The sequence below is a fragment of the Leiobunum rupestre genome, chromosome 9 (genome assembly GCF_980474605.1).
Source record: "Leiobunum rupestre chromosome 9, qqLeiRupe1.1.hap1, whole genome shotgun sequence".
NCBI lineage: Eukaryota > Metazoa > Arthropoda > Arachnida > Opiliones > Sclerosomatidae > Leiobunum > Leiobunum rupestre.
This window is the reverse complement of record NC_143392.1, coordinates 17,915,381-17,987,469: the sequence shown is the minus strand read 5'-3', so window position 1 is coordinate 17,987,469 and position 72,089 is coordinate 17,915,381. Positions and strand designations below refer to the sequence as shown.

At 37.8% G+C, this 72,089-nt stretch overlaps 1 protein-coding gene and 2 long non-coding RNA genes across 10 annotated transcripts; all 3 read right to left on the bottom strand.

Annotated features, from left to right (window-relative positions):
- Nucleotides 1-18,567: 18,567 nt before the first annotated feature.
- LOC149926753 (uncharacterized) lies at nt 18,568-32,369 on the bottom strand. 4 transcript variants are annotated; one of them, XM_090157562.1, is made up of 3 exons: nt 32,136-32,369; nt 31,879-32,059; nt 18,568-20,891 (listed from the first exon to the last, which is right to left on the bottom strand). In XM_090157562.1, the coding sequence occupies exon 3, from the start codon at nt 20,759-20,761 to the stop codon at nt 18,692-18,694; it is 2,070 nt and encodes a 689-aa protein (XP_090013688.1). In that variant the 5' UTR covers nt 20,762-20,891; nt 31,879-32,059; nt 32,136-32,369; the 3' UTR covers nt 18,568-18,691. The 4 variants fall into 4 exon arrangements, with proteins under 4 accessions (XP_090013688.1, XP_090013689.1, XP_090013690.1 ...); XM_090157563.1 differs by lacking the exon at nt 31,879-32,059; XM_090157564.1 differs by lacking the exon at nt 31,879-32,059 and having other exon boundaries at nt 18,568-20,888.
- Nucleotides 32,370-52,179: 19,810 nt separating this feature from the next.
- LOC149926752 (uncharacterized) lies at nt 52,180-53,017 on the bottom strand. The gene is made up of 3 exons (XR_016473578.1): nt 52,892-53,017; nt 52,583-52,831; nt 52,180-52,480 (listed from the first exon to the last, which is right to left on the bottom strand). It is a non-coding gene; the product is annotated as an uncharacterized LOC149926752 (long non-coding RNA).
- Nucleotides 53,018-54,697: 1,680 nt separating this feature from the next.
- LOC149926751 (uncharacterized) lies at nt 54,698-56,895 on the bottom strand. 5 transcript variants are annotated; one of them, XR_016473575.1, is made up of 7 exons: nt 56,176-56,895; nt 56,030-56,099; nt 55,672-55,955; nt 55,543-55,591; nt 55,255-55,407; nt 55,003-55,172; nt 54,698-54,909 (listed from the first exon to the last, which is right to left on the bottom strand). It is a non-coding gene; the product is annotated as an uncharacterized LOC149926751 (long non-coding RNA). The 5 variants fall into 5 exon arrangements; XR_016473577.1 differs by having other exon boundaries at nt 55,255-55,483; nt 55,548-55,591; XR_016473574.1 differs by having other exon boundaries at nt 55,255-55,440; nt 55,548-55,591.
- Between the last annotated feature and the right edge of the window lie 15,194 nt (nt 56,896-72,089).

Here is a 72,089-nt window from a genome sequence, read left to right as displayed (position 1 = left end):
GCTGAGCGGCTTGACACGGAGTCACAGAGTGGATAAGAGATTGGTTATGTAAGGTTACAAGGTAGTCGTTTTGGTACGGTTTTACCTCTATAGATCACCGTAAAACGAAATAGAGGCTACGCGGTACCGTATTTCGACTTACTCGAATTCGTTTTTTAGTGTTTTTCGAAAGAGTATTTCATATTTCGTTTATACTATAAATATGAAAAATAGAATCAATATAGTTTCAAAGTTATTGGTTGTTTTCATCGAGGGGCTGATCACTCCGCGTAATCGGTGTACAGAGCTGTACCTTTGACTGCACTAATGGGACTACGCGTAATCTTTGAAGTCCTTGCCTTTGGCAGTGGTAATCTAAGCGTAGTCCGGTGTACAGACTTTCTAAGAGTGGTTAGCCCCTCGGTTTTCATTTTGAAAAAGCATGGGGTAAAACTGTTATTCAATTTAAATAAGCTTAATGTTTTTTTGAACTAGTTAGCGTATTGACGTGGGATCTTTCGTGGCCCCCTGATCCAGGAACTCTAAGTCCGCCCCTTTGCGTCTTTGCGTAATACAGCAAACAGGAAGCTGTCAAACATGAATTGAAACCGGGTAAATCGATATTGTTTCCACAAATTACAATTAAAGATTTTGAAAAATTGCGATGTTTAAATCGGGCGTCGAATTCGTGAGGTTACCGGCGAGCCGCGATCGGTGGAATTTCTCACGCAAAGAATTGCTATTGCGCTTCAAAGAGGGAACGCATCATCAGTTCTTAACTCGCTCCCCCTGGTGCTTCGCTTGCCGATTACCTGGCAACCTTGTGCTAATTTCTTTTATTTATTTTGGTTCACCATAAACATTCTATGTAACTTTGTTTAAGTGCTTAAAGTGAATAAATCTATTACTAATAGTACGAAGCGCTCTTCTATCATACGTTTAAAGAAGAGTAAAAAATTCGCCATTTTGGAAAATGACGACCAAAGTTATAAAAAAGCTACATATTCACATACTGAGTAATACCATAAATAACATAATACAGTAAGTATGACACTTCCTATTCTCCTAATGATAAATTTCTTAATGATAGTCTGTCTCGGCAATGACCATATAAATCATTAATAATAATAATAATAATAATATTTATTTCGCAACACAAAGTTTGCAGGCAACCACAGAGGCAAAACCTATACAGGGTGGTTACCAAAACAGTACAATCAATTAAAATAAATAATTTAAAAACAAATACACAATATAAATTATACCAGATATAAATTAAATTATAAATAAATAAATTAAGAATTTTGAAGAAGCCAATCCGAAAAGAAAAACTCCAAGACCAAAGACCGAAAATGTTGAATTGAAAGAGAAGTGGCATTCTACCGGATGTCAGCTGACAAAAGATTCCAAATCCGTGCACTTCTGAAGAAGAAGGAATTTTCTAAAGCCAAGCATCTAGCAAACTTTAGATTATACGTAGGGCAGGTCTTCCAGGTGCATAATGTCATTTTGTCATCTGTATTAAAGGTCGGTGACTTGACAATTTTCTAGAGTGTGACCATATCCGAAACACTTCTACGAACGGAAAGTGGCCAAAGGTGAAGATTTCGTAAGCGTTGGCTATAAGGAATATGACCAGGCAAATAAGACCGAGGCTACTTAAGGTAGTAACTCGGGAAACTACGCTGTGCGCGTTCCAGTGCTGCAATATTCTTATTGAGATAAGGATTCCAAACTGGAGACGCATAGTCCAGCACTGGCAAGCACATCGAACGAATGAATGTGGTAGATGCAGGCGTAAAACCAGTGGTTCAAAGCAATACCTCACCAGTGATCCCGATTCTTTGAAGTTTAAAAATAAGCCGCTTGTGGCAAACGGAGCCAACGCTTTTGACCAGTCAAACGACACCACGTGAATGTCAGTTGGGTTACTCTCATCGAGAAAGGAAGACCACTCGTGGAAAGACTTCAGAAGCTGGTGCGTGCAAGAGCGACCCTTCGAAATCCATACTGCGAGGTAGGTATTAAGGAACTGTCTTCCAAGAACTTATTCAGCTTCTCGTAATCAATCGATTCCAGTAATTTTCCAACGACAGACGTGAGTGATATAGGTCGATAATTTGAAAGATCGTTGCGCTTGCCCGACCCTTTGAAGACCGGCACAACATCAGCAAGCTTCCAACCAGAAGGCAGAGAAGACATCGATAGTGATAACTTAAACATTTTCACCATCGGGTCAATTATAGCAGGATACATAAATTTAAGAAGCCTAGGATGTAATACCATTCGGCCCACAGGCCGATCCATTCTTCAAACGTTTCAAGGCGTTTATTCTGGTGTCGAGATGGATGGTAGAGTTAAGGCAGGGTCTGACGTGCTACAGCTTCGGTAGAAGAATTCACCAAAGGCCTTAGCTATGGCCAAAGGACATGATATTTGCCTATTCTTTACTTTAAACGAAGACGGTGGAGGGAGTTGGGACTTTGAAAGGACGAAACTCCAAAACCTCTTAGGATAAGTAGCAATGGTATCATGCAAATTTGACACAAATATATCATATTGTCACGTTAGTAAATAACGAGTCGAAAGTTGAGATGAAGGGATGAAGATGTTTTTATTATACACAGAAAATATTTACATAGAAAATTAGTTAGAAATCCTTTACGGAAATTCGCGCCTAAAAATACGCGGGCACGCGGGTGGACGAGCACGGCGTTAGTCCGATGACTTCGCCCTACAAAAGCAGTTTTCTACGGAGCGGAGCTTTTACAGCCTTAAGTTCTCCGTAAGCAAACTTGGCAACCCGAGGCGAGCTTTTGCAGCCTTACTTCCCCGGTCACCAAACGCTTGGAGTGCTGGACTTTTACAGTCTTAAGATCACCCCAAAGGCTACCTCTGCAGAGCGAGGCGAAGAGAGAGAGAATCTCTTTGATGCAGCTCCTTTTATACCCCAGGCGAGGACTAGGGGCGCGGCCCCGCGGCCAACGTACGAACCTAGCCCTAGCGGTTGGTTTAGGCTAGCGCATTCCTTGGTGTGTACGGCGAATATACGAGTTTCCCTGGCCCGTCCGGCGGATGCGACAATATGCACCTCTAGTCTTAGTTGTCAAAGTATTGTTAAAATACCGATACTTCTTCCAATCAAAATCTCTTCCCAACCATTTGGCCTTCCTAAAAAGAGAATTCTTCACGTGGCCCGCGTGAACAAGACCAGCCGTAATCCAGGGCGGACGCTTCTTTCCATGAATGGTTATACTCGGAGCATTGTCCCTAACTCATGAACAAAAGAGATCAACCCAAAGTTCCCAAGTCACATCAATATCACTTGAAGAAAAAACAAGGAGCGTAGTACAAAGTGCCTGCAGGATCATTTTTAGACCGATCTTTGTAATTGAGAATAGTTCGATGAATTCTCTGAACAAAATAACGAGGTAAGTTCAGGCTTCCTGCAACCGCAAAGTGATCACAACCTGGTAGGCTGTCTCTAGTGTGAATCTCAGTGAGGAAACGTTCGTCATTTATGAAAACCAAGTCAAGGAAGTTATTTCCGCGTGTGGGATTTGTTATACCGTCTATTGAAGTCCAAGGCCAAACACAGTATCGCAAAAAATTTGCTCCTGGGCTGTACAAAGGGACGGATTCAACCAGTCAACATGTGGGTTAAAATCAACCATTAAGAAGAAAACATCGTGCGGTGGAAGAGTTTCGTGTAAGAAACCAAGAAGGTCACTTACATCCTAAGGACTGACAACTCTCCGCGAGTTAAATCGTAACACATTTTAAACTTTATTTTTGTTTCTGAAGGTAGTTTTGTTCGAATTTGAGACCCAAACCTTGCCCAAACGTGCTTTGGCTCGTATTACAGGCCAGCAGTAAAGATAATCTTTAGACGAATTTCCGGTTAGGAATCCTCCGATTACGCAATCACCCTACGACAGACCATCATTAATATCATTAACCGACGTCTTTCAGTTTCATAATAATGGTTATTTTGTTAGTTATGATATTATATATGAAATGGTATATTTTATTTTTAATAATAAAAATATTTTGGTACGCCCTTAAAGCAAAGAGTGTTTATGTAGTATCAGGGGATTTTAGCGTATTTTACAATTGTTCTCTTTCTGTAAAATGAATAGCATCGCTCTTCGATTAGGAAAGCCCCAAGATTTGTCATAATTTAGAAAAAAGGCTCCGTTGAAAATTCGTAGGGGCAGTTCACTCCCATGATTAAATCTGCACTATTGGTTGATTAAATTTGATGTCTGTAGCTTTGGCTGTATTGAATTTAATCCAATTAAATTTTTAACCTTGATTACTTCTGCACTCTACGAAGGAGTGAACTGCCCCTCGGTTTGACCTCGGGTTTGGCCCCGTTGGGCGCATTTCATTTCGCCGTCTAGCTTACCTGCAAAAAGTTCTGATTCCTCATCTGCTTTTATTTTTTGTTGACGTGCTTCGGTAAAGCTAAATTGTATCCAAAAAATTCCAAATTCGATTTCAAAGAACAAAATGAGCAGAAATGTTTAAAAAAATTAAGACCCGATGCAATGAAGTGAATTAACGACTACAGGCCAGCTCTTATTTTCAAGGAGTCGGATTCTAACCTAACGTACATAATCTCAGAATGTTATAGAATTTTAGGAACGTGTTAAAAGTATGGGAGACGTCACACTGATACTACTCTATTTCCCATTTTCTGTATTTCTGCTTGAAATACTTTAACACAGTAATAATAACACCCCCATTTCAAGTGAAAATGGACTGCAATTTCTTGAAAACAATATATTAACTTACGAAAGTTAGTTCCGCAATTTAGATCCCCAGATTTAATTTTCATAAACCATGGTACGGATACTAACAAGGAGAGTACCCGAGGTGTTTTTTCTGATTTTGTTCAAAGTCGGGCGTAATGTAGACTAATAGGAAAATTTAAATTTCCCAAAATGAAACGGTGCACTATCCATTGGTTTTGCCATGGCAACCGAAAATGTTTTTGACCACTTAAAACAGAAATGAGATTTTTTCCTTATTTTACCCAAAAATATTTACAACTTTAACCAAAAAATGTTAAAATTTACCCAAAAATGTTCCAATTTACCTAAACGTGGTCGAAATTACCTATTTCGTGATTTTTTTTTTTAATTTTCGTAGGTAAAACCGAAAACATTCCATGCTTTTTAAAATTGAGATTTTTTGTTTAAAGTGGTCAAAACATTTTCAGCTTCCATGGCAAATCGAAAGGAAAGTGCAACGTCTCCTTTTGGGAAATTTCATATCTCAGATAGGTCTACATTATATCAATGATAATTTAAACTCGTACCCTAGATTCGAATACTGAGAGCTTTCCCATTGACGGTTTTGTTACGAAGCGTTTACCCTTTTCCGACACGTGACCTCAGAAAAATCGGGCTCCATCGGTTGCGGTAAGGCGCAAACCATGAGCGAATTTTTTTCTGAGTTCCAGCGGGAAGTGGGTAAACGCTATCGTCAACGCACGAGAGAGTGATTTCAAATCTAGGGTACGAGTTTAAATTATCTTTGATTATATACGGCCGACTTTGAACAAAATCGGCAATTAACACATCGGGGACTCTCCTTGTAAGTGCCCAGTTTGTACCCTTATTAGAGACTCTTATATTGGGATAATTACTTAGGTTGGGAATGAACTAGTGGCGACATGGAACCTAATCATCGCCGATTAAGTTCTATTTCGTCGCTAGTTCAATTCGCCACGTAATTATTCTATTTGTACTGCTCTAGCTTGTACCAAAATATTTTTATTGTTAAAAACTTGTTATTAAAATAAGCTGATTACCACTCAACTGAATACAATATATGATTTAATATAATATCATAATTAACATAATAATCATAAGTATCACTGAACGACGTCGGTTAATGATATTAATGATGATCTGTCGCGGGGTGATTGCGTAATCGGTGGATTAGAAACTGCAAATTCGTCGAAAAAATGACACCTACGTATTATATACCAGCCAAAGCACTTCCTTCAAACACCAGGGTAATGTTTAAAATTTGTCCCGATTTAATTTGCAAAAATCTGTTCATCCATAGGATGAATGGTAATTGCCGAGACAGACTATCATTAACTAACGTAGCATTGGGAGAATAGGATGTGTCATACTTATAGTTATTATGTATTAATATAAAATTGCAATTATAATTATAAACTAAAATTATGTTACGTTTTTTAAGGCTAATATACTTCTCAATAATAATATGGTAGATAACTATACTATACGTTCTAAAGTATTACTCGTTATGTTGAAATGTAGCTTTTTTCGCTCGACTTTTTCATAATTTAGGTCGCCATTTACCAAAATGGCGATTTTTTTCTCTTCTTTAAACGTGTGATAGACAAGAATTCGTAGAAGAGCGCTTCATACTATTTAAACAGTGAAATTTTAACAAATTATTTAATTATAGTATGTGGAAACTTTGGATTTCACGAAATTTATCGATTGACCCTGTTTCAATGTATGTTTCCCACCTTCCGGTTTGCCTGTACTATAAAGGTACGATTGTCAGGAGCCACGGCAGTCTGCCCGCGCGATTTTAAAAAGTCGTAGTTTTTAGGGTCTTGATATTGGTGTTTTTTATTTAAAATTATTTATCTACCGCAATTTATATTGTCTTAACATATTCTACTTACAAAACGTTGACATTTTTTGGAAGAATTTTTGTTTTATTCAGTAACCGCGGAAGTACTCCATGACTAGCTCCATGCAAAATGGGGGTGCATTTGGCCCTACCTGCACCCCAATTCTGCGGCTCCTGCTTTTATTTAATTGTGTACTGTAGCTGACATGGATATTGAAAGCTTAATATGTGTTTTTATATTAAAAATTCATTCTTCTGTCCCCTTCTGACAGAGGACGCAAAACACAACGCCATCTACATTATAGAATTTGTATTGTAACAATAAAATTTGCTACCAAACAATTTTCTAATACTGTAATAAAACATCATATTTAATTACGACCAAAAATTAAAATAAAGGGAAAACTTTAGTCAAGATAATTTAATTTAAATAATCTTGCTTTAGCCACAAGCGGGCGTGACACGTAGGAGGTTTATCTCTGCATAGTGTAACTAAATACATTTCGGAGAAATGGGACTTCGATGATATGAGCTTTCGGAGTAAAAGCAAGAATATGTCAATTCGGTGATATGGGAATTCGGAGAAAGGGGAATTCGGTGATATGGGAATTCGGAGAAATGGGAATTCGGTGATATGGGAATTCGGAGAAACGAGAATTCGGAGATGTGAGGTCACTAAATACATTTCGGAGAAATGGGACTTCGGAGATATGAACTTGCGGAGTAAACGCAATACGGAATTATATCAATTCGAAGAAAAGATAATTCGGTGATATGGGAATTCGGAGAAAGGAGAATTCGGCGTTGTGAGGTTGACCCGAAAATCTTTCTCGTGGGAAGTTTGAAATTAATAAAAATAATTAAAAGAAAATGAATTAAAAATCTAATAGGATTAGTTTGGCGGGAAGTTTGAATTAGACAATTTCTTTCGATATGCTAGAATAGGATTTTAATCATTTGTTTTTAGTTTTGGCCCTTTCAAATTTATTTAAGATATGGGAGTTTCAATTCATTTCAATTATTTTTTGCCCTTGCCTGTAAAACATCAATAGAAATCTATAAAGATTTGGATAAGTATCATTTCAATTACTTTTAATCGATATCGCGTCTGGACATAACGAGGGTTTGATCACTCCACGTAATCACCTTTGACTGTACTAATGGGATTACGCGTATTCTTTGAAGTCCCTGCCTTTGGCAGTGCTAATCTCAGCGTAATCCGGCGTAATCGATGTACAGACTTTCTAAGAGTGGTTAACCCCTCGGAACATAACAAGAAATTGTAAGAGTTTTTGCACCCTTGACCAATAAACTTGAAATTGGGAAATTATTTCTTAATAAAAAATAGGGATGCAACGGTTCCACTTTTTTGGACTATCTCGGTTCCGGATCCGGTTCCTAAATTTTGGCTTTATCGGCTCCGGTTGCGGTTCCGGTTCTTAAAATTTTAATTTATCAGTTCCGGTTCCTAAACGGTTCCAGGGTGTTTAGTATTAATTAAAATTAAATACACAAGCAATTCAAATGAAGTTAAAGAGAAATAAAATCCACCACATTTATTTATTTAGAATATAAAATTTGTTTTTGATTAATTATATTTTAAAAGTAGTAGCTTTCTCAGTGACGTAGCTGTGGGTTCGGGGTCTTCCTGCGAAACCGTTTTTGGGGTCCTTTATAATCATTACGGCCGAGTCGCAATTATCGCCATCTAGAGTTAGGGCTAACATGTATCGCCTTCTACAATTAGATTTAACACGTACTTGCATGTTAAATATACAAAACGCTTAAAAATGGTTTTAAGCCCTAAGTGAAACGATTAAGATAAATCACGGAAATCAGCGTCTTTAGCATTAAAAGCAAAGGTTCTGGAGTTCAGACTCCTAAGTCCGACCAGAATCACGATCTAGATGACTTAATGTAAAATAATTTTAAAAAGTATTGCTACTATTTTCTTAATAAAGTAGGGTAAAAATGAAATCTGCTGTTTGAAAATTCCCACGGTTTCATCGTTTCAAGATGGAGGGGGGGGGGGGAATGATGTAATTTTAAGATTTTGGTGAGAGGTCCACATTTCAGGGGCGTAGAAACCATTTAGAAGTTGGAGGGCGCAAAGAGAATCGAAACGGGGGTCTAGGAGCTTAGCCCCCGATGTAGAGTAAATAATCGGTCGTGAATGTCATTAAAGCATTAAAAGTTACAACAGTTATTATACGAAGTGTATTTTAGTGTTTAGAGTCGTTTATGAATTTAAGATACACAAATTCACAATAATACAAGTTGGCAAGCCAAAATATACCTCTCCTCGGAAGAATTGTCCCTAGTGGTATTAATTTCTCGACACGACGCCCAAAGATATCTCCGCAATTCAGAGTTATTTACGAAAAACGTATTCTCGGTTCAAACCCTGCCCGGTATAAAATTTTAATTTTAATATAAATAATTGAGACGAAACAATCGAGTTTAATTTATTCAGAATATTATAAATTAAGGAGTTACAACAGCGAGTTAGACTTACTAAAACAATGCACAATTGAATTTAACCCTTTTTACAGTACATGTTTATCAGTTGAATATAATACTAAGAAAATTTTAATGAAAGAAACATCTAAAGATGGTATTTGTATTTTTCTCGCTTACGAAATACTTGCCGCATCTTTAACGCTCATTTTATTTCAACACTCGTAGACTTCCAGTTGACGTTGTGACACATACCGCATGAAAAAGACCAATGCCGTCCAATTTCCAATATCATATAATGACTCGCACACCCAAGAAATCATTGACTACGTTAGAAATCGTAGATATCCAAATATCCATACCAAATATATTTACAAGAAGCAAAAACCTTACCATCAACAAAGCACAGAGAGTCACTTGACTAACCGCCAGCTCTTAAAGCAATAAACGTTAAATTATCTTCTTTGAATTAACACAACTATATATAGGTCGTTAATAATACCCGTAAATAAATAACAAAAAACTAACAAAGTGGACCACCCACAGGGTCTACCCTTTAACCCTCTTATCTCGGCTGACTGCGCTAAAACAAAATTTAACCTTTAAAATTTCATTCGTAAAAAAAACAGATTAGGCCTTCATAAATTGATTCATAAAAAAAAAGACTTTATTACCTATTATGCTTACGACGAGTGTCTTAATTTCAGTGAATCTAAGCAGATATCGGTGGTTCTGTGGTAGAACGCTCGACTGCCAAGCCGAATGGCCTGGGTTCGAAACCTGGGTGGCGCATTTGTTTTAAATCAATAGAGAAACGCTAAATTAGAATTTTTTCGATGCAATAATTTCAATTTCAATTCTATTTCAATTAAACCAAAATTTCGTACTCTATTAAATACGCTTCCGATAAAGCTGAATGTCTAATTTTCAATGAAGTGTAACAAGTGTCGGTGGTTCTGTGGTAGAACGTCCGCCTGTCAAGCAGGAGGTCTCGTGTTCAAATCCCGCCCGATGCGATTGCAAATTGATACTTAGCCGAATACCGTGTACAACTGGTGGAAACCCTGCCATTGGACGTTGAGAGGTAGCATTACACTCAGCACTCGGTCCGTCCCAGTCATTAAGAAGAAGTTGGAGAGAAAACGCCCATACAAACACAATAATCATAACACAAACTCAACACCCTATAAGCTTTTTATGCTTTTAAATTGAGAATTTGAGCTTTTGAAGATTTCAACTGACCAAAAAGTTGAAGGGGCAATAATATTAGTTGCCCCTCATAGCAAAATTCTAGGGAGGGGCATTGTCATCCTGGATCCTACGCCCCTGCCTCATTTCATTGAAAAATATTAAGACGGGATTTCTATGACTCGTTTCAGTTGAGTATATCGTTCTAAATGGAGTCCATATTATTTCGTTCAATGAGCATTGTCATTTGTGAAATGCAAGCAAATGCATAAGTTGAAATTTTAGATTTTCTAGACAAAAACTACCCAGGCCAGCGATTATATTATGCAAACGAATTAGCCTTACCTTAAAAATTTTAAATTCAGAAACACAACTTAGTTATTAATTTACAAGGTTTAAAGATCTGCTATAAAACACGTGTCTCGATACTTTTCAAACTTCGGCATGGATATTTATGCGACGTTTATTGTGGTTGTATTTAGAAAGTTTTAGGCGCGCCTGTTGAAACATAAAACAATATTTGAAGCAAGTAAAACATTGACTTGAGCTGACAAGAGAAAAAACTAGACGAGGCCTCACGCGGTTGGACTGTACACAGTCCCAAAGGCAATTTGGGGGCCCCTTAGATGGAAGCCCCCCCCCGCATTGCGGAGTCCGCCATGGCGTTAATTACGCCACTGGCTTTTCTGCTGTTTCTCCTCTAAGTCAAAAATTATGCTTGCCCATTGCCCCACTAAATAATTGCTCGGAAGGCACACTAATAGCATTTGTGAAATTGTGTCGAGTTTTCCGACTGAAAAAAATTAAACTAAAACTATCGCGGATTTACGGATTATGCCAGTTTTTAAAGAAAACATTTGGAGGACCCTTTTGACGTTGACACATGATATGACCTGGGCTCGTTCGCTGCTCGAAAGATTGTTCCTTGGCGTCGTAGGTCGACTATCCAGACTACCTCTCCTGCGGACAATGGTCGGAGTTCTTTCACACTGTGACGCTGGTCGTAGTTTCGTTTAGATTTGGCTTTCTGACTATCCTCTCTTTCGACGATGAGTTCTCGTGATGGCGTGACCAGTTCTGGTTGGTTGGGCGCAATCGGTACTGTTGAGCGTAGTTTCCTGCCCATCAGCAGCTCCGCTGGACTGAAACAGTTGGATAGTGGAGTTGTTCGGTATGCTAGTATTGCTCGGTACGGATCGTCTGATTTCTTTAGTGTTTGGTTGACGACCTTGACCGCTGCTTCTACGAAGCCGTTGCTGCGCGGATAGCGGGGACTAGACGTTATAACTTGGAACCCATATTCTTTGGCAAAGGAGGCGAATGCTGATGATTGGACACGCTCAAACTGGGGTCCGTTGTTGCTCCGTATGGTCTCTTGGATTCCATGCACAGCGAATATTGACTTGAGATGTTGAATAACAACATCTAACTTCATGTCGGTAAGTGGTCGTATTTCGAAGTACCGCGAATTGTAGTCCGTTACCAGCAGGTACCATCGTTTCTCCAGATAGAAGAGGTCTATCACACCTGCCAAGGTCTCTGCGGAAATTGTGAAGGTAACAGGGGCTCATGTGGATTGCTTGATTCTTTGATGCAAGGGATACAACGTTTCACCGTATCCTCAATCGCTCGTGATATTCCCGGCCACCAGACAGTTGATTTGGCACGCTCTCTGCACTTCGATAAACCTTGGTGCCCCTCGTGGATCTTCGATAGTGTTTCTCTTTGTAGACCGACTGGTATGACGATCCGTGCTCCGAACATTAGCAGGCCATCTTGTACCGTAGGGTTCGTTCTGATCGGAATAAAACAGTGAACATGATATATTTACCCGCTTGTTTGGTGGCCAGCCATCCATGATGCGCAACATCTGGCACGTCGTGTCGTCAGCTATTCGGCTATTTCAGAAAGTCTGACGTCAGTGACAGGAAAACTTGCCGTGATTAGATTTACATGGGCTGCGATTTCTTGCTCGAGTTCTACACTTCCCACGTCTGGAAGTGGACTGCACGAAAGAGTGTCTGCAACAATGAGTTCTTTGCTCTGAAGGATTGAAACGAGAGGCTTGTTATCCGTTTCGAGTTCCATTGGTATGCCGGTGACGTAATCATAGATACGTTCACACGCCCACGCTAAAGCTAGCACCTCCTTCTCAATTTGCGCGTAGCGTTTTTCAGCATCGGAGAGCGTCTTGGACCCGAAAGCGACTGGTCGTACTTGTCCATCGACTTGTCTTTGCTTCAGTTTGGCGCCAATACCGAAGGACGATGCGTCGGTTTCGTTGGGTCATAGGCTGCAAGTACTGGTTTGTGACTCAGTATTTTCTTCATATGTGCGAACGCGTTCTCCTGGGCCGTTCCCCATTGCCACACGTTCTTGGTGCTACATAATGAGTTCAGTGGTCGTAGGATCTCAGACATGTTGGGGATGAATTAACCAAGATAGTTGATAGTGCCGAGTAGCCGTTTAAAGTCCTTTGGATTTTCTGGATCGCTGATATCTTCTCGCCAGCTGGTTCAATCCCCTCTGCGTCTATGATATGCCCTAAGAAACTAATTCTTGTGACAGAGAATTGGCACTTATCTTTATTTAGGGTGATATTTTCTTCCATTAAACGTTCCAAGACCTTTCGAAGACGGTGATCGTGCTTTTCTTGATTTGATCCCCACACGATGATGTCGTCTTGTAAGTTTGACGTTCCTTCAATTCCCTGAATACATTCACTTATTCTTCGCTGGAAGTTCTCTGATGCTGAACTCAAACCGAATGGGAGACGATTTAAGTAGTATCTCCCGAACGGCGTTATAAACGTTGTCAGGCGAGCTGGTTCGGGACTGAGAGGTATCTGCCAGTAGCCGCTCACAGCATCGAGTTTGGTGAAGACTTTTGCGTTAGCCAGCTGTCCAAGGATATGGTCAACCGCCGGCAGCTGGAACCTCTCCCTCTTAATGTGCTTGTTGAGTTCTGTGTAGTCGACGCGTATTCGGAGTTGGTCAGACGACTTCCGCACCACAACCATTGGGGCGCGATTGGCGTTATGACCCTCTCTTTTAACACGCGCTCGATTTCGTCTTTGGTTCGTTGCATCAGAGGTAGTGCCACTCTGCGTGCGGCGGGTAGAGCGTACGAATCCGCACCTGCTTGAAGACTAATAGTATATGGTTTCTCTACCTTACCAAGACCTGATAATAATGACGGGAAGTCTTTCAGAATCGGACACGCTCCTTTATCTTCCGCTACGGCTTCTATTATCGCAACGATCTTCAATTTCTGGCTCGCTTCCAGGCTAAGTAGTGGAGTTTCCAAATCAGGAATTACGTAAAGTTTTTCTCTTACCACTCAGCCCCGATATTTCAGCTCAGACCAAACCATTCCTAGACAGCGCAGTTCTTTTCGACCAGGACCATACAGACGTCTGTCTGACTCTTGCATTGCTTTGTGCAGGTTCGACGACTGTATTATCTCTTTGGTTATCGCGCTGACTTCGGCGTCTGTGTTGACTTTAAACTTTACCAGCTGGTCTTTGACTAAAACGGTAACCATCCACTTCCTGTTTCTTCCTCCCTGCAGCGCACCCAAGAACGCTTCCGGTTTGGTGGTGAATTTTGGTGATACACGCAATCTCGTCCACAGCCGCACTTCTGCATAGTTTCTTGAAATGGCCCTTTTTCTCGCAATTATAGCAGGTTGAGTTAACTGCCGGACATTTACCTCTTGGATGTGTCTTCGAACTCCCGTAGTTCTTACATCCGTCGTACGTGACTCGTGAAATCGTTGCTGTGTGTTTCTTGACTGGTGCTTATCGTACTTCGTTGCTCGCTTATTCGGGACCTGTTGCGTCCCGGACGCCGGTTTGGGCCTATGTGCTTGGACTCGATCAACTGCGGACTTATTATTGTCAGGGTAAATCACCTTTTGCTTCTCATTTTGTTTCGTCATGGTCACGGCCTTTTCTAAGGTGAGATATTCGGCTCTAGCTGAAGTCGTCCTGATAATCGCTTGTTCCGTATTCCGACCACAGTACGATCGCGTATCATCTCTTCATGAAGGCATGTAGTGCTGTAATAAATTCCTCCATGCACTCCCCCTCCATTTGAGTTCGTGAATTGAACTTGGCGCGCTCGTACGTACGGATTTTTTTAACGACGTAGTGACTCTCGAACTGGTTCCGGACTGTGTCGTAGTTGCCTTCTTCTTCAGCGGTCACTATGAACGATTCATAGATAGCCTCAGCGTGTTCCCCAATAGAGTAGACTAGAGCATTGACTTGTTCCGAGCCGGTCCCCTTACTGAGACCAGAGGCTTGGCGGAATCTCTCGAAGCGTCGAATCCATCCAGTCTATTCTCCCGGAGGTGATAGCGGTTCCGGTGGGTTGATCTGGAACGTAGCGTGTGATGGAGCGGGAGCTACGGCGGTCATGGCGGTATTGGAACTGGAACAACCGGTGACGGGTTCGGAGATGACAGTATTCGGAATTCTCGAGGGAAGACTTTTTACTCTGACACCATGTTGTGGTATATGATTGATACTTAAGAAACAGGAGTCAAAGATAACATTTAATGAGTCGTAATAAAACTATGTTGACAGTTACGTAGAAACCCACAGAGTTATCCGAGATAGGATAAAGATGAGCTTATATGAAAAACTAATAGTAAATTAGAAAGATTAATTACTAAATTTCAACATGCGCTAAATGTTGGTGAATAAAGTTGTAGAACCCTTTAAAAACCGTTTAAAACAATGAAAAACTCGGTTCCGATTCCGGTTATAAATTTTTTACAAATATCGGTTCCGGATACGGTTATTACATTTTTATATTATCGGTTCCGGTTCCGGATACGGTTATCACATTTTTATATTAACGGTTCCGGTTCCTAGAATTTACTCGGTTCTTCTCGGTTCCGGTTGCGGTTATCCGTTGCATCCCTAATAAAAAACATTGTCCGCAAAGTTAAAACTAAGAATTATAACCCTTTTAAACATACCTCTGAACTAGGTGATTTCCACAAGACCATCTCATTCTTCGAAACGAACCACAACCCCCAAAAAAAAAAGATGTTAGATAATTTGACAATAGAATCTGGTACAACATGATTGATTTCAACGATCGGTTGCCCTTGGGGAAATGCATTGGGTGAATGAAAACAAAATTGGACAAATACGAAAAAAATTTAAAATGCGAATTACTTTTAGTAAATGCGAACAAAATTTTTAAAAGCGCATAATATTGGGTTAATGGAAACAAAATTGGGTATATGCGAATAAGTTTGGGTAAATGAACATAAAGTTCAAAAATGTGAATAATATTGGTAAATAGAAATATAATAGGATAAATGGAAACAAATTTGGGTAAATGCGAATTCGCATATACCCAATTCTATTCGTATTTATCCAATTTTATTTCCATTTACCCAAAATTATTTGCATATCGAAATTTTATAGGCATTTACCTAAACATATTGGTATTTACCCAAATTTATGGGCATTTACTCATTCGCATATACCGAATTGTGTTTCCATTTACCAAATATTATTCGTATTTCCAAATTTTATTCGCATTTACCCAAATTTATTACCATTTTTTAATTTTATTCGTATTCACCTAAACCTAAACGCATTTACCCAATTTTATTCATATTTACTAAATTTTATCTGAATATACCGAACCCGTTTATCCAATTTAATTTCCATTTATCCAAATTTATTTCCATCTACCCAATTTTGTTTTCATTTACCCAAATTTATTAGCATCCAATTTTGTTTCTATTTTCCAAATTTTGTTCGCATTTGCTAAAATGTATTCTCATTTACCCAAGTTGGTTTTCATTTACCCAGATGTATTCGCATTTACCCAAAACGTAATTGTTCTAACCGAATTTACGTTAATTTACCCAAAATGACCCGAATTTCACCAAAAATAAAAATAAAATCTTCATTTGAGTTAGATATTCTCATAACAAAATGTTTAATTTTTTTAATATTCCCTGTAATTATAAGATTTTCCCATATTTAATCCCGTAAAGAAAGGTTTAGATTTAGTTGTCAAAATATTTTTGGTTGCCATGGCAAATCGGAAGCCCATTGAAATGTTTTCCTTGGGGAAATTTCAACTTGCATGAAGGTCTACTAAATCCCCGAGTTTGAACAAAATCGGTGAGAAACACCTCGGGTCATCTCCTTCTGGGTACAGGTGTCCGATTGACTTAAATGAAAACGAAACAGTGTCGTCTTTGTAGGAAGTGTGTTACATCCTTATCTTCAGGAGTGCGCGAGAGTCCGGGAGCGGTTTAGCCTCTACGAGCGAATAACGGCGCCTGTAGGGCTGCCCGTCCACTCCGAGGTAATCGCGTGGCCACAAACGCGTTTTAGTTCCGCAAGAGTCGAGGGGATAAAGAAGTCAATCCGCGGAGGGTGAAGAAGCCGAGAGACCGTCCGCCGTTTCGTTACCGAAAACCCCAACCTGAGCGCGACACCATAAGAACGTGATACGACCCCGATAGACGTCACAGAGATCGTGAATGAGGGTGACAACCGGATCCTCGGAGCCCCGATGAAGCAGAGAGAGGGCCGTCTTGGAATCCGAGCAGATGACAATTGCTCCTTGGAGGTTGACCCCCGCGTGCGAAAGAGCCATCTGTATAGCGAACGGCTCGATCCGATTTATTGGGTGCCCGGAATCTATGTAGGACGCGGCGCCCACAACATGGTCCGGGATCGCGAAAGCCGCGCCAGCAACTCCCGAATCGTCCGCTCTCGAGCCGTCCGTGTAAATGCCATTTGATTCCTTAGCATGGGGCTGCAAGGTAGTGAAAAACAATTGCCGTAACGCTTCTGTACTGTACTCGTCCCTGGAGTGGGGAAGCCAACAAGATAAGATCGTGACCGATGTATTCCTTTTGGACAAGTGCCTCCGGGAAGTTTGGAAGAGATAAGGTTGAGTTTTTGAGCCAGGCGCCACCCTCGGGGAAGCCGCAAAGGGTAGAACACCGGAGTGCCAGCCGCAACAACAGGGGCGAGGTGGAGAAGATCGAAGTGAAGCTGGCGTATGCACAATGGGAGAATGGCCGCCTCCGGTTCCATCAGTATGACCGTCGGCGTTCGTGGGAACCCCGGGATAACTCGTAGCGCGGCATTCTGGACTCTGTCCAGCTTACCGAGCAAAGTGCCAGTGGCCGAAGCATACAGAGGGCTAGTATAGTCCAGCCTGGACCAGATGAGTTAATTCAATGTGGGGATTCCCTGAGAGTTTCCCGTCAAAGGTAGTCCCTAGGTAACAATAATTGGACACCCGAGTCAGAGGAGTATGTCCGAGGGTTAGCGAGAGATCGGCCGGAGTGCGTTGATCACGAGAGACGGCCATGTATTGACACTTCAGCGGTTGGAAGTTGAGGGCCCACGTGACGCCATAATACGAAATTTGGTAGAGGGCTATAACTACATATACGCACCGCTACAAATCCAAGTGCCAATGTCGTCCACGTGTTCACCTTGGTGAACCCCCCATGACAGAGAGATGGAATCCCGTCGAGGATGACACTGAACAGGATGGGGCTCACCGAGCTGCGCTGAGGGATACCTCGAGTGACCGGGAAAGGCGAGAAAAGGGTACCATTAACCCTGACTTGCGCGGTGCGACTGCGCAGAAAATCCCCTACCCACCGAAGAAGATAACCTTCCAGATCTCTGCGTTGTAGCTTGTAGAGTAAAGCCTGTTGGTGGACGCTGAGGCCGAGTTGATTCATCGCTAAGGCACATAGGGCCTCTGTAGCAAGCCTTAGAGCATTATCCGTAACCCTGCGAACCCTGCGAAAACCGGATTGCTCAGGGGGAAGGACCTTGTTCGTCTCCAAGAACCAAGCTAAGCGTTAAAGAACAAACTTTTCCCCAGGTTTCGGGAGCAGAGGGATTTCCCTATATGAGGAAGGGTCAGTTGGAGCCTTTCCGGGCTTCAAGATTGGATGAAGAACTGCATGCTTCTACCGCGAGGGCATGACTCCTGATACCCAAAGAGCATTGTAGAGCGCCAGCAACGCCGTACAGAATGCTGGGGTCGAGTTTTTAATTATTAAATTAGAAACATGTACAAACCCAGGGAAGAATTGTGCAGGCCAGTGAGAACAACTTAAGAGTTCCCCCTCGGACCAAAAGGGTGTTGCCTTGGGAGGTGTCGTTTTAAATTGAAATGTTTCATTCTAAATTGATAGGCTTAAATCTTCGTAATCGCATTCAAAATGTCGTCTTCTCGAACAAGAATTGAGAAAAACACTTCAATTTGGTTCAAAATGAAACTAAATAATTTGTTAAGAAAAAGCAAGCAATCTCGTTGGATTTTTAATTAAAGAAGAGCCACGTGTTTCGTAAGTTTGATTCTACAATTCAGAAGTTTTGTTCTTCGGAACCGCATTCGACCTTGACAAGAGTGTCCGCGTTCATTGAGACACTCTAGTCGTTATCCCCAATTGGCCGATGTCCCAACTCTTCTAATTTGACGACTGACGGAACACCCACCATCTCCAGGAAGTCATAAAGGGGCTCTTCTTTGATGGCGCTGATATCAACTGAGAGTCTTTCAGGGCAAGGGACCACTTCCCTCTTAACCGGTAGGGTCACGGTTGGGTCCGCCTCAGGGTCGGGAATTTCAGGATGAACGACGTGGGCAAAGTCGGATTTTTCGGTGAAAGTTTGAATTGTTTCATTTTTCAGGCGTCGTAGCTGCACCGAGCAAGGAATAATTCCCCATTGGCGACAAAGGCTCTCAATCAGCCGTAGTCGGGACGAAGTTCGGAGTCGTGGATTTGGTTCGCTGGTCGAAGCGCCAGTTCGGTTTGCAGGAAGACCATGAATTCGAAGGTGAGCTCGGAGGGTTCCTTTTGTGGCGAGGTTTTGGTCCCAAATTGGGCCCTTGTGTGGCGTTGCCCTCTGAGCGTGACGCGCTTTATCGTATCTGGCCTGGTATCCACGCTTTGGACAACCAGATGTTTTAGATCTTGTGTGCGTTATGTTGTGGGCATTCAAAGGGGCTTTTTGTGCATACGCGTAATTACATTGGTCAGACTGAAAGGGTTTTTCGCCCGTGTGAGTTGTTTTGTGGAGAGCCAAACTATTTCTGTGTGCAGACGCGTAATTACACTGGTCACATTGAAAAGGTTTTTCGCCCGTGTGTGTTCTTTGGTGGCTAGTCAAATTGGTTCTTTGTGCAGACGCGTAATTACATTGGTCACATTGAAAGGGTTTTTCGCCCGTGTGAGTTGTTTTGTGGAGAGCCAAACTATTTCTGTGTGCAGACGCGTAATTACACTGGTCACATTGAAAAGGTTTTTCACCCGTGTGTGTTCTTTGGTGGCTAGCCAAATTGGTTTTTTGTGCAGACGCGAAATTACATTGGTCACATTGAAAGGGCTTTTCACCCGTGTGTGTTCTTTTGTGGACATTCAAACGGGATTTTCGTGCATACGCGTAATTACATTGGTCACACTGAAAGGGTTTTTCGCCCGTGTGAGTTGTTTTGTGGAGAGCCAAACTGGCTTTTCGTGCAGACGCGTAATTACACTGGTCACATTGAAAGGGTTTCTCGCCCGTGTGTGTTCTTCTGTGGACTTTTAATAGGTCTATTCGGGTAGACGCGTAATTACACTGGTCACATTGAAAAGGTTTCTCGCCAGTGTGTGTTCTTTTGTGAACATACAAAGAGGTTTTATGTACAGATGCGAAATTACATTGGTCACATTGAAGGGGTTTTTCGCCCGTGTGTTTTCTTTTGTGGGCATTCAAAAGCTCTATTCCGGCAGACGCGTAATTACACTGGTCACATTGAAAAGGTTTCTCGCCAGTGTGTGTTCTTTTGTGGACATACAAAGAGGTTTTATGTACAGATGCGAAATTACATTGGTCACATTGAAGGGGTTTTTGGCCCGTGTGTTTTCTTTTGTGGACATGCAAAGAGCTTTTATGTGCAGATGCGAAATTACATTGGTCACATTGAAAGGGTTTTTCGCCCGTGTGTTTTCTTTTGTGGGCATTCAAAGAGTTTTTATGCGCACATGCGAAATTACATTGGTCACATTGAAAAGGTTTTTCGCCCGTGTGTTTTCTTTTGTGGAAATTCAAAGAGTTTTTTTGTGCACATGCGTAATTACACTGGTCACATTGAAAAGGTTTCTCGCCCGTGTGAGTTCTTTTGTGGGCACTCAAACATACTTTTAGTGCAGATGAGTAATTACACTGGTCACATTGAAAAGGTTTCTCGCCCGAGTGAGTTCTTTTGTGGGCAGTCAAATGTGGTTTTTGTGCAGATGCGTAATTACACTGGTCACATTTAAAAGGTTTCTCGCCCGTGTGAGCTCTTTTATGGATAGCCAAACTGCTTTTGTGTGCAGACGTGAAATTACATTGGTCACATCGAAAAGGTTTCTCGCCGGTATGTTTTCTTTTGTGAGCAATTAAATATAACTTTTGGTTCGTGGCATAGTCGCACTCAGTGCAGTTGTGTTTCTTCTCTTCTCGGCTGCTCATTTTGCCAGTTTGACGCTTAGAGTTCTGCGCGATGTCCCTTTTTTGTAGTGAGTGCTACGATTGGCAGGATTTGTAGAAAAATAAGATTCCAAGATTACCAACAACGAAATGGATTCGGCGGTCACCCCTTCTGAAAGAGATGAATGTAATTAAATATTGTTGACTGACACCAGAGGAACCAGGGAAATTTGAGGGCAAATAATGGAAACAAAATAGGCTAAATGAAGGAAAAATATGTGAAATAATTCACCTTTCTCGTTTAATTTCAAATTGAGAAAGGCACCAGTTGTTACATTTCGATAATTTTAAATGCATTTTTGAATGGTTTAATGGGTGTAATTTTTGGTTGAATAATGAATTATCACTGTACGAAGGATTGGGTGAATAATAGGAATGATATTTAAACTGGGCCTTGGTAAGGAAATTTTTTAAATAAGATTTTTTAAGCCTTTTAACCGTTTATACGGATTTTCTATTAATTTCAAACAATAATAGTTTTAAATGGGGGTATTTATAATTTACCTTTCAACGAAAATTTAATCATTATCTCAATTTGAGCAATGAAATAGCACCCATTAAAATATTTACCAAAACGAAATTTTTACGTTAATAAAATTATTATCCTACAAATATATACTTAACGTTAATAAACCCGTTATTTAATTATCTATTGACGCTACTACTATTGATAGTATGGTAGCGCCATCTATTTTTAAATGTCTTTAGTTTAGTCTTTATTTTTTTTTAGTTTGTCGTGTTGTCCTACTTCATAACAAGTGTTTCAGTCAGACCTATTTCATAATGTTACGAGCGAAATACAAGTTGGGAGGGGAGAAGGGAGGAACGGAGGAACTAACAAGGAGACGACCCGAGGTGTTACACACCGATTTTGTTCAAACTCGGGGGATTGGTAGACCTTCAAGTAACTTGAAAAATACTTAAAGGGATTTTATTCAATGGGCAATGGTTTTGCCATGGCAACGAAAAATGTTTTTGACAACATAAAATGGAAATTTTCCCATTGAAAATAACATGGGATTTTGACCGATTCCAGGGGACCCCCCCCCCAATCCCTGTGAAAAATTTAAAAAAATTGAAAAAATTTTGAAATACCAAAATTAAAAAATATATTAAAATTGACGAAAAAATCAAAATTGATCACATTTTGATTAATTTCAACTAAATGGGTGAAAATGAACCGATATGGCTCAAATTGGAAAAATGTGAGATAAAAATAAAAAATACTAACATTGAAAAAATATTTCAAAATTTATTAAAATACTTATTTTTTTATTTAAAAAAAAATATAAAATTGCCAAAAAAATTAATCAATAACAGTAGTTTCGATCAAAATTCATAGGAATTGACGGAAATTTATAGGTTGTGTAAAATTAGGTTAAAGTATAGATAAATTGCGATTTTTTGAATAAAGTAGTTATTTTGGCCAATTTGATCAAACTTCACCAAAATTGGAAAATAATAGATCTAAATGAGCCCAATTTTAAAGTTTTGTAAAAAAAAACTAAATTCGAAAATTTATCTCAAAATTGTTTGAAATATTTTTTTTCAAAATTGAAAAATGTTAATAACACTGAAAAAATTATAAAATCAATAGTTTCGATCCAAAACGATCAAAATTGATAGAAATTTATTTATATAGAAATTTTTTTTAATTATTTTCCAAATTTGTTAAATAATAGATCAAATTAAGCAAAAATTTTAAATTATTATTATTGATTATTTTAAGAAACAGTGTTATACAAAATTGATTTATTCGTTGTTATTAAACGTTTCTCGGTTTTTCTAACCATTTGTTTTCTCATATTTTACCTTTTTAATTACGTTATATTAACACAAACTATAATACTATATAGGAAAAAAATTAGTTCATTTCCGTCTTCTACCAACCAACATGATTTTTACTAACAATTGTGAATTCAATTAAAAGTAACTTATTCGATGGTTTGCTCAAGTAAAATTGAAATATTTACGCGTTTACCCAATTTTATTTGAAATAATTAATAATTTTTCCCAATTTTACTTGAAGTAACTAACTTCAATACACTCTTGCTAATATTTATTGGTTTTACCCAAACTTGTTAGTTTCCATCCGTATTTAATTGTAGGCATGCAAAATTACTAGTATGTTTTAGGCAGAATTTTGGATGAACCGAGAACAAATTCCAACAGAAAGTATCTGAACGGTTTCTAGGTGACAAAAATGCGAGGAACAAGAAAAAAATAGTTGTCCCCAGTACCCCTGCGAGGGGCTAACCACTCTTAGAAAGTCTGTACACCGGATTACGCTTAGATTAGCACTGCCAAAGGCAGGGATTTTCAAAGATTACGCGTAATCCCATTAGTACAGTCAAAGGTACGGCTCTGTACACCGATTACGCAGAGTGATCAGTCCCTCGTACCCCTGTCGGTTTGGCCGGAAAAAACTTTTAGGGGCAAAATTGACTTATTAAGACATTTGATAATGAAGCTAAATACAAACGTTAAAAGTTATATCGGTATGGTTTGTAGGCCAAACATATGCGATAACACTAAAAAAAAAGTTTTCCCCGGTAACCCTGTCGGTTTTGCCGAAAAAACTACTTTTAGGGGCAAAATTGGCTTTTTTTGAAATTTTATAATGTGGCTAAGTACAAATGTTTCAAATTATATCGGTACGGTTTCTTGGTAAAAATATTCGAGGAATACGAAAAAATATTGTTGTCCCCGGTACCCCTGTCGGCCTTGGCGAAAAAACAGCTTTTAGGGGCAAAATTGTTTTTTAGACAATTTTTAATGAAGCTAAATACAAACTTTACGGTTAAAAAAAATCGAGGAGCTCGAAAAAAAATAGTTTTCACCGGTACCCCTGTGGGTTAAGCCGGAAAAATGACCAACACGCGAGAAAAACGAACTGTTAATCTATCTATCTATCTATATTATAAGGAGCGCTTGGGGTTAAGGGTACCATGGCAATTATCACATGGGAAAAGGGGGAGGGGGTCTTACTGCGGTGGTGCGACTATGGGGAAAAGGGTGCCACGGAAATTATCGCATGGGTAAAAGGGGAAGGGTGCCTTACTGCGGTTGTTCGACTATGCGGGAAAGGGTGGCACGGAAATTATCCCATGGGAAAAAGGGGTGGGGGGGGGGGCGTACTGGGGTGGAGTGGCTCGAGACACACAACTAGCTGAGGGCTATTATATTATAAGGAAGGGTTCTAAGGTTCACGAGTCACGACATCATTATAGAAAGACATTACCCCCCCCCCCCTATTTTATTGTATTAAAGGGAATATAACCTCAAGTCTTTTTTAAGGTTTTTTATGTTAACTGTTTAGGCGGGAAATCACTAACCAGCGCCAAAAATATCTGAAGCCATAGGAGGGAGCGGAAAATGGTGTTGGTGTTCCATACCAAAAAACCTGAGGTTATATTTCCTTTAAGACTGAAAATGAGAACGGACTAGTCCAAGTCCATGGACATAATATTGAAAAATTTCGACGTTCGTCTCACAGAAAAGAACTGGGATTTCCTAAAATTCAATTACTTTTTTCTGTTGATCTTCATTATTTGTTAAAATGTTTTTTTAAAAGGCGTTTAAAATCATGGATATCGGTGTGAAATGTGCTCTGTGGTTATACACTGAGGAAAAATGAAAAAGTCGCAGTTTTGACAGCAAAAGGAGTAGATGGGATCGAAAAAGCCTGTAAAGAACGGAAGATTAACCAAACTACCATTTGTGTTGGAAATTCTTTTCATAAAAAATGCAGAGGTATATTGCAGAATCTGAAATGTTCTTTAACTTCAGAATATTTAAGTGATCAACCTGAAGCCTCAAGTTTCCGTACAATACGTTTCACCGAAATGTCATTTGATTGTAAGAGTGATTGCCTCTTCTGTGGTTTCAAAGTAATGAAACTTTATTTGGAAAGGAAGGTGGAATTTTTAGTTAGAACTTCAGATTTCGACAAATCTATTTGGTCAACTTGTGACCTAAGAAATGACAAATGGGCGGAAACTGTGAAACGACGAGTTCAGTCTGTTAAAGATCTACAAGTAGCTGATGCGTGTTACCATCAGTTGCGCACAGTAAACTTTCGCACTCGTAAGAATATTCGTATCGAATTTCCAACATCATTTCCTGATGCCAAAGGGCACCCAGAAAACTACGAGCGCGGAAATGCTTTTCTTCAGGTGGCCCAATATATCGAGAACGCTGAAGAACAAAATACAGTAACAGGTTTAGTTTCAAAAATGAAAGAATTTATTTTAACGAATAGTGATTTAGAACCATATAGTCCAAAATATATGCGTAGAAAACTTCTTGAATTTTTTGAAGATGAAATAATAATTACCGCTGTTGGTGGTACTCCGGATATTGTAACATTTCGAAAAACCGCAACCAACATATTAAAAAATATGCGGATCCTGAAGAGGAAAAGAACAACGTAATTCATACGAATGCTTTCATATTGCGGAATGAAGTTAAAACAATGGTCTTAAATGAACATTTAGTTTATTCTAACCCTGAAGATCTTACAGATGTTGAAATCAATGTCAATTATTTACCTGATGGCCTGAAAACGTTTTTGAATGTTCTTATATCTGGAAAAGAAACGATAAAACAGAGAAAAGTGGCGACACTAGGGCAGGCAATTATACGAGCCATAAGACCACGCGTGGTGGTTACACCATTACAATTGGAGTAGCTGTTTTAGTACACTATAATACCAACTCAAGGTTCCTAGTGGACACAGTCTTGGATTATCTGGTTCTTACGCGGAGGTGCAGAAATTTCAACGTTGCACTGCAGCTACTATAGGAACAGAATTACCAGGCTATATTCCTGGAAGTTTTATTCAGTACATAGCAGATAATGTGGACCACAACATTGTTACTTTAGATGGTCATAATACTTTTCATGGTATGGGAAAATTAGCCTGGAATTTCAGCTCAAATTAGAATTGAAAAAACAGTATTATATATGGACGAAATTTAGAAAATTGGACAGATATATGTTAAAATATATCCATCAAATCTTACTGGGAATCGCTTAATAATATATTATCCACTTTACAGAGTAGCCCCAACGTATGGAAAAACTAATATAGACCATGTTATAAGACTGTCACCATTTTTAGTATCACCAGTGTCAATGTGGCATGGAATGCGCCAAATATTTAATGGCGGTGACCACCCCGGAAAGTCGTCTTATCTTATTTGCCAATGCTCGATATGGACCCAAGCAGCGAAAATTGTATTTATACTACCCTGCATTTTGTATGTGTACACTCAGCAAAATAAAGACGGATGTCTGTTTGAAATAAAATCTGCTAAACGTCCGGCTCCATCACACCTTCTTAAGTGTATTAGGTGTAAATGTATTTAAAGTTTATGCTCAACTATGCAATGCACTTGCAAGAAACAAGGTCTAATGTGCGCATCAGCTTGTGGAGAATGCAAAGGTGTTAGCTGTTACAATACCGATAGTTTAGACTTAGATGAAGACCTGGACAACTAAAAATATTTCATATTACTTTTGTATCAATGACTAAATAAAGTTTATTTTAGTGGCAGAACTAACAGAATCACGATGTAACAATTATTTTCATATATTTATTTATATATTGTAGTGTTTTCACCGAGAAAAGGTTTTATGAAGATAAGGGTTAATTGGACTTATAGCTCAAATGTTAAATATCTTAAAAATCAGTATTGCCCCTAAAAGTTGTTTTTCTGGCCAAACTGACAGGGCTACCGGAGACAACTATTTTATTTCGTGTTCCTCGCCTATTTTTCACCTAGAAACCATACAGATATAATTTGGAACGTTTGTATTTAGCTTTATTAAAAAATGTCTAAAAATAATCAATTTTGCCCCCAAAGGTTGTTTTTCTGGCCAAACCGACAGGGGTACCGGGGACAACTATTTTTTTTCGTGTTTATCGCAAATTGTTTCACCTAGAAACCGTTCATGGACTTCCTGTTGCAATTTGTTCTAGGTTCGATATCAGTCATTTTTAGCGAAATCTCTTAATTTTACCCAATTTTAGTATTTTTTTATTTTTCCCCAATTTGGTTCAATTTTACCGTAATTTCTTTATTTCACCCAATTTAATCAATTTGATTTGATATAAATATTTTTAATGAATTTCACCCAATTTTATTACAAATAACTTATTTTCAAAAGTTTACCCAATTTAATCCAAATATTTAATTTTTAAAAGGTTTTCACCCAATTTTATTTGATATAAATAATTTTTATTGAATTTCATTTATTTTTTAATTTATTATTTATCAAGTAAATAATATTTTAGAACTTTTAGAACCAAAACAACTACGGATATAGATTTAAATTAATGGAGTTTTAATTTGAAACTTCTTATTTTTTTAAATGTTTATACTTTTTTTTTAACAAAATTTCAAGATTTTGCTAATTTTGATTTATAATTTTCCAAATTTGGAAAATATTTAAAAAAAAATCAATTTTTCTATTTAAATAAATCTCCATCAATTTCTATCAGTTTTGATCGTTTTGGATCGAAACTATTAATTTTGATAATTTTTTCAGTGTTATTAAAAATTTAGAGAAAATGTACAAAGATGACTAAAATTTTAAAAATTGATAAAATTTAGATCAAAAGCAGGGATTGTGATAAAAATCATTTAATTTCTATAAAAATTAATTAGTCTTTATTAATTGTGAAATATTGGTACATCATATTGAAAAATATAATTTATTAAACTTCAATTTTATTCATTTTAGTCAATTATATCAACTTGACCAAATTAATATAATTTATTAAACTTCAATTTTATTAATTTTAGTCAATTATACCAACTTGACCAAATTAATATAATTTATTAAACTTCAATTTTATTAATTTTAGTCGATTATATCAACTTGACCAAATAACTAAAGATAAACAAAATGAACAACAGTTTAAACTTTTTAGGGCAAATATTTTTCTTATTTCATCAAGTTGATGTAATTGACTAAAATTAATCAGAATATAATCAAATATATCATACCAATATTACAAAATTAATAAAGATTAATTAATTTTTATATAACATGTTTTATAGAAAAATCCCTGCTTTTGATCAAAGTTGATAAAATTTAATCGGTTTTATCAAATTTGAAAAAAGGAACTATTTTATCTTTTTCGAGATATTTTGTCAATTTTAGTTATCTATAAGGAGGGACATATTAATTTTGTATAAAATTTGGTTCGATCAATCCTATTTACTTAAAATTTAACATATTTTACCTATTGTGAACCATTTATTGGTTATCTCTCACATCTTTTCCATTTTAACCAATTTGGTCCATATTCATCTTTAACAATAATATTGACCTAAAGTAGTCAAAATTTTACGAAATATTATAGTTCATAAATTTTTACACGAGTTTACCCCATTTTATTTATTTTAATCTATTATTGTCTAATTGGATCTCATTTAATGCAAAATGTTTTAAATTTTGATCAAATATGATTAAATCTTTAATTTAAATATTTACATCAAATTTGAAATATTTTATCTATTTCGGAAAATTTTCATGTTTATTTTTATTTTTAGCCAGTTTGGTTTATTTTCATACTTTTTGATCAAATTGAACAAAATTAGTGAAAACCTTTACTCAAGTTTTACTAAATATATGAAGTTTAATCAATTTTGGTTTATTTGGATCCAAAAAAATTAAGTTTTGATCAAAGTTGGTCAAATTTAAGACATTGTATCAATTTTGAAAAGAAAAACATTTTAAAACAAAGAAATTATGAAAATTTTAGATATCATTTGCCCTAAAAAGTTTAAAGTGTTGTTCATTTTGTTTGTTTTTGTTATTTGGTCAAGTTGATATAATTGACTAAAATTAATAAAATTGAAGATTTTTCGATATAATGTACCAATATTGCACAATTAATAAAGACTAATTAGTTTTTATAGTAATTAAATGATTTTTATCACAATTCCTGCTTTTTATCTAAATTTTATCAAATTTTAAAAAAGTAATTTTATTTTTAACATTTTGACAATTTTAGTCATCTTCGTACATTTTCTCTAAATTTTTAAATTTTGGTTCATATTGATCATCTTTCGATTTCACAATGTAAATAAAGTTAATCATTTTTAATCAAAATTAAAAATTTTGATCAAAATTGGTCAAATGTATTCAAATTTATTACTTTTGAAAATAATTAACACATTTAGAGATATGGTGCAATTTTTTTCATTTTCTCTTACATTTTTGAAACCTTAGCCATTTTCGTTCATCGAAATTAATAAAATTTTGATCAATTTCGAACTTTTTAATTATTTTTATTTATTTTTTGTTTTTAGCATTTTCAAAATTTTAATTTTTTTTTAACATTTCACATGTTATTTTCCATGGGAAAATTTCCATTTCGTGTTGTCAAAAACATTTTTGGCTGCCATGGCCAAACGGTTGCCTATGGAGACATTTCCCTTTGGGGTTTTTCAAGTTACATGAAGGTCTACCAAACACCCGAGTTTAAACAAAATCGGTGGTCAAAAATAGCCATGTCTACATCTTATTAGCTAGGTAGTAATAATTCAAGAAAATTTGACATAACCTTTTATCAGGATTTCAATCGTAATTTTTATTTCTTTGAAATGTATACCTAGCTAAGAGATTGAAAAAATTATTTTTTTTTAAACTAAAACCATAAAACCATTTGGCTTTAGTCTGTTATCAGCTCTTGAAAAAAATATAGGGTATTTCATTTTAATTTAATTGGTAAATTTTTTAAACTTTAATGTAGATTGTAAATGGTAGAAAATTGATATCTTAATACATCACAAAGCAGACCTGATGCTTGAGGAATGGGTAAGATTTTACTACGAGTGTTAACACCAGTAGAGGGCGCAATTTGTTCATATTAATACATTTTGATATTCCGTAGGGTACACGAAGATACAATTATTATATGTAGACAAAACTAATTAGTTTTTTTTATTATATTATAGTGTTTATAGCATTTTTTAGATTTTAGACCAAAGTAGACGAATATTGGGATATATCGTAGGTTTCATAGGTTTTTGACCTACAAAATCGATTTCCACTATGGTGTCTTATCGTTCTGTGGCTGGTTTTGTTGTGTTTATAAATATGAATTCCTACAGAGTTTCGCATCAACTCTCGCCCTTCTGGCTAAGAGTAAATGTGGTATCTGTTAAGCTTTCGAGCACAATTATCGCTGCTCGACTAAGCGAAAAGTGTAGTAGTCACTACGTAATACTAATAGCAAACAAAGCCTTCTCTTTAGGTTAAGGTTACTTTAAGGTTAGTTTAGGGTTAGGTTAGTCTAAGGTAAAAAAATCTGTATTATTATAAGGGTTTCATATTAAACAAATTAAATTTTCTAAACTTAACTTCTTTTCCTGCAACCACGAAATTATTTTTTTTCGTCATCGAGAATGCGGACTAACTGCCTGTGATTAAACATAATTTATAAATAAAGTTATAAAGTAATTTATATTAATTAGAGCGGCGCTATGATATTTTTCAAAAGTAAGGATATATTTACCCGATATGAAATTAATTTCCGAGAAGACACTATTATAGGCTTAATTTAATTAGAAAGCTCTTTTCGCATTACGTAGTGAATACTCCACTTTTCGCTTAGTTGAGCAACGATAATTGTGCTCGAGAGCGTAACAGATACCACATTTACTCTTAGCCAAAAGAGCGAGAGATGATGCGAAACTCTGTGGGAATTCATATTTATGAACACAACAAAACCAGCCACAGAACGATAAGGCACCATAGTCGAAATCAATTTTGTAGGTCAAAAACCAATGAGACCAACGATATCTCCCAATATTCGTCTACTTTGACCTTAACTCTAGCAAATGATCAAACAATTGCACGTGCATCACGTGCTCTACGTGCTCAAAACGCCAAAAATTGAGGTACTAATAATATAAATATTAACAAAATCAAGGAAATATCTGCCCACCCAAATCCCCTACTTTTACCCCTGGTCCCGTTTAGATACATATTAGTTAAGTCTAAAATATTGGTACTCTCGTCAAGTACTCGTTCGTACCCTGAATTTTCATTTTACAGGAAATTGAGAAACAAAAACGCCATCTAGGGAGGGCGACACTCATAGTAAAATCATACCGAGGAATGAGCTTAAATATGTAAGAGTTAGTTGAATATCAAAATGAACGACACTCTGATCCAAACATAATTGCAATTTACATGGAACTTTATTTATATTTAATTGGTTTTCTATTATTTTAGGCTTTAATGGAATCATAGATTGCATAATGGAGAATTTTGATACCTCAACTCATTAAAAACAAAGGCGTGCAGTTTCAGCAAAATATTTTTTACTTCAATTTTGAAGATGCAAGCTCTAAATCCTATACCTGATATTAAAAAAATTGTTTAGAATTTAGTTTTTAGAAACGTTTTATCAACCGTATTTTAACACGTTCCTTAGCCGGACATAATCAACGAGTCAATAACTTTTAATTATCAACTATTCATCAACAAAATTTTGCTATTCATCATTCTGTGGAGATGCTATCGCCATCTACCTATGATATAATACCATACTCTAAAAAAAGATACAGAAAGGTGACAATAAATAGTCTTTTTTGTGGTCAATCTCGAGTCGAGCATGCATTAAACCTTCCGCATATGAAAGTACAGGGATTGTCACACTTTTGGTAATTATGTCACTTTTCGGAAAACCAATTTCGGCGAAATGACGGCGGAAAAATATTTGCTCTAGGCTATCAAGAATATTAGCAGCATCTCAAGCAACCTTGCTAATCGAAAATAATATGTCTAAACACAAGCTTTTCGTCCTTGGGTAATGGGTACCCGGTTATAGATTGGGCTGAAGGGCAGAAAAAACGTTTTTAAGGAATATAATTTAAGGGTTATCGTGTCTAACTGCGCGCAAATATTAAAATAAGTTATTCCGCTGTGTCGCCGAAGGGTATCAAAATAAGTTACTTGTATTTCATAGCTTATGTAAATTGTAAATAAAGAAAATGGTTCCTCAGTCCCAAGCATAGACAAAACACCACAGACTAAGCAAATTGTTAGACTTCTCTTCGTCTCGAAATCCTACTTACCCTTGGCCAACTTGTTGATTTCACGCCTCCAAAACAAGACGTCGCGTGCGAAAATCGTTAAAAGCTTTCACTGATAGCCTTCCAGTCTATGTGGTGTTTTGTCCATGGTCCCAAGGTTCTTACAAGGGGCACTATAGCCTCACTCCTCAGTGGGTTAGACCTCTGCCTGACCAAGGCTTAGCTTTAAATATTCAAACAATAATAGTCATAGGCATCTTCATAATAGAACTAAAAGGAAGTATTAATCTTGCGCCTACCTTTATTAATGAGTTATTGCATATTTTGTAGTGGTAGAGGTATTACTTATAGAAATTACGAGTCATTTTCTTTGTGGAATAAATTATATATTTTCGCGGATAATTTACCCGCCGGCAATTCGCTGGAACAGTGTTTCCACTCGACGGTTGAAATTTTTCCCTTTTTTTGGTGGGAAAATTCTATTAATTTTTGCACCGCAAAATCTTTCCATAGGGGGTATTATCCATAGAAATCCCATAGGTAACTAAAATGCTGCCGTCTATGGCGGGGCGTCGCCAGTTCGCCTGGCAGACTTGGAATTAGAGGGAGTCTTGGGGCCAATGGCTCTTAATAAAAATAAGTGGGCTCTTAAAATAAATCATTTGAACGGGGGTTGCGGGCCACCGGGGCTCTCAATTTAATTAAAAAATATTTATTAAACATTTTACGGAAATTTCTGGAACATGATTTTTACCCTATACGAGAGCGGGATCTAGCGTTACAAATGACTATGTGTGATATTATAATATACTTGCTTGTTTTAAAGTTAATAAATGTTATGTAAGTAACGTAACCAATTTTTATTTTCCAATTTTCCCTACCTAATTTTAAATTTTTTCCCCTAATCCCCCCCCCCCCCTCCCGCTTGGGCCAGTGGCTCTCAATAAAAATAAACTTAAGGGGGGTCGGGAGCCCGCAGGGCCCCCGTAAAAAATATCACTATTTCCAAGTCTGTCGCCTGGGATCTTTCAGCCAATGAGAGGCCATAGAGCGGTTCCGCTACTCTCGATGCGTCATCCGGCGGGGAGATAAATATGCCAATTGCAGACGATGCAATCGTTAGTCAAGCTCGGGAAATTCGCTTATAGACTGGTTCACTTTTCGTCAAAATAGGATTCTAGCGGCATTTTGGGTAACATTTGGCCAAATGAGTTTTTTTTACTAATTCGGACCTCCTGAACACGAATTTCGATGTTGGCACTCTAGAAAGTTGAAATTTGTACATTATACGTGCCGGGGGACACTTTCTACCAAAATTGTATCTAAATCGAAAAATATTTTCACGTTTTTTTTTAATTTAAATTTTAACCGCTAGGTACTATAAGACAATTGTCAATAAGAAAATTGTAGAGCGTCACCGAAAACGTACAAATAGCGTTGGCGCGAAAAAATAGACGTCTTTTTCACTGAAAAAATACGACTTGAAAAAGTGACAAGTTGGGCAAGCTAAAATAACTTTTTTTGAAGTCCATTGGAAGAGTAGTGTAACTTTATGAAAGTCAGAAATTTGTTAATCTGGTGTTTAATGCAATAAACACCACTGAAAAATCGAGGACACAATGGCGAAGAAATTAAATTAATTAATTAAATTATTAATGGCGATTTAAATTATGTAAGATCTGGCGACCTTGCTGGCCAATGTGCCGAACCGTTTCACCCTATTCATCGTTTTGAAATACAGTATTTCACATTTCGGGGGTCATGAGGCGTGGCACTATTTTTGAAACCACAATCTGGCTCATTTAGCTTTTGACTTTTCCTATTAGTTTTTTAATCTAATTGGCCTGTGTTTGCATCTAGTCGTATTCGAAAACTATTTTAACCCTGATAGGCGAGAAGTTAAATAGACCACAGCTTTAAAGATCAGTAAAAACCTTAAATTTATTTAGAAATTTAAATAACTGTAATACATACTGTGTAACATTATTGTCGTAATCAATCTTAACAATCATGCCTCAATACTCCAGAGCTGATCGTACGGAACTAGTGGCCATTTACTACTAGAAATCTACGAAGAGTGAGTGAGATCTTTGAGCAACGATATCCAGGTAGAAGACCATCCATAACTACTGTAAGGCGAGCTGTAAATGACTTTCACCAGTTTGGTAACGTACAACCTCGATTTCGTGGGCCTGGTCAGCGGGATTTGGACTTTGAAAACACCGTTTTAGCCTATTTTGCCGCATACCCACGTAGTTGTTGTGCCGCGGCGAGTAAGGATTTGGCTTGCATTAAAACTCGCATTTGGGAAATTTTACATAGACATAAATACTATCCTTACAGAGCAACGCTTCACCACGGTTTACGAGATGGAGACGCTCAACAACGGCTGGATTTTTGCAACTGGCTGCTAAATTCCGTGCACGACGACCCACAATTCCTCCGCAACATGCTATTTTCGAATGAATCCTCATTTGCAAGAGACGGGCCTTACAATCACCAAAATAATCATGTTTGGGAAGACACAAATCCACACTGGGGATATGTACACCGTCACCAATTTCAATTTTGGCACTTGAATGTTTGGATTGGTCTTGTTGGAAACCGGTTAATTGGTCCAGTATTCTTACCGCAAAATATAAATGTCCAGAGTTATTTAGATTTCTTGATAAATGAGCTAGAACAACTACTTGACGAACTGCCGTTGGCGCAACGAGCAAGACTGGTTTCAGCAAGATGGTGCCCCGCCTCATTACCACAGAGCCGTGAGAGATTACCTAAACAACGAATTTCCACAACGATGGATAGTGAGAAACGGTCCCGTACACTGGCCAGCAAGGTCGCCCGATCTGACTCAGTTGGATTTCTTTCTTTGGGGCTTCGTCAAGGACAAGGTGTACGCTGCGTCAACGAATTGTAAGCGCTTGCCCGGAAGTAACCCCGGAAATGATTCAAGCCGCCTTCGACAATATGATTGTTCGCGCCCAAGCCTGCATCGCAGCCGAAGGTGATATTTTCGAAACGTACTTATAAATTTTGTTTGTAAGTAGATTAATAAAATGCCTCTTTGTTTTTTCAAATCGTGTAATACCTTCTTCGTCATTGTCTCCTCGATTTTTCAGCGGGGTTTATTGCACTAAAAACAAGCGACTCATGATTTTCGCAACGTGATGTAATTATCGGGGTGAGTGACGGGCACGGGGCGCTTTTTGTGCGTGCTCTGTGCGTGCCCTGTGCGTGGTAGGGAGATGGCACGTGACGCCATCCACTTTAAACGGACGTTTATGTATTTTACAATTTTATAAAATGATGGGGTCCGCTACCGTTTCTTTACTTCTGTCAGTTCTTTTGGGCCCAAAATGGGTTAGAGTGTGCAATAACTGGTGGCTTTACCGGGGAGTCGGGGTCCGGCTCTTGTAACCCATAAGGGCGGTGGCGCACTGGGAGATGTTAGCTCTGATCAAATGGTCCTACCTCCACCTCCGACTTCGGTCAGGTTTGGGCTGGATACTGTGCTTCGGCGCAGGCTAACGGAGAGGGTCCATGCAAACTGGCCGCCTCGGCGGATTGGGTAGCCTGCTGTGGGGTGGTGGGCCTCCATATGCGGGCACGACGGTCCTGTTTCCTGGCCTTTTGGAACCACACCGGGATCACCGGTGCTAGCTGTGCCGGGTTATTTGGACTGCTGTGTGCTCGTCGTTCCCCTTTAGGAGCTCTCTCCAAAGGGTTTGACTCTTTACCTTCATAGGTAGGGTGTCGGCTGGAGTTGCTACAGCATCCACTCTAAATCCCACTGCTGAGTGCGATGTGGGGATTGGTCCACCCGTTGCTGCACCTTCTGCTGGGTTGAGTGGCTTGCGTCAAAGGTGCGACCATCAGTAGTAGGGTTCTGCTACCCATGCTGGATTTGTCACCTGTCCGGGCTAGGGGGACGCTGGCGTAGGGCACTATGATGATAGGCCTCCGGTGGTATGGTCTTTGTTACTAGGTGCACCGGGCTATAAATTCTGACACACTGTCATTTCTTTTGCAATTTTCTGCTTTCCCATTATATGAACTGCTATGCTGTTTATATATTTCCAATGCGGATGAACAATTTAACAATAATACTCAGTTGCGCAACTTCATTACATACTTACTTGTTAGTGAAATTTAATAGTATAATTGAAAGAACTACCGACTTACGGCGGCCAATTTATTTTATATAAGATTCTTGGCCTAGCTACGAGTTCCTTAAGCAAAGGCTTATTAACCAAAACAGTGCAGAGCAGAGTTGCCAGACCCTCGCAGGCTCTTATCGCCGAAATAAGTAGCCCAGTACAAAATATTATGTATTTTTTCCATGATTATCTATTTATTTTATGGAAAATTATAATATAAAACAGTAAAATAATTGCTTTAACAGTCTATAACAATTATGTTTGCATTCTACGACCAAAACAACCTTGAAAACGGCAAAAAAATGGCCTCGGGTGTGAAAATATCGTACTTGTAAGAAAACGTCCGCCATCTTGAATTCTGAGCTTCCGGTCCAAAATCGGGAGTGCCAACATCAAAATCCGTGTTCAGGAGGTCCAAATTAGTAAAAAAAACTCAGTTGGCCAAATGTTACCCAAAATGCCGCTAGACTTGTTAAAATGACCACTTTAGAGAAAAGTGAACCAGTCTATTAGGATTTCGCTGGGTTTTTTTTTCATTTTTAGATTTTAAACGTTTTGGGGATAATCACTAAAGTATAATAGTAAAAATATTAAATTTAATATCTGTTTTCTTAAATATGTGTAATAAGGAACCTTTGAACCTATTTGGAAGAAGATAGCTCCGTTTCAATTGCCTAGGTCTAAGGGCAATGGGCAGAGTTGGTTATTTATCTATTGCAACAGAGATGCTTATGTTTGAGCATGGAGCTGCTTATGTTTGAGCATCGGTACTGAACGATACGAACAGGTACAAAGTACAAAATAAAATAATTAGAGAACCCAAAGCTTTGTTTTAAAAGGCAGTTATAATTGATACTGTGACTAGATCCGGTGGTAAAGAATTCCAGTCAGTGATAAAGTCAGAGGCAAAATAGTTGAGACGGTGGGAGGTGAGAACACTAGGTTTATTTCATTTAAGGGAATAGCCAGAGGTTTGGGAAGAGTTAACAAAAAAAATCAGCTAAATTGAGCGGTAAATTATTCAAAAATAATTCCTGAAGTAGACAAAGGTTATTAAGGCGATGACGAATGTGAACCGGATCAGTATGAAGTTTTTTCAGACCAGTAGAGGCTAGGAGTTTCGAAAAGATGATATTTCCAAACTGGTAACAGAAATCCATGTGCGGGAGAAGAACAGAAATATATAGGGTTTGAATTTATTTAGGAAAACGAAAGAGGAGATTACGACAGATAATACCAGTAGTGTAGCGAATTTTCTTAGTGACTTTATGAATATGACCAGAAATACATGAACCGAAATTATCAACGACCTCCTTTTTATTGGGGGGGCATTTTCCCATAGAACAAGGGGGGGGGGGAGGCAATAAAAACCGAACTGATTTCAGCCCGCCCGCGGGAGAGGAAAAATTCTAGTGCATCATGGGTAGATTACTTCGACATCTAGTGAGAGGAAAGAACAATAGCCAGGTGGCGTACTCAAGTAGCCTTGGTGAAAACGGGAGAGGCTGAATTTCGAGGGGGTTTTCTCCTCCTTACTAAATAGAGGGGGGTGGAATGGGAATATTCCTTCCGTGTTAGAGGAATAGGACGTTGATAATTTCGGTGAATGTATTTCTGATATGACTGGAAAACTTTAACCCCAGATCAACCATGACTCCCAAATCCTGCTCAGAGAAAAAATTCAAATTTTATTGTTCTATTTTGTGTATTTCTAATTGGGGAAACAAAACCAAAATTAGCACATATAAATTTTTAACGCTTTACTTATATTGCTCAAATGCAATTTCACATTAAGATCATATTTTAAAACAAATTAAAATTAAATTTACAAAAATATATGAATATATTACTATTTATATTAATTCACTTTTTAGGCTGTCTTTCCAGTATTGTTAATAAATGTAAATGTCACTTTTGTCTTTCCATTATCATTAAAAAGTAGAAATTTTAAATTTGAATTAGAAGCAAGGTACAATGGTATAATATCCTTAATTTAGCTATTTTTCATAATGATTTTTCAAATAAAATGAGAACCATATTGCAAAATTTTAAGAATATTTTAGTAGTTGTCTCTTGCTTTTATGTTTTCTTGGTTTTCTATTGACCCTTAAATAGCATTAACTTAGTTAATTTTTTGCGTATGGCAGCTCCCTTTAGTTTTTCCACAATAACTGTATTTAGCAATAAAATAGGTAAAGTATTAATTTTACTTTTAATTGCTATAAATACAATTTTACAAATTCGCCCAAAATGAATGAACCCAAAACAAAAAACAGAAGAGATGTTGTAAGAGAGCTGAATTAAAAGTTACAAAATGATGTTTAGGTATAATAAACACAAAACAAAAGCAATGGCTTATACAGTATACCTAGACACGAATTTTCGATAGTCCTCCTCTTCATTCAAATTCGCATTAATTCCACTGAAAAAGGCCAATGGTGTTGCGATGTTGTGGCTATTAGTTTTCTAACACAACATATCAGAATTAAACAGGTAAGTTACTTTGGTTTTTAATAATGGCTATAAAATGATAGAATGAAAGCGAAACAAAAATCAATGGCTTGTATAGTTTATCTAGACACAATTTTTATACCCCTTTGGTAAAGTCACAATAATTAGTATAATAATAGATAGTGTTACTAATAGACCAATAAAAAAACCCAGAGGATTTTGATGTGGTCATTTTATCATTTCATAATGTATTAATTGTTTAACAATTGCCATCTGCTTGCCGGAGATACAGTTAACGCTTAAATACAAATGCTCTTACATATTTAGCTTAAAAACTCGCAGAGATGTAATGACTAGTAAGAAACTTAAAACAACGATAGTGCGCGAGATAAATGTTATACTTTAAAAACCAAAATAGTTTCGGAAACATTTTCGTTCAGTCATCTAAAACTAGTTGCTCTTATTTTAAAACAATATTTTTATTTTATCTCATATCGTTGTTTTTAGACTCTCGAAACATTTTGGATTGATTTGTTTTTACTATCATCAACAATCTTTAAAATAAACGATAATTTCCTTTTTACTCAAGTGGAAGAAAATTTATTAAATAGTCATTTGAAATTTAAAAATAAATTTTAATTCTATTTAAATAACCCGCCGTTTTGTTGAAACTCACAAGTCATAAGCAAACATTTGAATGAAATTGCCCGCTGTTTATAATTCGAGGCTTAATGTTTATTACTTGAAAAATGACACATTTTCGCTCCTGGAATACGCCACTTTTTACACGACGGAATAAAACATTGTGACGGCTTTATTGTAATTTAAACATAAATACAAAAAAATTCATATAAGTAATTAAAAGAATTAGGTCCGAAAAAAATTGTCGTTCGCCAAAAGCGCCATCTTTAAAGATAGTAAATAAAGACGTAGTGATCGAATGCTGTTTCTATGGTAACGTAATAATAATGAAGAGCTAGATGACGCTAGATTATGGGCAGAACCGCTCTTTGTGTTCTGATTGGCTAAAATCTGTCTATCGTCTGCCACGGCGTTTGGTCCATTTGCCAGTTTCACGGCAGCATTCTAGTTGCCTATGAGATTTCTATAGTATTATCATGACGTTTTTAGAGAGTTTAATTAAGAAAACGCTAAAAAGGTTTAAGTTTAATTGGTATTTCGTGTAGATTGTAGACGTAAGTGTGGGTAATTTATGTATAGCTAAGGTACCATTTGTGAAGTGTGTATATTGCAATATATAGCAGAATTATAAATGGAACACGTTCACAATAAAAAAATATTTCATGGTATACAATGGTTAATTTCAAAATACAATTAAAAATATACTTAACTTTGATATTAACCAAACGACAAAGAAGGTTATTGCATTTAGATTTTATTGTTTTTAAAAAAGTCCCTTTTCTTGAATAATGAAAATATTTCAGAGGTGCCTATCTACGCATAAGTATTTTATTTTTTAGAAAGTATGTTACAGAATAAGAGCGAAGAAATTTTTCTAATTTATTTACTGCTAAAATGTCAACCTTTTTGGATAAATTAGCGTTAGTTATCGCGTCTGTACATAGCAAGAAAAGATTTTGAGTCTACTAATAAGTTGGGAAATTATTTCTTAATAAAAACATTAACTCCGGTGTCAAAACTAAAAAATTCAATCCGTTTAAAGATACCTCTCAATTAGATGATTCCACATGTATAAAAAAAGCTACCTGGTTAAAAGCAAACACATGTAGCATACCGTACAGGTAAAATTTTTCATTATTTCAACAATGAAAACATGCGGAATATTTAGGAACTAAACTCTATAATATCTTAGATAATAATATAAAAAATTCCACAAATGTAAATATGTTGAAGATGAAAATTTGTAAATGGCTTCTCGACTTTGGATATGACCAACTTTATAAATTCCTAAATTTTAATAACGCAAAATTGTATATAACTTATGCTGTTTTTTATAATACATGACTTTGTTTCTAAAGCAAAATTACATTTACATAACTATTTACCCCTCCCCTTCCTATATTTCAACAAGCACTATGTAAACAGTATCTTACAGGTCCTGGCTCTCCGAAATATTACTTCTTGGCGATTTCCTTGAAGGATGTTTTATTTAAGCGCCTATTAGCATTTAGCAATTTGTCTGGTTGAAGTTTGCGTTTTAGATTACTCGGTGTTTGTTCTTCGCTCGAATATGTTTGTTTAAAAATTAATTTCGGAATTAAAATTAGTGCAGGCCAAAATTTTAGAGTTAGTGAGAGTAGCCGAAGAATATGCAAACGTCGACACAAGTTGTGTATTGTGGAAGTATTTTTTTAGGAAAACATAATTTTTCTTCACATTGACCAAATTTAAGAACACAAAGGTCATATTGACTCTCCTGCAGAGGTCAACGCCAAGAGCTGGACACGAGCTCACCTCACTGAATTCGTATATGAGCTTACGCAGGGCCGTGCTTAGAGGTCTCGCGGCCCTGGGCGAAATGCATGGGCGAAACTGACAAGTGTAGCGGCCCTCCGGTATATACATCCCTATGGTAACATTTTAGCGGCCCTGGGCGACCGCCCTGCTCGCCACCCCCTAAGCACGGCCCTGAGCTTACGGATGGTTCGGGCTCACCTTAGTCTCATCAATTGGCCGGGTCTTGGGCTCGAGCTCACTATCTAAATTCCCCCACTGGTGTGAGGTCTGGAGCTCCGTAGATTTAAAACCTACAAACCATCTCGGGCTCGGACTCACCATAGTTATAGATATACGGGCAGGCTCGGGCACGCGCTCACTATATTTACAAATCGGGCTCAGGCTCGCAATTTGATCTCGGTCTCAGGCTCGCAATGTGATCTCGGTCTCAGGCTCGCAATGTGATCTCGGTCTCAGGCTCACTAAATTTGTTCGAGCTTGGTCTCACTGAGTTTTAAAACTACTAAAGGCTCAAGCTCAAGCTCAATGTTTCAAAATACTCAGACAAGCTCAAGCTACGGGATCACTATATTGTAGCTCTGCTCAACATGATATTAATTAACCCTTTCGAAAGCTCTGGTTTCCTAAAGTTGCTCAAGTTGCTAAACCCGATTTTTCGTTCGTCGCATAATTTATTAATCAAATAGCCCAATTAGTGTTTTCGAGCTCCTTTTCGGCAGCCCTGAGCCCGGGAATCCAGAAGGCGCTATGCCACGCCAGCTTCTAACGCTTTTTTGCCAAAATAAATTTCGAACATGGGCGAATTGAAAGGAGATACGAAAATAGTATACAGATCGGTCTCAGGCTCAAGCTCAATCGTAATCGTGAGTTGAGTTCGGGCTCACTTCTTATATGAAAACTACAAAATCAGTCTCGAGCTCGGGCTCAAGTATTATGTTGGGCTCAAAGTGGAGCTCTTAGTACGTTAATTTGTAATACGGGCTCGGGCTCTAGCTCCGAGTTATGTGATTCATGAAATGGGTTCAAGCTCGAGTTCGAAGTAATTTGTATTTTAACCGGGGCTCAAGCTCGGGCTCACTAGTTACAGTATGCGTTGCACAATACCTCAGCTCGGGCTCACTAGTTACAGTATGCGTTCCACAATACCTCAGCTCGGGCTCGGTTTTAACGTGAAAACTTATCGGTCTCGTCTCGGGTTCAAAATATGTATTTAAAAAAACCTGAGCTCGGTCTTACGCAGTGTTTCCAGATGGTGGGAAATTTCCCATATTGTGCGAATTTTTGGTTTTCATTTTGGCTCTGTGGGGAAAGTTAACGTTGATTTTGTGGGAAATTTCATGTCTGCGGGTATTTATCCTATGTTTCTTTAATTTGACTATCAATAGAAAGCCCGAAATTATCTAGAGTAGTGTATTTTCGTCATAAATGGATCACTCTCCAAGTAGACAATACGCTATGCTACCTATGACTAGTCTTTGTCGGGGTCGGTCTTTCAGGTATTGACAACCGCCCTATACTGTGTACCACCTCAACTTCGCTCTGAATTTATACTGCCGAATCTAACGTTTCTTACATCTCTTATGGTACGTTTCACGTCTGAAACGTGTCTCGAGTGCCCGAGAGAGAAATTTTAGGGATTGGCTCCTCGAATTCCCCCCCCCCCCAAAAAAAACTTGGGCCGCGTTCAGTAACAGCAAACGGTTTAACCGTTGAATGCGCATTCGCTACTGTACGACTTTTTTGACTTCCGGGATTGACGTCACGTTTGCAATCGAAATAGCCGCTTATTTTGTTGATAAACGCAATCGTGACGTTGCAAGCAATGCGACTTTTAATCTACCTAGTAGTTTTAAACAAATTGATTTGTCCGATAATGAAGGAAATATTTATAGCATAGCATAGCAGCGCCATCAGACGATTATGACAGAATACGAATTGGTAAGTGTTGTTTCATTATTTTTCAGCTATTAAGTTACCAAATTTATTCAAAATACTTAAATTCGCATAAGCCTCGGTCAAAATAACTTATTTCAGCTTTTAAGATGCAGAAAAAAATAGCAGACGACTCAACGTAAAATTCAGTCAATTTGCCTGGAGCCGTTCAGTAGAATACTACGTCACGTTAGCAATCGCAACTCAACGGTTGATAAACTGTTTACTCTCCGATTACGGTTACTGAACGCGGCCTTATACCATATTTGTTCAAGGTCAGTTCCATATCCAAGGGTAGAGTTTTGTTCAATAATTAAATGCCCCTTTAGTTGCCGTCTTTTTTCTCTCTGGAGTTTGCTCTCTATACAAGCTCTGACGTCACGAAACCCAGACTAAGATCTACCTGAACGAGACCCGGAATATGTCTAATTACTTGTTAGAGAGAATGATCCACTTTTCGTGAATCTTGGTTTTTATAAATAATATAAAGGGGGTGCCTCCTGAGTCCTAATACTACAATTAATTAATGCCTAACAACCAAAATGTTTAAACATTGTAATTTCAATAAAATTTAATTTTAAAAAGTTAATTTTTCAAAAAAATTGTAAATTATGGTATGTTTTCCGCTGAGTTTTCGTTGGGGGCGGGGCTAAATAGGGGTGTGGGATAGACTCTGACGCCGCCGAAGTACACGCCGGCGCCGATTTTTTTTCAACGCCGCCGATTTCAAAATTTAGTCGGCGCGCCGCCGCCGCAGATAATTTTCCAGCACGACGCCGATTAAATCTGTCTAAAATGCTGCCACGCGCTTTTTGCGGTTTTCAACGAAAATCTTGTCCTTTATCTAACCTGTCTGTGTGTTTCGTGCGCTCGCCTCGGAGCTTGGACGTTATATAGCGCCATGCTCGCAGTCGCTGCCTCGCTAGGCTCGTTTGTTGAAGGAGGGTCTCCCGGTTGCGCCAATGAGGTAGAATAAATAAAGATCCAAATCCACCTTCCAGGACCTACCGTTTCGCGGGACAGTATTTATTGAGTTGGAGAGTTAGGCCTAGTAATTTAACTTAATCAAATCGTGTTGGCGCCATCTATAGTGTTATTGGAAAACCAAACCTGAACTTTTTTTTGCAAAAGTGTCTGTTTATAGAAACAGATGGCGCCAACACAATTGGAAAAAGTTGAAACTTAAGCCTAATTCTCCTACTCAAATAAAACGTGTCATGCGAATCCCAAATTTTATTGGATCGTTATTTATTCGACCTCATTGGGTGTAACACACTGATTTTATTCAAACTCGGGGGTTAAGTAAGCTTTAATGAATCATGAAAATTCCCAAAAGGAAAAGTTTCAGCGGGCATAAGTTTTAACATGGCAACCGAAAATGTTTTTGACAACACCCAATGGAAAAATCCTTCCCGGAAAAAGGATGGGATTTTGAAAAATTCCCTTGGAAAATTTTCAAAAAAATTAAAATTTTTTAAAATTGACGAAATAAAATAAAATTGAAAAAAAATTCAATTTGATGAAAACAAGTAAAAATGTAAATGATTTGATAAATAATATCTCATAATTCTATCGATTTGATAAACACAATTGAGTTTTATCACATTTAAATTTTTTTATCAATAAAATCCATTTTTATTAATTTTCTATCAAATCATTTGCATTTTTACCCATTTTCATTAAATTGAAAAACTTTTGATAACTCTTTTGGTAATTTCGATAAATTTGTTCAAGTTTTAAAAAATTCGTGTTTTATTTTATTAGACGTTGTATTTTTTAACTTTTTGAGCGTGGGATGTAAGTAATTTGCATAAAATAAGTTCTGCAATCAGCAGTAGCTAGGCTTGTAATAACTTTTGACAATTGCAACGTTATGAAGAAAGAAATTGTATATTTAATATATAAAATTATTTTTCTTTATAAAGAAACGCCGGCTAACGCCGCCACCGCCGATCAAAATTTCGCGGTGTCGGGGTCTAGTGTGGGAATTCGTGGTAAATTTACTACCCAGCAATGGGAATTTCAACTTTCAAACATTGGCAACACTGATCTCACGCTGTTGACCTATGCTCTCCTAGAGGCTTAATATCAAAAAGCGGGCCAAAATCAGGTCGGTGCTTAATTTCAAACAAACAATTCAAGGAATAATTAAAAATATACTATTATTCGTTAACTATTATTTCTTTGCTTGCGTTAGAAGTCAACGCAATATTATAGCTTCAGTGACTCATCTGAAAATGTCATCCAGCAGCTTCTAGCCACGAACTGGTGTTTTATTTGTGTTGTCCCAGATGTGTTCGTTTTTCAATGACTGTCTGTTTTCAGTTCCACATCGAGATATATATATCGAAGTGGGACTATTGCTATGGACGGATTGTCGTTAAGTGTTGTATGTTGTTTGGCGTGGAAAAGCGACGACACGGTAGATGGAGCTGCGAAAAATAATTTATTAATATAATTTACATTAGTGGCTTTACCGCGTAATCTCCAAAAACCCGCGCCTCTACCGACCGAGCCACACCGCTCAGTACGCGTTGTACTCGGAACTTCTAATCTTCCTTTGCAACGCGGGGGGATTTGTCAAGTTAAGTTGTCGCAATTCCCGTTCGTTTTTCCGAGTTATTTTACGTATATTTACGGCGTTTTAGGGTCAAGTTAACCTCAAACTTCGCCTCCCCCCGCCCCAATTTCGATCCCCTTATCGAAACCGTGTATGGTCAGAAGTAATAAATAAGTGTGGCACTTTCTTATCGAAACCATGTATGGTCAGAAGTAATAAATGAGTGTGGCACTTTCTTATCGAAACCGTGTATGGTCAGAAGTAATAAATAAGAGTGGCACTTTCTTATCGAAGTCGTTTATATGTGGCACAAAATAATATTATCGCCTTCTTGGCGAACTTGTATAGTTTGTATAGTTGGTCCAGAGATTTGGTCTCATTCGATAGAGCTCTTTGACGCGCACGCAGTGCCGTTACTTTCCGCCCCCTCCGATCAACCCCCTTAAAGGGAAAGTGACCGAAAAACACAAGTTGGTCTCATTCGATAGAGCTCTTTGACGCGCACGCAGTGCCGTTACTTTCCGCCCCCTCCGACCAACCCCCTTAAAGGGAAAGTGACCGAAAAACACAACTTGGTCTCATTCGATAGAGCTCTTTGACGCGCACGCAGTGCCGTTAAATTCCGCCCCCTCCGACCAACCCCCTTAAAGGGAAAGTGACCGAAGAAACAAGTTAGTCTCATTCGATAGAGCTCTTTGACGCGCACGCAGTGCCGTTAATTTCCGCCCCCTCCGACCAACCCCCTTAAAGGGAAAGTGACCGAAAGAAACAAGTTGGTCTCATTCGATAGAGCTCTTTGACGCGCACGCAGTGCCGTTAATTTCCGCCCCCTCCGACCAGCCCCCTTAAAGGGAGAGTTATCGAAAAAAACAATTTGGTCTCATAAAATAAAAAAAGTAAAAGATTGGAATCGTCTACGCTAGCGTCTACTTGAAAGAGTGAGACCAAAATATCCAAAGCAGTCGAACTTAGGGCGTGTTGCAAAAGTCTGCTTTGCTAGAATCAAACATGTTAAATTCAATGGGCTAGCACTTTGGCTAGGGCTTTGGCCACAGGCCCTTAAGCTGAAAAGTATGCGACCATGGGGACAGAATCTCCGTCTTGCCATATTCTTAGTACATAAATACATTCTTGCAAAATCAGGTCAGTGCTTAATTTCAAATAAACAATTCAAGGATTTATTAAAAATATACTATTATTCGTTAACTATTATTTCTTTGCTTGCGTTAGAAGTCAACGCAATATTATAGCTTCAGTGGCTCATCTGAAAATGTCATCCAGCAGCTTCTAGCCACGAACTGGTGTTTTATTTGAGTTGTCCCAGATGCGTTCGTTTTTCAACGACTCCGTTTTTATTTTACAAATAAAGTTTTCAGAGGAACTGAGAGAGAGCAGAGATGCACAAAAACCATTCTATCTGTTTCGTTTCTTTTTACATAGATGGCAGCAGCTATACTATATTATCAATTTTTCCCTCTGAAATTACTATAAAATATCATTCTATTTTTGAACATAGATGACGACAAAATCATTCACAATCTTTCATTTATTTTTAGTTTTGGCCCTTCCAAATTTTTTTAGGATGTGGGATTTTCAATTCATTTCAATTAATTTATGCCCTTGCCTGAAAAATATCAATTGAAATCTATAAAGATTTGGATAAGTATCATTTCAATTACTTTGAATCGTTATCGAGTCTGGAGATTTCGAGTCTACTAAGAAATTGTTAGAGTTTTCGCCCCCTTGACCAATATACTTGAAATTGGGAAATTATTTCGTAATAAAAAACATTGTTCGTAATGACAAAACTAAGAAATATAACCCTTTAAAGATACCTCTGAAATAGATGATTTCTACATGACTATCTCATTCTTCGTAACGAACCACAACCCCAATTTTATTCGCATTTACCAAATTTTGTTTCCTATCACCTAAATGTTTTCGCTTTACCCAAAATTTAATTGTTTCACCAAAAACTAAAAATTAAATCTTCATTTGAGATAAATATTGCCATAACAAAATGTTTAATTTTTTAAAATATTCCCTGTAATTATAAGATTTTCCCATGTTAAATCCCGTAAAGAAAAGTTTAGATTTAGTTGTCAAAATATTTTTGGTTGCCATGGCAAAACGGAAACCCATTGAAATGTTTTCCTTTGGGAAATTTCAACTTGCATGAAGGTCTCCTAAATCCGCGAGTTTGAACAAAATCGGTGAGTAACACCTCGGGTTGTCTCTTTGTGAGTACAGGCGTCCGATTGACTTAAATGAAAACGAAACAGTGTCGCCTTTGAAGGAAGTGTGTTACATCCTTATCTTTAGGAATGCGAGAGAGTCCGGGAGCCGTTTAGCCTCTATGAGCGAATAACGGGGCCTGTAGGGCTGCCCGTCCACTCCGAGGTAATCGCGTGGCCACAAACGCGTTTTAGTTCCGCAAGAGTCGAGGGGAGAAAGAGGTCAATCCGCGGAGGGCGAAGAAAACGAGAGACCGTCCGCCGTTTCGTTACCGAAAACCCCAACCTGAGCGGGACACCATAAGAACGTGATACGACCCCGATTGACGTCACAGAGATCGTGAATGAGGGTGACAACCGTCTTGGAATCCGAGCAGATGACAATCGCTCCATGGAGGTTTTCCACCGCGTGCGAAAGAGCCATCTGTACAGCTCGATCTGATTTATTGGTTGCCCGGAATTTATGTAGGACGCGGCGCCCACACCATGGGCCGGGATCACGAAAGGCGCACCAGCAACTCCCGAGCTGTCGGTGTAAATGCCATTTGCTTCCTTAGCATGGGGCTCCAAGGTCGCGAAAAGCAATTGCCGTAACGCTTCTGTACTGTACTCGTCCCTGGAGTGGGGAAGCAAACAAGATAAGATCGTGAGCGATGTATTGGTTTTGGGCAATTGATCCCGGGAAGTTTGAAAGAGCCAGATAAGGTTGAGTTTTTAAGCCAGGCGCCACCCTCGAAGGAGGAAGGAGAGCCGGCCCTCTAGGATCTCCAAGGGCGGTAATTCATCACGAAGCAGCAAAGGGTAGGACACCGGACTGTCAGCCGCACCAAAAAGGGCGAGATGGGGAAGATCGCGGTGACCCCGGCGAATGCACAATGGGAGAATGGCCGCCTCCGTTTCCATCAGTATGGTCCCCAGGAGAACTCGTAGCGCGGCATTCGGGACTCTGTCCAGCTTACCGAGCAAAGTGCTAGTCGCCGAAGCAAACAGAGGTCTCGTAAAGACCAGCCTGGACCTGATGAGTTGATTCAATGTAGGGTATCCATGAGAGTTTCACATCAAAGATAGCCCCTAAGTGAAGATAATTGGACACCCGAGTCAGAGGAGTACGTCCGACGGTTAGTGAGAGATCGGCCGGAGTGCGTTGATCACGAGAGACGACCATGTATTGGCAGCGCTGGAAAGTTGAGGGCCCATGTGACGCCATAATTCGAAAGTTGGCCGAGGGTGAACTACATATAGGCACCTCTACAAATCCAAGCGGCAATGTCTTCCGCGTGTTGACCTTGGTCAACCCCCCATGACAGAGAGATGGAATCCCGTCGAGGATGACACTGAACAGGATCGGGCTCACCAAGCTGCCCTGAGGGATACCTCGAGTGACCGGGAAAGGCACGAAAAGGGTACCATTAACCCGGACTTGCGCGGTGCGACCGCGCAGAAAATATACCTTTCAGATCGCTGCGTTGTAGCTTGTAGAGTAAAGCCTGATGGTGGACGCTGAGGCCGAGTTAGTTCGTCGCTAAGGTACATTGGGCCGCTGTAGCAAGCCTTAGAGCATTATCCGTAGCCCTGCGACCCATGCGAAAACCGGATTGCTCAGGGGGAAGGACCAAGCCAAGCGGTTAAGGACAAGTTTTTCCCCAGGTTTTGGGAGCAGAGGGATTTCCCAAATATGAAGAAGGGTCAGTTGGAGCCTTTTCGGGCTTCAAGATTGGACGAAGAACTGCATGCTTCTACCGCGAGACTTAAGTCCTGATACACAAAGAGCATTGTAGAGTGCCAGCAACGCCGTACGGAACGCCGGAGTCTAGTTTTTAATTATTAAATTAGAAACATGTACAAACCCTGGGACAGGGCCGTTTTTACGCACACGCTATCTAGGCTGCAACCTAAGGGCCCACACCACCAAAGGAAAATTTTAAAAAATTCATAAAAAGCTTTACGTGCTATATCAAAATAGATGGCGCTAGTGCTACCATACTATCAATATAGTAGCGTTAAATAGTAATAACAGATAAAATTAACGGATCTATTACTAAAATAATTACGCAATAAAATTTAATATGATATGCTTAAAGGAAAAGTCCAGGTTGGGTAAAACTTGGGTCTATATGAAAGATCATGTTTAAATATACTAAAAAATATCAGTCGCAAAATTGTATCTTTTTTTAATGACGAGAAATTAATTTTTAAAACGAGCGAAATTTACCGCCAAGCGAGCTGCCATTTTCTTTCGCCTTCCCTCCGCAGACCGCACGCGGAGCAAGCGCGCGCGGGGAACAGAGCGCTGTTAAAGCCTGTTATAGCGCGAACAGCGCGTGATTAAAGCCCTAAAACGTCACCCCGAAACAAAAAATGGCAGATCGCTTGGCGGTAAATTTCGCTCGTTTAAAAATTAATTTCTCGTCATTAAAAAAAGATACAATTTTACGACTGATATTTTTGAGTTTATTTAAACATGATCTTTCTAATAGACCCAAGTTTTACCAAACCTGGACTTTTCCTTTAAGCATATCATATTAAATTTTATTGCGTAATTATTTTAGTAATAGATCCGTTAATTTTATCTGTTATTACTATTTAACGCTACTATATTGATAGTATGGTAGCGCTAGCGCCATCTATTTTTATATAGCACGTTTAGTTAGGTCTTTATTTTCTTTAGTTTGTCGTGTCATCCTACTTCATTCCAAGTGTGTCAATCGGACCTATTTCATACGAGCGAAATACAAGTTGGGAGGGGAGAAGGAAACCAACAAATAACGCCTCGTAGTGAGGAACGGAGGAACTAAGTACCCACGTAGCAATGACAACGTTTCAGTTTCGTTGAGTCTTGGTTTTTTGGTTTATACAACGTTTTAAGATTATTTCTTCAACGTTGATATTAGTTGAATGTTTTCAACTCTTTTCACCGTTATATTTGATAAGATTTATAGACGTTCAAATAACGTTTCGATTTACAAATATTATTTTAGTCCGCACCCAGAAGTTATCATTAAAATTAACTTTAATTTCTTTATAATTTTCGAATTTACAACTGAAAACTGTCAAACATCCTTATTCTTAAACTTAAACAGACACTCGTAAATGATAACTCCAAATCTTCAATGTCGCTGCGCCACCTAGGCTCAAGTATTTCAATTTCAAGTAATTAATGTTAAATTAAACTTAAAGTAATTGATTCTAAATAAAATACTAAGCTTCATAAACAATTTTTTTAATTTCTATAGTTCATATCTTCCATTCGTTAGTATTATGAAGATAATAACATAAATACGTTCTTGGTAATATAACATCTAATAATGATATAAATAATATCAAAAGGGACATAATTACGACAATTGCCATAATTATGTCACTTTTGATAATATTAACAACTAAACGTTCAAATATTGTTTTTCTTACGTTTTAATATAAGCATGTTTTCGAGTAAAACACGTTTTTGAAACAGCTAGAGCAAAAACACGAGAACCACCAATGGTCTAGAGAGTGAGGAGTAAAAACGCGAACAAGTAAAGAGACCGAAGAGGGGGAGAAAACTAAGCTTTATTGGGGAAAAATATGCGGTACTTCGGCCGATAGGCCTTCAAGGCGAAAAACTTTATTAAATATTTTTTTTGACAAAATCGTAAGGCTTAGACTGAAGCTTACACTTGTTTAACACTTGGTCCTAAAATAATGGTCATGCTCATGGCAGGGCCGTCTTAAGGCATGGGCTAAATGGGCTACAGCCCAGGGCCCCCAGCCAGATTTGGGGCCCCGGAAAGGCCAGCCATACAGCCTCTACTCTAGGGATAAGGGTTTGGTTGGATAAATATTATTTATGCTCATTTAATGTTATGTATCTTTTAGTTACGTTTAAAGTAATTTGACTCTTCGCCACATCGCGTATCATACGGTACCAACAAATTATATAACCTAAGAACAAGTCACTGTCAGTAAAATCTATTTTCGGTAGGTCTATGTTATACTTTTGAAAAAAAGGTTTTGGTTTGATTTTTGTGTAGTTGAATTTAGACCAAGGTTCATAAATACGCTAATAAAGGTTGCCTACTTAGCGGGGTTTTCATTTCCCCGTCGTCTGCTCTTCGGTCTTCTACGCCAGCTATGACGTCAGTGGGAAGCCTAAAGACCTGATGCAACCTTTACTGTGTGTCGACATTGCTTTCTTAAATGTTTTTTAAAGCATCGTTTTCAATTAAAATTGCCTTTACATATGCTAATAAATAAACTGAATAGTCTGTTATATGTTTGCACTATCTAAAGTACAAATGCTCTGAAGTTTTCATTATTTAAAGGTGGCTAAAAGAGGAAGCTCTATTTTTGTTTTTGGGAAAAACTAGAGTATTAATAATTCAATTCAATGTAAAACGAGCAATATCTCATTTATCAAAGTATTTAATTATAATTGTTTATTAAACTTAAATAAAATATTTCAGTTTTAAGAATATAAAATTATTTCTAATAATATTAGAAATCACTTAATTATATAAATATTACAAATAACTATTGATCAAACTTCAATTTCAGTAGAGTTGTAACTACTAATTATATGTAGTTAAATATAAAGATTGAGATCAAAACAATAACTAAATACTTTTTTCTCAAGAGTCCAGGTGGAGGCTAGGGTCAGAAGACTGAAGAGCCCGAGAGTTAAGATATAAATAGGAAACCACATGGGTGGTTAAATTCAATTACAAAAAGTGACATTTGACAATTTTTTCTTGAAGACATCCAGAGTGCCCGCGCACACAATGTCATCTGGGAAGTAGTTCCAGGGAATAATAATCCGATGAAAAAAGGATAATTTTAACGAGTCACATTTGGAGTGCCGGAGTCATAGCTTACGACTGTTGCCTCTCGTTCTGAAGGTAGAGACCAAATATGAAAAATAAGATTAATTCGGATCATGGAGGAGCTTGTAGAGGGTAACCAGATCAAGAACTAATTAAGGGAAGTTAGTCTACCTGAACGAGAAAAATTCTTAAGCACTTTTACCATTATTATCTTTATTATATCTGAAATAGAGATTTACATTAATATTTTAACATGCTTTTGTTTTAAAAATCTTGATTAAATTTTCTAATCCGTTTACTGGCTTAATTTACTTTAATCAATTGAGTCAATCACTTAATGATTAACTATTCCTAATTTCTTCAGCTCCTCGAATCGTGAAATCGTCACTGTTTTGGCCTAGACTTACTACTGGCTAAGATCTTTAAACCAAATAAAAATATATATTGAGTTTATTTAAATGACATTTTTGGGTTACTTACTTTAGTTTACATAATTTAGTGATCATAAAATGGTCGTAATGGATACTAATTTCATTTAATTACTAAAATATGTCAAAGATACAGCGATAAGACAATACTACAGCATTGATTTCAATGCGGAAATCTGAGCTTCTGGCTTCCCACTGACGTCACCATCCCGGCATCGGCTGCTTATGCAGCTAGCCAATGACAATTTATTTCGCTCAGTAGGTCCCCTTGAATTTAGACAACGGACCTACAAAGGCTGACCGTTGGGGATCACAAAAGTCTTAAGAAATAATTTAGCCCAGGGCCCCAAAAGGTCTTAAGACGGCCCTGGCTCATGGCATTTTTCATTGTATTTCCAGATGCTATTTACCTATTCTGTTTAGTGTGTTAAGCTATTTAGAAATTTAAAAGTAATGGAATATTTAAAATTAAGGACACTATTGGATTTAAACTGTGATATTTTAATTTTTCAGGGATTTAAATTACATCATCGCCTTTATTATGCACTGAGAAAAATATTTTTATGAAACTAGAACCATAGTAACGCTTGGTTTTAGTCTGTTAACAGCTGTTGAGGAACATATATAGTGATTTCAGTATCACGTCACCTATACTTTTTCCCATAGATAAAAAATCCCGCGCAAAATGGCGGCCATAGCCCAAGCTACGAACTGAAATACGAATATTCTAAGTGTATTGGCTTATGGTCTTATTAGCTAGGTATTAATAATTCAAGAAAATTAGATATAACCTTTTATCAGGATTTCAACTGTAATTTTTATTTCTTTGAAATGTATACCTAGCTAAGATGTGGGGTGGCGGAGTGGTTAGCACTTTCGCCTCGCAGCAAGAGGAGCCGGGTTCGGTCCCAGCTTGTGGCACTGGGTGAAAACTCGGAACAACTCCTTCTGCTTTGAGTTTGCAAGTTTTCTCCCCACTGGTTTAAGGGGTTTTCCCCCGAGTTCTTCGGTTTCCCCTTCCACAAAAACTTGTCTAGGCTAACGGTAATAGCAGAGAGTGTAAAGTCGCTTCGCTACACAGAGAGGCGCCTCTCTTAAAAATCCGTGGTACGATTTTATTCGCCGAGAACGTGCTCAATTCCCGGGCGTTTGATGGCGCTAGTAGTCTCTCCGGCGCGCGCTAGATTAGAGTTTGAGAAGACGCAAAAAAGGAAGAGTGTTTTAGGTATTTTTGCGTGTTTAATTTATTTTGAAATGTCTTGTTCGGTTAAAAATTGTAAATCGAATAAAAAGGTAACCACGCGTCTGTCTTTTTTTTTCAAGTTTCCAAGGGATAAAGACCGGTGAATAGGCGTTTTAATTTAATAAGCCTATTCTAATACATTAACATTTCTTAAAACTTAATAGTTCTGCAGTGGCTGCAAAATCTAAACAGTGAAAAGCTCCAAAATAAAACTACAGATTACTTACACTTTAACCACGTATTTTGCGGTCTTCATTTCACCGACGATTGTTTTATGAATATCAAAATCAAAAACAGGCTTACACCATTAGTTACACCTATTATTTTTTGGAAAATTCCAATGAAACCACGGTTTTCCCTAGGTAAACTGAAGGCAAAAACATATCCCGCCATGGTCTCTTACTGCCTTATGTTCATTTATAATTAATTCAAATAGTAGCAAATGAAAATGCACCTGAAGATCATGTTACAACTACAATCTGGTGTAATGTAAACGCAGCACTACAAATGCCAAATTATGCCCTCCAAAATCAATTCAACGAAGAAAATGATAATTTATATAAAATATTCACAATGATGAACACTAGCTTTAAATGAAATTTTTTTACAGTGGATAAAGTCAATTCCTATGAATTTAAACCCAGAACTATCTATTGAATTCTATTCCATTTAAATATATTTGTACTGAACATAATTATAGCCATTCAACTAAACATTTTGACAATAATGAAAACGATAACATTGAAGGTTTCGTAGACTTCGGTCCATATGGAAGGTCAAAATAGTACGCAAATCAGGCCCTAGTGTTCATGGTGAATGACATAAAACTGAAATTCAAACCACCAATTGGTTACTTCCTCACAAAAGATGCTTGTCACGAACAGACTTTGAAGATATTGCTTCATGATTGCGTAACTCACCTAAAACGTATTGGCCTTATTGTTAAAGCTGTAGTCTGTGACCAAGGAACAGGCTATCAGTGGAAAAGCCATTAATTGAAATTGATCGTCCACATCTCTTGAAAAGTGTGAGGAACAATTTCAAACGGTACCCCATAATAGTGGAAGGCAATCTAGTTTCTTGGGCAGTCCTAGAACATTTTTTCAAAATAGACCAAGAAATTGGTAAGTTTCAAAGCACACATAAGCTGAAACGTAAACATATCAAGTTACCAGCATTTTCTAACATGAAAGTCAGTTTAGCTGCCCAAATTTGCTGTCAAAGTGTTTCTAATTCAAATGGCCTGTTCACTGGGATTAGGAGTTAACAATTGAAAGCACATACACAGCAGAGTTCCTCTTACACATGAACGGCCTTTTTGATTGCTGCAATAGCAGGACATTAAACAATGAAACACACTGTAAGAGAGCAATGACTGATCAATCCATCCACATACCAATGCTGAAAGAAAAATTGGAAAGGTTTAATATATGGTAGCTTCAGAACTGTAGGTATAAAACCTTACCTTGTATTGAAGGGTGGAAACTATCAATTCAGTCTTTGCTACTCCTATGGAATTATATAAAGGATAATTTTGGTTTTAAGTTCTTAGTAACTGCAAGAAATAGTCAAGATTTTTAGAAAACTACTTTGGTTCCTTTCGCCAATAAGGAGACAATTGAGATCATCCAAATCCTCAACAATACCAGACCGCGTACAGAGCTGCATCAGTCAATAGCCTCTTAAAACCATCAGATTCATATTGAATTGACAATTTGGATGACTTTATTTTAAACAGACTCGTTTAAAGCACCAGCTCCTGGACCATGATGAAGAATTGTCCAAATATGATAACCATTGGGTTTTGCAAGGTAAAGGACAATTCACTGACGAAGATTAAGAAATTTACAAAGCCATTGAAAGTCCAAACCTTCTAAAAGAAAATGTTCTTAATTATATTTCAGAATATTTAATTCACCGCTGCTATTCAAAACACCAACGTTCTACCATGGTTTTGGTATATTTAATTAAGACTTGGCCAGCCCATAAAATATTCCACTTTAGATTCCACGAATTTCTTTTGATATATTAAAGAAGTACAGTTGATAATAATGAAATGAAATGAAATAGGGAGGGATTTTTCTTGTACTTACTTTTATATTTCTTACGGAATCAACTGTTTTACTTAAATAGTTAAAATAATTTAACATCACAGCTGACTGAGCTGAATTCAACTTTAACCTACTGAGAGCAAAATTTATTTTTCTTTGATAAGCAATTTTACAGTGCCATCGTGTGTCCGGGAATTGCAAACACCGTCGTCTGCTTCTTCAACGCTCTCATGGGGAAAAAACGTACCACGAAATTTTAACATTACGGGGATAGGAAGAGGCGCCTCTCTGTAGCGAAGCGACTTTACACTCTCTGGTAATAGTTAGTGTAGGGAGCTGTTGGCTCGATCTCGTGGCATGCAGGGCTTGCCACCACCCTCCTACGCATTGTAACCCGGCCACCTGAATTAAGGGCTTCAAAAGTCGCATGATGACTTAGGCCTAAGGTGGTGCCTTGGGTATTAGTCCAGCTGATTACCTAGCTAAGATATTTAAAAAAAGAATTTTATTAAACTAGAAACATAAAACCATTGGCTGTTATCAGCTCTTGAAAAAATATAGGTCAAAATTGATATTTTAATACATCACAAAGTAGACCCGAAGCTTGAGGAATGAGCTTAAATATGAGAGAGTTAGTTGAATTTCAAAATGAACCAGATTCTGATCCAAACATAATTGCAACTTACATGGAACTTTATTTAAATTTATTTGGTTTTATATTATTTTAGGCTTTAATGGTATCATAGATTTCAAAATGGAGAATTTTGATACCTCAACTTGTTAAAAAAGAAGGCGAGCAGTTTCAGCAAGATATTTTTTACTTCAATTTGAAGATGCGAGCTCTAAATCCTATACAATTTGCAGGAGTACCTAAGTTGAATTTAAAGCTCATTTGTATTTTGTATCTATGTACCTGATATTAAAACATTTTAAAAACGTTCCGAAAATTACGTATATTTTACGTTACTCTAATAAACGTTCAAAATTGAATTAGAATTTAGTTTCTTGAACCGTTTTATCAACCGTATTTTAAGACGTTCCTTAGCCGGATATGATCAACGAGTCAATAACTTATAATTATCAACTATTCATCAATCGTTTTTCAACGGTTACCAAAGAAATTTTGCTATCTAAGTAGCATGGGTCAAAGTTTGTGTATTTTATTTATTTTTTCGTCGTTCTGTGGAGATGCTATCGCCATCTAGCTACGATATAATACCATAGCCTAAAAAAAATCCAGAAAGGCGACAATAAATAGTCATTTTATGTGGTCAATCTCGAGTCGAGCATCCATTAAACCTTCCGCATATGAAAGGACAGGGATTGTCACACTTTTGGTAATTATGTCACTTTTGGGAAAAAAACAATTTCGGCGAAATGACGGCGGAAAAATATTTGTTATCGGGTATCAAGAATATTAGCAGCATCTCAAGCAACCTTGGGTGCTCGGGTACTCGGTTCCACGCAAAATTGCGAATCGGAAATAATATGTCGAAACACAAGCTTTTCGTCGTTGGGTACCCGGTTGTAGATAGGCAACGCGCTCACTATATTTACAAATCGACGGGTGTTCTCGGGCTCAGGCTCGCAATGGGATCTCGGTCTCAGACTCACTATAGTTACTCAAGCTTGGTCTCACTTTGTTTTAAAACTACTAAAGGCTCAAGCTCAAGCTCGATGTTTTAAAATACTCAGTCAAGCTCAAGCTACGGGATCACTATATTGTAGCTCTGCTCAACATGATATAATTAAACCCTTTCGAAAGTTCTGGTTTCCTAGAGTTGCTCAACCCGATTTTTCGTCGCACAATTTATTAATCAAATAGCACAATTAGCGTTTTCTAGATCCTTTTCGGCATCACTGGCACAAATGGAAGACAATCGGAGGCGGTCAGGCAGCCCTGAGCCCGGGAATCCAGACGGCGCTAGGCCGCGCGAGCTTCTAACGCTTTTTTGCCAAAATAAATTTCGAACATGGGCTTAGGGCTAAATAATATCGCGAATTGAAAGGAGATCGAACTCATCCTCTGATACGAAAACAGTATTCAAATCGGTCTCGAGCTCAAGCCGAGCGGCTCAAGCTCAATAGTAATCGTGAGTTGAGTTCGGGCTCACCTCTTATATGAAAACTACCAAAATCAGTCTCGAGCTCGGGCTCAAGTATTATGTTGGGCTCAAAGTAGTACTCTTAGTATGTTAATTTGTAATACGGGCTCGGGCTCTAGCTCCGATTAATGTGATTCATGAAATGGGTTCAAGCTCGATTTCGAAGTAATTTGTATTTTAACCGGGGCTCAAGCTCGGGCTCACTCGTAACAGTATGCTTTCCACAATACCTCAGCTCGGGCTCGGTTTTAACGTGAAAAATTATCGGGCTCGTCTCAGGTTCACAATATTTATTTCAAAAAAACCCGAACTCGGTCTTACGCAGTGTTTCCAGATGGTGGGAAATTTTTGTTTTTATTTTGGCTCTGTGGGGGAAAAGGTATTTGTTTTCGAAAACGTTGATTTTGTGGGAATTTTCATGTCTGTGGGTTTCTTTAATTTGTCTATCAATAGAAAGCCCTAAATTATCTAGAGCACTGTATTTTCGTCATAAGTGGATCACCTTTGAAGTAGATAAAACGCTACGCTAACTATGACTAGTCTTGGTCGGGTGGGTCTGGCAGCCCTTTACAACTGCCCAATACTGCCTATCACCTCAACTTCGCTCTGAACTTAAACTGTCCAATTTAACATTTCTTACATCTCTTATGATACGTTTCACGTCTGAAACGTGTCTCGAGCGCCCGAGAGAGATAAATTTTGGGGATTGGCTCCTCGAATCCCCCCCCCCTTCCAAAAAACCTATACCATATTTGTTCAAGGTCAGTTCCAGATCCAAGGGTTAAGTTTTGTTCAATAATTAAATGCCCCTTTAGTTGCCGTCTTTTTTCTTTCTGGAGTTTGCTGTCTATACAAGCTCTGACGTCACGAAACCCAGACTAAGATCTACCCGACCGAGACCTGGAGTTTGTCTACTTAGAGAGAATGATCCACTTTTCGTGAATCTTGGTTTTTATAAATAATATAAAGGGGGTGCCTCCTAATACTACAATCAATTAATGCACAGGCCTAACAACCGGAATTTTTAAACATTGTAATTTCAATAAAATATGTTTAAAAAGTTAATTTTTCAAAAAGATTTAAAATTTTTGAAGGGGGCGGGGCTAAATAGGGGTGTGGGAATTTGTGGGAAATTTACTACCCAGCAATGGGAATTTCAACTTTCAAACATTGGCAACACTGATCTCACGCTGTTAACCTATGCTCTCCTGGAGGCTGATTTTCAAAAAGCGGGCCAGAATCAGGTCTGTGCTTAATTTCAAATAAACAATTCAAGGATTAATTACAAATATACTAATATTCGTTAACTATTATTTCTTTGCTTGTGTTAGAATTCAACGCAATATGTAACCCTTCTGGTTCACCTTCGCCCCATACTTAATTTTGTTTTATTTTTTGATTTATTTACTTTTGCTGTTACATTTATCCCTCCACTCTTGATCATTTATAGTAATTGTTAAGTATTCTTTAAGTCCCCTACATCAAACATCTTAGAATTTTCAGCTCCATTTAATAAAACTAGTCACAGTGTTAAATATAAATTAAAATTAATGATGAATTAAAAACTTAAATAACTTTTGAACCATACATACAAATTAAATATAGTTTATAAATCTGATAGAACTCAATGAACCCCCACTATAAAATATAAAATTGAGATAATTAATTAAACAGGGTACTTAATATAAATTGTAAACTAAATCCCTGCCTTTAGCCATGTTAAAATTAAGAGCTCTTTGCATCTGGAGATAATTGGTGTCTTTTTCCTCATTTTTATTACCGTGAAAAGCTCTCTCCGAACCGACCCAACCCAATTTTTCTCAGAGGCTTTGCCGAACCAAACCAGTAATATGCCCTGAACTCACAGCGTTCCCATGGAACCTTTGTCTAACAAAAAGCGCACGTTTTCCAAGGCCAGGTCATAGGTCAAAAGTGTGCCTGGACATTTTCGCTTGACAACAAAATAAATATAACCTCGTGATTTCCTGGCACCTTCACCCCCACCAACTCTGAGACCCCCACAATCACGCGGAGACAACCCCAAGGGACCTTTCGTGGGTCAGGCAACGTCATACATCCCATGACAGGACACGAGTGTTAGGTGCTCCAATGACCCAAGTAAAATGGGAGGTCACCATTACTTTCTATTTTCAACTCCGCCCTGAAATCCCCGGAACAAAACCAAGTGACAGAGCCCCAGAAAGAGAGAATTGGTATTCTGGAGAGAACTCAACTTGCACCAGGAAGGAAGGAAGTCCGCCGTCATTACCCGGAGAACTCGGTTTCTCGGGAGAGAGAAAGACCATGTTGAGATAAATATAAAATTATGTGCGATGAAGTCGCGCTTAAATATTAATTAACCCTCAATGCAAACCACATGATCGGAACAACCCTCACTGACTGCCTAGATGACCCACAGCCAGGACATTCCGACCGGAAAAGTATAAGCCGAGCCGTCATGAATCCGGGAAGCGTAATGCCCTCAACACCCTCAAATCACCTGTTGATCAGCCAATATCTAGCCATTCCGAGGGAAGAAAACCAGATGACCGAGACCGATTCCCTCGCCTAACCAGACGTTTCAGACCAAAACCCGAAGTACCTACGCCCCCGTCAGCTTGTGAAGTAAAAGAATATAGGAAGAAACCCGTGTGTGAATAAAGAAACGCGTAAACAAGCAATCCCCAAAAACGTCCCGTTCTGTGAAGTGCGTGTGTCGGGCATCTTACGTAAACCGAGGAACGAGAAAACCCGTAAACGAAGAGACGACAACGTAGCGGAGGACACTGAAATAAAATGATGAGTAGAATTTCCATCATAATCCCCCCCCCCCCATTGTAGAGTACCCAGGGTTGAAATAAGAAATAGTCAGTGAAACGTAGAGAAAAAGTCTTAGAAAGAAAGTTTAACCCCAAGCTTTTGTTCGAGAAAGGTTTAAAGCAGGTTCCCTCAAAGTTGAGAGTTCATTCCGCTTCGTGTATTTATACAGTTCGGACTATATTTTTAGTTCGCATTGTACCCTCGTTGTAGCCATATTTGTTTAGTTTTATTTTGCGTTAACATTCCCATTGTGTAATTGTCGAATCTCTAATTGAAGTGTTTATTATTTAGTGTAAGTGTATATTTGTTTCTGCTCCCTCCGACCTTTGAGTCCAAGATGCCTGAGAGTAGGGATACGGGAACCGATCCAATAGAAAATAGTAAGCGATAGATTCATTAACAAATTTAAGGTCAAAGAGTGTATATTTTCCTGTTTAAATTCCCCCTTGTATGTCGAAAAGCTAAAAGAACCATAGTGGAGATGGCCTAACCATCACTAGAAGCAAAGTAAAATTATCCCCTCAGTCCCCCCGCAATTTTGTTAATTTTTGTCTGTTAGTGTTATTTTATAAAATTGAGTGTGAAATAAAGATTTTGTGATTTATTAACGACAAAGGGTTTCCATTCTGAATTCGAATCTCCCCGTATGTAACCCCCTCTCTCAGATTTAATTCAACCCACGAAACCACGACTCGCATTTTGTCGCCATCTTCCCCCGCCTTGGTGAATTAATATCTTTGAGCAAGGGCTAGGAATATTTCTTATCAATCATCATAATACGATTTTTCCTAAAAAGGTTATAAATATTATAGCTTCAGTGACTCATCTGAAAATGTCATCCAGCGGCTTCTAGCCACGAACTGGTGTTTTATTTGAGTTGTCCCAGATGCGTTCGTTTTTCAACGACTGTCCGTTTTTATTTTACAAATAAAGTTTTCAGAGAAACTGAGAGAGCAGAGATGCACAAAAACCATTCTATATTTTTACATAGATGGCAGCCGCTATACTTTATTATCAATTTTTTCACTCTGAAATTTCTATAAAATATCATTCAATTTTGAACATAGATGGCGACAAAATCATTCACAATCTTTCATTTATTTTCAGTTTGGGCTCTTTCAAATTTTCTTTAAGATATAGGAGTTTCAATTCCTTTCAATTATTTTTTGCCATTGCCTGAAAAATATCAATAGAAATCTATAAAGATTTGGATAAGTATAATTTCAATTGATTTTAATCGTTATATATCGCGTCTGGACATAACAAGAAAAGATTTCGAGTCTACTAAGAAATTGTAAGAGTTTTCACCCCCTTGACCAATAAACTTGAAATTGGGAAATTATTTCGTAATTAAAAACATTGTCCGCAATGTTAAAAGATACCTCTGAAATAGATGATTTCCACATGACTATCTCATTCTTGAAACGAACCACAACCCCAAAAAAAATGCGAATTTCATTCGTATACACAAAATTCTATTCGCATTTACCCAATTTTATTGGAAAATACCGTAAGGTTTTCGCATTTACTCAAACAAATTCACAATTATCCAATTTTGTTTCCATTTACCCAAAGTTATGGGCATTTACTCTAACTCATTCTCATTCGCATAAAGCGAATTTTGTTTCCATTTACCAAATATTATTCTAATTTACAAATTTTATACGCATTTACCCAAAATTATAAGCATTTTTTAATTTTATTTGTATTCACCTAAACGTATTCGCATTTACCCAATTTTATTTATATTAACCAATTTTATCCGAATATACCGAAACCGTTTCGCATTTACCCATACTTATTCGTTTTCATTCACCAAAATTTATTAGCATTTATCCAATTTTGTTTCTATTTACCAAATTTTGTTCGCATTTGCTAAAATGTATTCGCATTTACCCAAAATTTAATTGTTCTAACCGAATTTACGTTAATTTACCCAAAATGACCCGAATTTCACCAAAAATAAAATCTTTATTATAGTTAGATATTGTTATAAACAAATAATTAATTTTTTAAAATATACCCTGTTATTATAAAATTTTCTCATGTTAAATCCCGTAAAGAAAAGTTTAGATTTAGATGTCAAAAACATTTTTGATTGCCATGGCAAAACGGAAACCCATTGAAATCCCCGAGTTTCATTCAATGTGGGGATTCCATGAGAGTTTCAAGTCAAAGATAGTCCCTAGGTAACGATAATTGGACACCCGAGTCAGACTGTCAGAGGAGTATGTCCAAGGGTTAGCGAGAGATCGGCCGGAGGGCGTTGATCACGAGAGACGACCATGTATTGACACTTCAGCGGTTGGAAGTTGAGGCCCCACGTGACGCAATAATCCGAAATTTGGTCGAGGGCTAACTACATATAGGCACCGCTACAAATCCAAGCGGCAATGTCGTCCGCGTGTTCTCCTGGGTCAACCCCCACGACAGAGAGATGGAATCCCGTCGAGGATGACACTGAACAGGATGGGGCTCACCGAGCTGCCATGAGGGATACCTCGAGTGACCGGGAAAGGCACGAAAAGAGTACCATTAACCCTGACTTGCGCGGTGCGACCGTGCAGAAAATATACCTTCCAGATCGCTGCGTTGTAGCTTGTAGAGTAAAGCCTGATTGTGGACGCTGTGGCCGAGATGGTGCGTCGCTAAGGCACATTGGGACGCTATAGCAAGCCTTAGAGTATTATCCGTAGCCCTGCGACCCATGCGAAAACCGGATTGCCTAAGGACCAAGACAAGCAGTAAAGGAAAAAGTTTTCTCCAGGGAAGAATTGCGCGGGCCAGTGAGAACATCTTAAGAGTTCCCCCTCGGAAGTAAGGGCGTTGTACTTCGCGGGAGGTCCCTCCGAAATCTTGGGAGTTGTCGTTTTAAATTGAAAGGTTTCATTCTAAATTGTTAGGCTTAAATATGCGTAATCGCATTCAAAATGTCGTCTTCTCGAACAAGAATTGAGTTCTACAAGCATTGATCTGGAGAAAAACACTTTAATTTGGTTCAAAATGAAACTAAATAAATTGGTAAGAAAAAGCAAGCAATCTCGTTGGATGTTTGAACAATGTCGGAATAGATCAGAAAAGCCAACACGTCTTAATTAGTTAATTTAAGAAAAACCGCGTGTTTCGTAAATTTGATTGTACAATTCAGAAGTTATATTCGGAACAGAATTCGCACTTGACAAGAGTGTCCGCGTTCCTTGAGACACTCTGGTTGTTGTCCCAATTGGCCGATGTCTCAAATTTTCTAATTTGACGACTGACGGAACACCCACAATGTCCAGGAAGTCATAAAAGGGCTCTTCTTTGATGGCGCTGATATCGACTGAGAGGCTTTCAGGGCCAGGGACCACTTCCCTCTTAACGGGTAGGGTCGCGGCTGGGTCCACGTCAGGGTCAGGATTTTCAGGTTGAACAATGCGGGCGGTGTCGGGTTTTTCGGTGTAAGATTGAATTTCTTCATTTGTCAGGCGTCGTAGCTGCACCGAGCAAGGAATAATTCCCCATCGACGACAAAGGCTCTCAATCAGCCATAGTCGTGACGATGTTCGGGGTCGTGGATCTGGTTCGTGACTGGTCGAAGCGCCTCTTCGGTTTGCAGGAAGACCATTAATTCGAAGGGGAGCTCGGAAGGTTCCTTTCGTGGCGAGGTTTTGGTCCCGAATTGGGCACTTAGGTAACCGTGCCTTCTGAACTTGACGTGCTTTATCGTATCGGCCTTGGTATCCACGCTTTGGGCAACCAGATGTTTTACATATTGTGTGTGTTCATTTGTGGGCATTCAAATCGGTTTTTCGTGCCGACGCGAAATGACATTGGTCACATTGAAAGGGTTTCTCGCCCGTGTGAGTTCATTTGTGGATAGCCAAATTGGTTTTAAGTGCAGACGCGTAATTTTATTGGTCACATTGAAAGGGTTTTATGCCCGTGTGTTTGCTTTTGTGGAAATTCAAAGAGTTTCTATGTGCAGATACGTAATTACACTAGTCACATTGAAAAGGTTTCTCGCCTGTGTGAGTTCTTTTGTGGATAGCCAAATTGGTTTTCCGTGCAGACGCGAAATTACATTGGTCACATTGAAAGGGTTTCTCGTCTGTGTGTGTACTTTTGTGGGCATTCAATTGGTCTATTCGGGCAGACGCGTACTTACACTGGTTACATTGAAAAGTATTGGAGTTTTAAATCCAATGTTAATCAGCAAAGCTACACTACACTAACTAACTAATGAAACTAGTGAGAAATCATAACGTAGTGATTTAAAAAAAACAAACGTTTATTAAGAATGAGTACTTTACAAGATGAACGACATATTAGGAGTGACGGCAATAATAAACGCTGTAAGCGAATATATATACACATAAGGTTAAAAAATAGTAATATAAGATTAGTGATTAAAAATATATCTTATTTACAATAAACATTTTTTAACCTATTACAAAAACTAAACGAGAAAAGCCGATAACGCTTTTTATCTTCAACAAAAAGGTTTCTCGCCTGTGTGAGTTCTTTTGTGGATAGCCAAATTGGTTTTCCGTGCAGACGCGAAATTACATTGGTCACATTGAAAGGGTTTCTCGCCTGTGTGAGTTCTTTAGTGAATAGTCAAACGGTATTGTTGTGCAGACGCGTAATTACATTGGTCATATTCAAAGGGTTTTTCGGCCGTGTGTTTTCTTTTGTGGATAGCCAAATTGGTTTTAAGTGCAGACGCGTAATTACATTGGTTACATTGAAAGGGTTTTATGCCCGTGTGTGTTCTTTTGTGGATAGCCAAATTGGTTTTAAGTGCAGACGCGTAATTACATTGGTCACATTGAAAGGGTTTTATGCCCGTGTGTTTGCTTTTGTGGAAATTCAAAGAGTTTCTATGTGCAGATACGTAATTACACTGGTCACATTGAAAAGGTTTCTCGCCCGTGTGAGTTCTTTTGTGGTTAGCCAAACAGGTTTTTCGTGCAGACGCGAAATTACATTGGTCACATTGAAAGGGTTTCTCGCCTGTGTGTGTTCTTTTGTGGATAGCCAAATTGGTTTTAAGTGCAGACGCGTAATTTTATTGGTCACATTGAAAGGGTTTTATGCCCGTGTGTTGGCTTTTGTGGAAATTAAAAGAGTTTCTATGTGCAGATACGTAATTACACTGGTCACATTGAAAAGGTTTCTCGCCTGTGTGAGTTCTTTTGTGGATAGCCAAATTGGTTTTCCGTGCAGACGCGAAATTACATTGGTCACATTGAAAGGGTTTCTCGCCTGTGTGTGTACTTTTGTGGGCATTCAATTGGTCTATTCGGGCAGACACGTACTTACACTGGTTACATTGAAAAGGTTTCTCTCCCGTGTGAGTTCTTTTGTGGTTAGCCAAACAGGTTTTTCGTGCAGACGCGTAATTACATTGGTCACATTGAAAAGGTTTCTCGCCCGTGTGAGTTTTTTTGTGGATAGCCAAACCGTTTTTTTGTGCAGATGCGTAATTATACTGGTCACATTGAAAAGGTTTCTCGCCGGTTTGTTTTCTTTTGTTAACAATTAAATATACCTTTTGGTTCGTGGCATAGTCGCACTCACAAGGAGACGACCCGAGGTGATAATCACCGATTTTGTTCAAACTCGGATATAGTGTACACCTCCATGTACCTTAAAAAAGCTGCGAGGGAAAAGTTGCGACGGGCTTTCTTTTTGCCATGGCAACCGAAAACGTTTTTGACAACATGATTTGTAATTTTTCCATTGAAAATAACATGGGAATCTGAAGGACTTTAAGGGTCCCTGTGAAACCTTTTAAAAAATAAAAAATTTTCAAAATTTCAAAAACGTTAAAATTACATTTAAATTTTTTTTAAAAATTAAATTTAATAAAGTTTAAATGCAATTTGGTCAATTGAGGGACCCTTAAAATCCTTCAGATTCCCACGTTATTTTCAATGGAAATAATTCCAAATCATGTTGTCAAAAAGGTTTTCGGTTGCCATGGCAAAACGAAAGCCCGTCGCAACTTTTCCCTCGAAGGTTTTTCAAATTACATGGAGGTGTACACTATACCCGAGTTTGAACAAAATCGGTGATTATCACCTCGGTTCGTCTCCTTGTCAGTGCACTTGTGTTTCTTCCCTTCTCGGCTGCTCATTTTGCCAGTTTGACGCTTAGAGTTCTACGCGATGTCTCTTTTAGAGTGAGGACCCTTACGAAAATGGGGGATCAAACTGCTAGTCAAGATTTGATAGCTTTTAGATCGGAAAATAGTATAATTTTTTATCCAAATTGGGATCAAATTGTGCCTTATAATTGATCCAAATTGGGATCAAATTGTGGCCTAATATTTGATACATATTTGGATGAAATTGTGCCCCAAAATTTTATCAAATTTAAAAAAAAAACAATTACACTTAACCAGGATCGAATTTCAGGCCCCAAATTTTGATCAAATTACAATCTTGTAATAGCCTTTTTCAGTGCTTGACTTAATTAAGTTTTTCGGATACCAAAACTGTTCAAAATCTAGAAAAATATTTAAATCTGTTAAATGCGTATACCATGACTGTGTAATGCTCTGAAAACCATAGAATGTACGTAATATAAAACCCTTTATTAATTCAATGCAATAGATCCATATATAACATTAAAAAAACTTAATCCATTGGTAGATTTGATACCACTTTAGCTGTCAATCCTAAAACGTTTCTGTTTCTTTCCTAATTTTGCTCAGTTTATTACCTAATGTTTTTACTATTTCCTTTTTTGTAACATTCGAATGTTTCTCGAGAACAGATTCTAGAAGTATGAATGATATTCTACCAAAATGGTCGAGAAACAAAATTGATCAGGAGAAAAATGTGACTTACGAATTAAATTCTTTATGGCGGGTCTAAATAGCCCTTGACGGGACTCCGTTGGTTTACCTTGCGGTGCGTTAGCTGCTCGGCCCATCACTGTGAGCACACCCTTCGATGTTCAATATTAATAATAATAATAATTTATAATTGTATGTAATTTTATTTTAAAATAGGCGAATAGTTTTTAAATGTATAGTTTTTAAAGTAAAAACCAATATAATTTTTTATAGTTAAAAACGTATGTCCATATATTTCAAAGGACATCGCACTTCTTCTATGGGATTTGGCTTTCGACCGATTTTTTTCAAATTTAAACATGTTTTTGGGTTTGATCAAAGGAGCTAAATTGTCCATTGCCATTTTTTCCTAGCTCCTATAGTTTGGCCAGTAGCAGCGGTCAAAAGTGGACGAAACTTAGTGTAGTCTATTTGTTAAAAGAAGTCTCGGCCCATCGTTTAGCGCTCTATGTTTGCGCGTCGCTAGTCCGGGCTCACTATCAATAGAGGTTTCTTGCCGAAATTCCGGGTGCTTCCCAAAACCGAGCGTCGTATTTGGTTTCGTTCTGTTCGTACGACGTTCTGATCATGGACTAATCAATACAGGGACGGAAGGCAGATAAGTTTTCGCGGACAGCGATTGTTAAATGTGCGCTCTGGCGGCGTTTTCTGGAACTAACGACAAAATGAGTCAAGGGGGATGAAACTAAAGGGGGTAGGGAAGGAATTCTAGTCAAGTTGAAAAGCAAGCATGGCGCGATGTGTAAGGTTAATTTATTTTAATTAAATTTATATTAAGTTGTATATTTAGAAATATGGATTTTTCTTCGTATACATACGAAACTTTGATCTCTATTTAACCCGAAAAAAAGAGAAATAAAACAGATTTGGGCGTTTCTAATATTGGTAAGATAATGTTTTCCAAGGCTTAGAAGATAAATTATATATAAATTATAAAATCATTGCATTCCTTTGGAAGGTGATGAATTTAAAAACTTGAGTTGGAGTAATCTACTAGCAAATGTTTCTGATACTGAATGTGAAAATGTACCTGACACAGACAAACATGTTGAGAATATGAAGAAATCCTCTGTAAACATATTTGACGATATATCTAATGGTAATAATGTTTATTATGTTATAACTGTTTATGCTGCTTGTAATATAATTCAATCATCACTACATAGATTCAACTTTTCATTCCAAAGTACCTGAAGAACACAGTTTATTAAAAACTGATTTAATAAATGTACTGAACGAAGAGACAGCTAAGAAAAAAGTGACACGAAAGAAAAAGGAACCTTTAAAGAATCAAATAGTGTCTGGTGAGTTTCATCACAAATATAACAGTCCTGCTCAGTGGTGTAAATAGCACTGCCGCTAACCCTGCAGCACAGAGGGGCCCCCAAAAGTTTATGATTAAGGAAAAAAGCCCCCCCCCCCAAGTCATTTTTGTGGGGGACATCGGAGTTCCTAGTTACGCCACTGGCCCTGCGTTTGCCATAGTATATGACTGATTTTATTTTTATTCTTACAGTGATATCTTATGACAAAATTTTTGATCCAGCTTGGGATCAAGCCATTGTTTCTTTAAATATTTTAAAGAAATTATGTGACGATGATAAAAAGAGGGACATTTTTTCATGGGTGAATTCAATACAAAAGGAATCTCAAATATATGTTGGGTTGAAACAATTGTACAAAGGTGTTTTCACTAGTACGAGGGAAGACAATGTATATGATAAACACAAATCTATATTCTTGTCTAATTTAATTAACTGATGTTGAAAAAGAAACTGGCGTTAAAAATTTTATTTTTCCCCTGTACAACAGTTTAATGTTGAATGCTAGAAGCGTAACGAGGGAAGATGTTGAAGAGAAAAATGCCGGGATAGAAAATAGTAATATTTTATATTATGTCAGTGGTACGGTGATTAATAAACTGTTGAAACCTTCTAAATCCAATGAGAGTCAAAAAATAGGAGCAGCGCTGAGAGAAATGGAAACTGAAAATATTGATAACAAACTGAGAGACTGGATTGACCAAAAAAATAGAAATGGACTGAAATATCCAAACCAAGAAGGATTTCAGTTGTTCCAGAAGATTTACAGTCATATATCAAAGTATTACAATGACCAGTACGTGTCTAAGAAAAAGGTGAAAACGATTAACTCCATAAAAGCGGACAAGTATTTGGAAAATTTGTGGAAAAACATTTGCAAACAAGCAGAAGTTACTCCAGAACAAGGGGAACCCATTTTTCAAGTCATCATAGCTACTTCATTAAATACTGCCGGCAATGGCCACACGAAGAAATTGAGAAATAATTTGAAATGCCAAGCAAGAACGAAGCGCTTGCAAACTAAATTCAATATATATATGACTGTAAATCTTCTGGAACAACTGAAATCCTTCTTGGTTTGGATATTTCAGTCCATTTCTATTTTGTTGGTCAATCCAGTCTCTCAGTTTGTTATCAATATTTTCAGTTTCCATTTCTCTCAGCGCTGCTCCTATTTTTTGACTCTCATTGGATTTAGAAGGTTTCAACAGTTTATTAATCACCGTACCACTGACATAATATAAAATATTACTATTTTCTATCCCGGCATTTTTCTCTTCAACATCTTCCCTCGTTACGCTTCTAGCATTCAACATTAAACTGTTGTACAGGGGAAAAATAAAATTTTTAACGCCAGTTTCTTTTTCAACATCAGTTAATTAAATTAGACAAGAATATAGATTTGTGTTTATCATATACATTGTCTTCCCTCGTACTAGTGAAAACACCTTTGTACAATTGTTTCAACCCAACATATATTTGAGATTCCTTTTGTATTGAATTCACCCATGAAAAAATGTCCCTCTTTTTATCATCGTCACATAATTTCTTTAAAATATTTAAAGAAACAATGGCTTGATCCCAAGCTGGATCAAAAATTTTGTCATATGATATCACTGTAAGAATAAAAATAAAATCAGTCATATACTATGGCAAACGCAGGGCCAGTGGCGTAACTAGGAACTCCGATGTCCCCCACAAAAATGACTGGGGGGGGGGGCTTTTTTCCTTAATCATAAACTTTTGGGGGCCCCTCTGTGCTGCAGGGTTAGCGGCAGTGCTATTTACACCACTGAGCAGGACTGTTATATTTGTGATGAAACTCACCAGACACTATTTGATTCTTTAAAGGTTCCTTTTTCTTTCGTGTCACTTTTTTCTTAGCTGTCTCTTCGTTCAGTACATTTATTAAATCAGTTTTTAATAAACTGTGTTCTTCAGGTACTTTGGAATGAAAAGTTGAATCTATGTAGTGATGATTGAATTATATTACAAGCAGCATAAACAGTTATAACATAATAAACATTATTACCATTAGATATATCGTCAAATATGTTTACAGAGGATTTCTTCATATTCTCAACATGTTTGTCTGTGTCAGGTACATTTTCACATTCAGTATCAGAAACATTTGCTAGTAGATTACTCCAACTCAAGTTTTTAAATTCATCACCTTCCAAAGGAATGCAATGATTTTATAATTTATATATAATTTATCTTCTAAGCCTTGGAAAACATTATCTTACCAATATTAGAAACGCCCAAATCTGTTTTATTTCTCTTTTTTTCGGGTTAAATAGAGATCAAAGTTTCGTATGTATACGAAGAAAAATCCATATTTCTAAATATACAACCTAATATAAATTTAATTAAAATAAATTAACCTTACACATCGCGCCATGCTTGCTTTTCAACTTGACTAGAATTCCTTCCCTACCCCCTTTAGTTTCATCCCCCTTGACTCATTTTGTCGTTAGTTCCAGAAAACGCCGCCAGAGCGCACATTTAACAATCGCTGTCCGCGAAAACTTATCTGCCTTCCGTCCCTGTATTGATTAGTCCATGATCAGAACGTCGTACGAACAGAACGAAACCAAATACGACGCTCGGTTTTGGGAAGCACCCGGAATTTCGGCAAGAAACCTCTATTGATAGTGAGCCCGGACTAGCGACGCGCAAACATAGAGCGCTAAGCTATGGGCCGAGACTTCTTTTAACAAATAGACTACACTAAGTTTCGTCCACTTTTGACCGCTGCTACTGGCCAAACTATAGGAGCTAGGAAAAAATGGCAATGGACAATTTAGCTCCTTTGATCAAACCCAACAACATGTTTAAATTTGAAAAAAATCGGTAGAAAGCCAA

What these genes read in the sequence shown, in the direction of transcription:
- LOC149926753 (XM_090157562.1), bottom strand. Translation starts at nt 20,761, where the DNA reads ATGAGCAGCCGAGAAGAGAAGAAACACAACTGCACTGAGTGCGACTAT.